The sequence below is a fragment of the Somniosus microcephalus genome, chromosome 1 (assembly GCF_052327205.1).
Source record: "Somniosus microcephalus isolate GS21.2 chromosome 1, FLI_Smic_1.0, whole genome shotgun sequence".
Taxonomy (NCBI): Eukaryota; Metazoa; Chordata; class Chondrichthyes; order Squaliformes; family Somniosidae; genus Somniosus; species Somniosus microcephalus.
This window is the reverse complement of record NC_140987.1, coordinates 181,042,172-181,114,260: the sequence shown is the minus strand read 5'-3', so window position 1 is coordinate 181,114,260 and position 72,089 is coordinate 181,042,172.

Sequence of the window (72,089 nt, the reverse complement as noted above, 5' to 3'; positions counted from 1 at the left end):
CCTCCCAGGCTCCCAAACCCAGAGGATGCCCGCCAAAGGCATCTAAGCAGGCGCAGCATCCTAGTCAGCAAGGTGCCTCTACATCTGCTGAAGCCACAGGGGAAGCACCATGTAGAAGCATGCGTAAGAGAAAGATTAAGCACCTATAGTCACAAGGGGACTCACTTGGGTGATCTTTTTTCTCACTGTTGCTGGTTTATTATCCTTTTGTGATGTTTAAAAGATAAATTATGTCAAACAGTTGATTGTGTGGCCTATGTCTTATGGGAAATGGCAAAAGTACATTAAGGGCTCAGGGCGACTTGCTTTTGTAATGCTGATGGTAAAAGTGATAGGAAATAACAGGGTATAGCAGAGATGAAATATGACGTTGGACAAGTGTCGCCTGCAATTACAGTGCCATATGGTAGCCACCTATGGTTGAAGAGTAAGCTTATGCTAATGTGACATAGCAGTGTGCATACCCTTCCTGACGGGCAGCAGTGAACTGGAGAGATGCTGCATTGGACACAACAGGGCACGCAAGGCGCCCCTCGCCCTCCTCCTTCTCCTCTTCCCAGGAGGATCTGCACTGAGCCATGCGGCTGCTACTCCCCCGAATATGAGGACCAGGATGAGAGGGCATAAATGTTTCCCATCCCCTTGCTATAGATTTCATTTGAGGCAAAAAGCTTGCAAGCACCTGAAATTATTCCATTCATGTCACACTGCAGATAGGTGTCAGCTTGAACAGTCAGAAGGTCAGTAGATGTGCAAAATCTCATCCCATACCTACAACCACAAAGTTGTTGCATTTGAATGTCAGCCATGTTTCAGGGGTGCTTTTAAAGTGCTCCACCAATGCATACAAATCATGTCCTCCAGCAACTCATCTCCTTGAATCTGGCCTGTTTCTGACAAGTCATAGAGTCATAGGGCTCGATTTTCATTGAGCCGTGGAGGCAGGCTTGGAGGCGTGCGGGGGGGTCAAAATTGCAAAAACTGGCGGGCGGGACCCCCCCCCCCAGGCCTGGTTCCCGACTCTGAGCAATTTTAACTCAGTTGTGTCTGATGGTCCCAACTCCGTCCCGCATCCAACAGGCGGGACTGGTCATTAAGGCCCCTAACAACCACTAAATGGCCTCTATAATCCTATTTTGAAAGGCCCTTGCAAATTTAAACCTTTACCCAAATGAAACACGCCTGGTGGGAAACACGAATGTGAAACCTGGCGGGAGCACTATTGGATTGCTGACTATCAACTGCAGGTCAACCATTAAAGAGGAGATTTGATCAGCCATGATTGGCAGGTGGCAGGACTTAGTGGCCTCAGGTCTGGGGCAACTTATAGAAGGCTTAATCACACATAAGAACATAAGAACATAAGAAATAGGAGCAGGAGTAGGCCAATCGGCCCCTCGAGCCTGCTCCACCATTCAATAAGATCATGGCTGATCTGATCCTAACCTCAAATCTTCTATCACTCTGCATCCACCTGAACCCATGTGATCTCCCGGGAGAGGCGAAAAACCAGATAAAGACCCAATGGCCAATTTGGGAGAAAAAAATCTGGGAAATTCCTCTCCGACCCATCTAGGCGATCGAAATTCTTCCAGGAGATCACTCTGTCCCTATATTTTCTACAGTACTTACCTTCTGTAAAGGCGATCTCCACCCCAGCCAGGAACAGGAATAAAACCATCTCCTGAAATCTAACACAGAATTAGAACACAGTAGGAGCAGAACAAGGCTACACGGCCCCTGGGTCCACTCCACTACCCACAGGGCCATGACCATTCCGAACCTAGACTCATGTCCAATTTCCTGCCCGCTCCCCGTAACCCTTAATTCCCTTTACTTCTAGGAAACTATCTATTTCTGTTTTAAATTTATTTAATGATGTAGCTTCCACAGCTTTCTGGGGCAGCAAATTCCACAAACCTACCACCCTCTGAGTGAAGAAGTTTCTCCTCATCTCAGTTTTGAATGAGCAGCCCCTTATTTTAAGATTATGCCCCCTAGTTCTAGTTTCACCCATCATTGGGAACATCCTCACCGCATCCACCCGATCAAGCCCCTTCACAATTTTATATGTTTCAATAAAATCGCCTCTCATTCTTCTGAACTCCAATGAGTAGAGTCCCAATCTACTCAACCCCTCCTCATATGACCACCCCCTCATCCCCGGGATTAACCGAGTGAGCCTTCTTTGTACTGACTCGAGAGCAAGTATGTCTTTTCTTAAGTATGGACACCAAAACTGTATGCAGTATTCCAGGTGCGGTCTCACAAATACCTTGTACAACTGCAGCAATACCTCCCTGTTTTTATATTCCATCCCCCTAGCAATAAAAGCCAACATTCCATTGGCCTTCTTAATCGCTTGCTGCACCTGCATACTAACTTTTTGAGTTTCGTGCACCAGGACCCCCAGATTCCTTTGTACTACAGTACTTTCCAGTTTCTTGCCATTAAGATAATAACTTGCTCTATGATTTTTCCTGCCAAAGTGCATAACCTCACACTTTCCAGTATTGTATTCCATCTGCCAAATCTCTGCCCACTTACTTAGCCTGTCTATGTCCCTTTGCAGGTTTTTTATGTCCTCCTCACTCACTACTTTCCGTCCCATCTTTGTATCATCTGCAAACTTTGATATGTTACACTCGGTCCCCTCCTCCAAATCGTTAATATAGATTGTAAAGAGTTGGGGACCCAGCACTGACCCCTGCGGAACACCACTAGTTACAGAATCACAGAATCACAGAAACCCCACAGTGCAGATAGAGGCCATTTCGGCCCATCGAGCCTGCACCGACACATATCCCACCCAATCCCCGTAACCCCTACACCAACACATATCCCACCCTATCCCTGTAACCCCACATATTTAATCCCCCTAACACTAAGGGTCAATTTATAATAGCCAATCAACCTAACCGCGCACATCTTTGGACTGTGGGAGGAAACCGGAGCACCCGGAGAAAACCCACGCAAACACGGGGAGAATGTGCAAACTCCACACAGACAGTCGCCCGAGGCCGGATTCGAACCCAGGTCTCTGGCGCTGTGAGGTAACAGTGCTAACCACTATGCCACCGTGCTGCCCAATGGTTGCCAATCTGAGAACGAACCATTTATCCCAACTCTCTGCTTTCTGTTAGAGAGCCAATCCTCCACCCATGCCAGAATATTACCCCCAATCCCGTGATTTTTTATCTTGAGCAATAATCTTTTGTGTGGCACCTTGTCAAATGCCTTTTGGAAGTCTAAATACACTACGTCCACTGGTTCCCCTTTATCCACCCTGTATGTTACTTCCTCAAAGAACTCAAGCAAATTTGTCAAACATGACTTCCCCTTCATGAAACCATGCTGAGTTTGTCCTATTAAATTATGTTTATCCAAATGTCCCGTTACTGTCTCCTTAATAATGGACTCTAACATTTTACCAACCACAGATGTTAGGCTAACAGGTCTATAGTTTCCAGCCTTCTGCCTACTACCCTTTTTAAATAAGGGTGTTGCATTAGCAGTTTTCCAATCTGCCGGGACCTTTGCTGAGTCCAGTGAGTTTTGGAAAATTATTACCAATGCATCCACAATCCCTACCGCTACTTCCCTCAAGACCCTAGGATGCAAGCCATCAGGTCCAGGGGATTTATCCGCCTTGAGTCCCATTATTTTACCGAGTACCACTTCCTTAGTGATTTTAATCGTATTTAGTTCCTCCCCCCCTTGAGCCCCCTGTTTGTCCAGTGTTGGGATATTCTTAGTGTCCTCTACTGTAAAGACTGATACAAAATAATTGTTCAGTGTTTTTGCCATCTCCATGTTTCCCACCATTAATTTCCCGGTCTCATCCTCTAAGGGACCAACATTTACTTTAGCCACCCTTTTTCTTTTTATATAACTATAGAAACTTTTACTGTCTGTTTTTATATTTTTTGCTAATTTACTTTCATAATCTATCTTCCCTTTCTTAATCAATCTTTTAGTTATTTTTTGCTGTCTTTTAAAGACTTCCCAATCTTCCATCCTCCCACTAGATTTGGCTACCTTATATGCCCTTGTTTTTAGTCGGATACTATCCTTAATTACTTTACTTAGCCACGGATGGCTATCTTTTCTTTTACACCCTTTTTTCCTCAGTGGAATATATATTTTTTGGAAGTTGTAAAATAACTCCTTAAATGTACACCACTGATCATGTACCATCTTACCCTTTAATCTATTTTCCCAGTCCACTCTAATTAATTCCGCTCTCATACCTTCATAGTCTCCTTTATTCAAGCTCAGCACGCTTGTTTGAGATCCAACCTTCTCACCCTCTAATTGAATATGGAACTCAACCATGTTATGGTCACTCATTCTAAGGGGATCCTTTACTAGGACATTTTTAATTAATCCTGTCTCATTACACAGGACCAAATCTAAGGTTGCTTGCCCCCTGGTCGGTTCAGTTACATACTGCTCAAGAAACCCATCCCTAATACACTCAATGAACTCATCCTCAAGGCTGCTCTGCCCAATTTGATTTGTCCAGTTAATATGATAATTAAAATCCCCCATAATTATAGCTGTTCCCTTATTACAAGCCTCAACTATTTCCTGATTAATACTCCGTCCAACAGAGTTGCAACTGTTCGGAGGCCTATAGACTACACCCACTAATGTTTTTTTCCCCCTTATTATTCCTTATCTCCACCCAAACTGTTTCACTATCCTGCTCCTTTGACCCAATATCATTTCTCTGTATTATAGTGATTCCTTCCTTTATTAACATAGCCACCCCACCTCCTCTCCCTCCCTGCCTGTCCTTCCTAATTGTTAAATAACCTGGTATGTTTAATTCCCAGTCATGGTCACCCTGCAGCCATGTTTCTGTAATGGCCACAAGATCATACCCATATGTCATTATTTGTGCCGTTAACTCATTCACTTTGTTACGAATGCTACGTGCATTCAGATAAAGAACTTTCAAATATGTTTTGTAACACATAGTTCCTGTTTTTTCCCTTTTTAGTACTTTACTTTCTACTCCACACCTTCTGTCCCTTCCTGACACATTCTGTTTTTTAATTCCCCCACTGCTACCTAAGTCTATGACCTTCTCTGTTGTCATTTCTATTATTTGCTCTCTAGAAACCTCCCCCCCCACTAATTAGTTTAAAGCCCTCTCTACAGCCCTAGTTATATGATTCACCAGGACTCTAGTCCCAGCACTGGCCAAGTGGAGTCCATCCCAACAGAACAGCTCCCTCCTGTCCCAGTACTGGTGCCAGTGTCCCAAGAAGCAAAACCCATTTCTCCCACACCAGTCTTTGAGCCACGCATTTAACTCTTTAATTTTATTTATCCTAGCCAAATTCGCTCGTGGCTCAGGTAATAACCCAGAGATTATTACCCTTGAGGTTCTGTTTTTTAATTTGACCCCTAGCTGCTCATACTCCTTTAACAGAACCATCTTCCTTGTCCTATCTACGTCGTTTGTACCAACATGGACCACGACAACTGGATCCTCCCCCTCCCACTCCAAGTTTCTTTCCAGCCCAGAAGAGATGTCCTTAACCCTCGCACCAGGCAGGCAACACAGCCTTCAGGATTCCCGCTCTTGACTGCAGAGAACCCTATCTATCCCCCTAATGATACTATCCCCTACCACTACATCATTTCTTTTTACTCCCTCCACTTGAATGGCCCCCTGTACCACGGTGCTGTGGCCAGGTTGCTCATCCTCCCTGCAGTCCCCGCTCCCGCCCTCACAGGGAATAAGAACCTCGATCCTGCTGGACAAGAACAAGGGCTGCATCTCCTTCAACACTACATCCTGGATCCCTGTACCTTCCTCACTCGTAGTCACACCGTCCTGTCCCTGACCACGGACTACATCTGCAGTAATTAACTTCATAGGTGTGACCATCTCCTGAAACATAGAGTCCAGGAACTTCTCCCCCTCCCTGATGTGTCGCAGAGTCTGAAGCTCGGTCTCAAGCTCCATAACATGGAACTTGAGTTCCTCTAGCAGCAAACACTTGTCGCAGATGTAATCACCGTGAGCCTCAATGGGGTTCACCGGCTCCCACATCTCGCAACAGTAACACATCACCTGCTCCATTCTAGAGAATTAATTAAATTTCTTATTAGTTATGAAGACCCTGCCTGGATATATATGATGATATCACACCACTATTCAATAGGACTTACCAACTTAAAGGTATAAAAGAGAAGAGAAGGAAGTAAACCAACCAACCAGCTGATCACCAACCTCCTCCTTCAATACTGTCTGTGGGGCCTGTTTGGTTGACTCGTCTCGCTGCTCCGCCTCCGCAGTGTTGTCTAAGCCTGGGAGTGGGGAACAAAACAGAGCAAAAAAAACACACCCTCACCTCCCACTTATCCGAACTCTCCCACTTAGCAAAACTCCAGCAGCACTCAATGCACAAGGCACTCCATGCACCGCACTAGCCCCTCCCCTTTTATACCCGGATTCTACTTCCGGTTTAAACTGCCCAAGAGTTTAAAAAACCCTTAAAAAATTAAACTTACTTCAAATAATTGACTTCTTAACACACTAAAATTCACAAAATACACTTAAATGATTTTTCTCCCAATTAGCAAAACTCCAACAGCACTCAATGCACAAAGCACACCTGTGGAAGGTTGGAGCCTCACACCCATCTCCAGTGTGACCTCCTGGGAAACCCCTCTTGCCACCTTCACTCAGCGCTTCCTCAACAGAGGCATATACCAGAAGCATGGGAACCATTTATTTCCTTCCCATCTGGGCATTAGAGGAGCTCGAGCACCAGCCGTGGCAGCAGCAGAACCAAGAAAACAGCAGCACCAGCAACAGCAGCAGCAGCAGGAGTGCCAGGCTGCTGCTCACCCACCTGAAGCTGCACAGGCCAGAAGGGGCCAGCGCCTGGAAGTGGCTGGAGAACACCTTGCTGCACATCAGGGGGGCCATGGGGACCCATATCTGCAATGGCAGTCCTACTCAGAAGGACTTCCATGAAGGTTTGGTTTCTCTGTTCAATAGATGCGCATCGCTCTTCAAGAGATGTCATTCTATTCTGAACAATGACCATGTTTTCCATACCCTGGTGACTAAGCTCCTCCATGGCCATAGGTATCCTCTCCTCTACAGTAGCCAACCTTACCACAGAGGTAGCAATCCTTTCCACGGATGTAGCCATCCTTTCCGTGGTGATGCGTTCATGCGCCAATGACTCTACAAAGGCTCTGCTCATGTTCGCTATGGACTCCTCCATTTACTCCACACTCACAGCAACCCTAGAGACAAAACCTGCCAGAGACTCCTGCATCTGTGCCTGGAGTTCCATCACCTCTGATCTTATGGATGGACCCAGAGGCAGAGGGCCGACATGCTGCTGAGCCGAGCTGGCAGAGTCCTGCGCCATCCGACTAGGACTCTCCACTGCTGTCCCTGTCTCCACAGTCTGCTGATGCTCACTTGTGAGCTGTGATACACCGGGTGACAACACTACTCTATGTCCCGAAAGTCCCACCAAGGTGTGAGTGTCTGTGCTAATGCTGGGTGCGCTGAATTCTGCTGACGCTGCGCCCTCAGAGGTTGCAGCTTCCTCTAAGGAGTCTGGCTGCTCAGCTTCTTCTTCCTGGCTAGCGGGGACGGATGCTTGTGATGGTCCTGTGGGGGAGTAAAGGAAAGAGTCAGAGATGTGATGCAAAGGCTACATGCACATAGCTTTTTTGCAGATGCTCATACGTCTATCTGTTACAGCTTCACAATCATTATCAGCGACTCATGCAATGTCAAAGAGAGAGATGGGAAACTTTTCTGTCACCAGCTTGTTGTGTTACATCCGTCTGTCTGTCCCCCACATGCGAATCATCGTCTATTCCCATAATTTCCAGGACGGCCTCCTCCCAGCTATTGAGGCTGTCCCTCCTCCTGTCCTGGCTCGCTCGCTTTTGTTGTGAGCCCTCTTTTCCTGCAATGAGGGAGACAAGTGGAGGTTGAGTGAGAATGAAGGAGTGAGTGTAGAGATTGCATAGCATAGATACTTAGAAGGAGACAAAGATGGAGTGAGGTTGCAAGACCAAGGGCCCTCCCTGTGTGTTGTCAGTTGTGTTCAAAGCAGCAGAGTGATAGGGAGTGTGAGGGCTGCATGTTCAAGTAGTGATGTGAATGTGAGCATAGAGAGAGAGGGAATGGGTAAGGGTGCATGGATGTCAGTGTCAAGTGGGATGTGGAGGAAGAGATTGCTAAAGCTGAGTGCTGGTGAGGAAAGGCAATGGGGATCAGATTGAGGGTGATGGGAAATTCATACTCACTTTTGCAGTGCGCTGAAGGTCATGAAATCTTTTCCTGCACTGTATCCAGGTTCTGCGGGTGACTCCCAAGGAGTTGACCTCCTCAGCCACCTGCATCCACACAGCTTTGGTCTGAGTGGGAGGCCTCTTCCTCCCTGATGAAGGGAAGAGCACCTCCCTGTTGGCCCTAGCCCCATCCACTAATGCCTGCAGTGCCACCTCGTCAAAGCGAGGAGCTGATCTGGCCCTCCCGCTTGTCATATTTGCTGCAGCCCCCGCACACTGCACAGTCAAGAAGCTTGGCAGTCTGCAGAAGAAGCAAGGCTTGCTGTGGACCTTAAATGCAGCAGCAATGATGACATCATCGGAGGGGACTTTCAGTCATGAAAAACCCCTTTGCAAAGGCTTCCCACACATTGGAAATCAATTGGCCAATTGAGTTAAAATTGCATCAATCTCCCACATCGATTTAGATTCGTGTGGGAAACACGAAATTCGGATAACACGACACCAGCCCGCACCTGAGTTAAAATCACCCCCATAGAGTCATAGGGCTGGATTTTCATTGGGCCATGGAGTGGGGATTGGAGGCGTGTGGGGGTTTAAAATCCCGAAATCGGGGGTCCCAACCCCATCCCACACCCAACCTGCCTCCATGCCAGTTTCAAAGGAGGCGGGTACCTGACGTGCCTCAATAACTCCAAGACTCGAAGTTAGCAGAATAAAACAAAGGCTTTTATTAGCAAGAAAAGATGCCGGTGGCTGCACCTAGCTTCACCTGGCGTGCTGCTGTTCTACTGCAGGACAAGCCTGGACTTGTCTTAAGTAGGGCCAGGTATGGGCGGAGCCGACACACAAAGGGGGCGGTGCCCTATACACAATACAAGGTACAAACACCGGAGCAGGCAATACAATATATACAGTTAACTACAGAGTCTGATGAATGACATATTTCATCACATTCACCCCTTCTACAGATTTAGTCTGTCCGGGGGTGTGATAGTCCTCTGTGACCGACGTAACGGTTGCGGTGCCGCGGGTGCCGGCTGGGTGTCCCGGGTGGTCTCCTGGGTCTCTGCCGGGGGCGCCACCGGGGTTGTTGATGGAGCAGGTGGTGGGGGAGTAGGTGGTGGGTGTACCGTTGGCAGGTGTTCTTCCGGGGGTGATGAAAAATTAGTGGGTGGAGTGGGTGGGTAATAGTTGTTGTTGTTGTTGTTGTTGTAGTCGTTGTCGTTGTTGCTGTTGTTACCGGCTGGGGCGATGTCTTTTATGGACACAGTGTCCTCCCGTCCGTCGGCGTGCCGGACATACGCATATTGTGGGTTGGCGTGGAGCAGGTGCACTGGCTCTATGAGAGGGTCCGTCTTGTGGCCCCTCACATGCTTCCGCAGAAGTACCGGACCTGGGGTGGAGAGCCATGACGGTATGGATATGCCTGAGGTGGATTTCCGGGGAAACACAAACATTAGCTCATGAGGCGTGGCATTAGTGGCGGTACACAATAGTGACCGTATTGAGTGGAGCACATCTGGGAGGACTTCCTGCCAGCGGGAGATAGGGAGGCCCTTGGTCCTTAGCGTTAGGGTGACTGCCCTCCATACTGTCCCGTTCTCTCGCTCCACCTGACCGTTACCCCGGGGGTTGTAGCTGGTGGTACGGCTCGTGGCAATCCCCTTGGACAGCATGTACTGGCGTAGCTCTTCACTCATGAAGGCCGCCCCCCTATCCGTGTGGATATAGCTTGGCATACCGAACAGGCAGAACAGGCTGTTGAGGCATTTAATGACCGTGGCGCTGGTCATGTCTGGGCAGGGGAAGGCGAATGGGAAACGGGAGTATTCGTCCACAATGTTCAGGAAGTAAACATTGCGGTCGACGGACGGGAGGGGGCCCTTGAAACCTAAGCTAAGCCGCTCAAAGGGCCGTGTAGCTTTGATTAGGTGGGCTCTATCAGGGCGGTAGAACCGAGGCTTGCACTCAGCGCAAGTGCGGCAGTTCCTGGTCAGAGACTGAACTTCCTCAATCGAGTAGGGTAAGTTGCGGGACTTTATGAAGTGGAACAGCCATGTGACCCCTGGGTGGCAGAGGTCGTTGTGGAGGGTCTGTAGCCGATCCCCGGTAGCGTTGGCACACATCCCTCGTGAGAGGGCGTCGGGGGATTCGTTAAGGGCCCCCGGCCGGTATATGATGTCGTACTCGAAGGTGGAGAGCTCGATCCGCCACCTAAGAATCTTATCATTTTTAATCTTCCCCCTCTGTTTATTATTGAACATAAACGCTACCGACCGCTGGTCGGTAAGTAGGGTGAAGCGTTTGCCGGCTAGGTAGTGCCGCCAGTGGCGCACTGCCTCCACGATGGCTTGGGCCTCCTTTTCCACGGAGGAGTGTCTGATCTCGGGCCCCTGGAGGGTCCTCGAGAAGAAAGCTACGGGCTGCCCTGCCTGGTTGAGGGTGGCCGCCAAGGCAAAGTCAGACGCATCACTTTCCACTTGAAAGGGGGTGTTCTCGTCCACTGCCTGTAGCGTGGCCCGCTCAATATCCTGCTTAATGCTTTTGAAGGCAGCATGGGCCTCAGCAGAGAGCGGGAAAGAGGATGCTTTCAAGAGGGGACGGGCTTTATCGGAGTAGTTAGGGACCCATTGGGCATAATACGAGAATAACCCCAGGCACCTTTTCAGGGCTTTGGGAGTGTTGGGCAGGGGCAGCTCCCGTAGGGGGCGCAATCAGTCGGGGTCTGGTCCGATTTCCCCATTCTCCACCACGCTGCCTAGTATGCAAAGGCGCGTGGTGTTGAAAACGCACTTGTCCTCGTTGTAGGTGAGGTTGAGTTTTTGTGCGGTTTTCAGAAACCTCGCGAGGTTTGAGTCGTGGTCCTGTTGGTTGTGGCCACAGATGGTGACGTTGTCGAGATAGGGGAAGGTTGCCTGCAAGTGGTGGTCATCGACCATGCGGTCCATCTCCCTCTGAAAGACCGAGACCCCATTCGTCACCCCAAAGGGGACTCTGAGGAACTGGTAGAGGCGTCCGTTTGCCTCGAAGGCGGTGTACGAACGGTCCTCTGGTCTGATAGGGAGCTGGTGGTACGCTGACTTGAGGTCGATGGTGGAGAACACCCGGTATTGGGCAATTTGGTTCACCATCTCGGATATGCGGGGTAGCGGGTAGGCGTCTAGTTGGGTATAGATGTTGACTGTTTGACTATAGTCAATCACCATCCGCTTCTTCTCGCTACCCCTCACCACCACCACTTGGGCGCGCCACGGGCTGTTGCTGCGTTCAATAATGCGCTCCTTCAGGAGCCTGTCTACCTCGGTCGCGATAAACCGCCTGTCCTCCCAGCTGTACCTCCTGCTTTTGGTCGCTATTGGCCGGCAGTTAGGGGTAAGGTTCGCGAATAGCGAAGGTGGCTTTACCTTCAGGGTAGCCAGACCGCACACTGTGAGGGGCGGCTGGGTCCCACCGAAATTGAGCGTGATGCTTTGGTGGTGGCACTGAAAATCCAGGCCCAAGATCACGCTCACACATAAGTCTTTCATAATTAACAGTTTAAAATTATTATATACAGTGTCTTTAACGGACAATCGTACCGCGCAGTAACCCGCAATAGTCGATATCTGGGTTTTGTCGGCCATAGAGATCCGGCCCTGAGTAGGGACTATAGTTAGAGAGAGTCGTTGTACCAGATCAGGGTGAATGAAGCTCTCTGTGCTCCCACTGTCAATTAAACATTTAACCTTGCACCCGTCTACCTCAATGTTCACCATCGATTTGGATAGTGGGTGCGGTCTGGACTGGTCCACTGTGATCGACGCCACTGTAGGGCCCTGATCGGGACAAGATGGTGGGCCACACGAGGCCGGGTAAGATGGCGTCCACGCTGTCTGCTCGCGAGATGGCGGACCCCACGAGGTCGGACAAGATGGCATCCAAGATGGCCGCTCCCACGGCGCGCACGCGGCGGTGGCGGTTTTGCCTGTGAGGTTCCCTCTGCACACCTTCCCAACGTACCCCTTCTTACCGCACTTAAAGCAGGTGGTGCCTTTCGCCGAGCACAGGTTCCAGGTGTGCTTCGGCTGCCCGCAGAAGTAGCATTTGGAGCCCCGATGCATCGCGGCGGTCGTAGGGCTTCTGGGGGGAGAGCAGGGCCCCGACGGTGTTGGGCTACCGGGCTGGGAAACAGAGGCAGCGTGGACCGCGCGGCCTGCCGAGTAGGAGTCAGAGTTCTTCTGAGCCACATCCAACAATCGCGCTGTGTCCACAGCCTGTGTCAGATCTAGGCCCGTTTTCTCTAGCAGTCTCTGCCGGATATAATTGGAGCTAAGGCCTGCGATAAAGGCATCCCGAATCAGCTCGTCTGTGTATACCGTGGCTTTCACGTCTTTGCATTTGCAGTCTTTGCCAAGCACTTTTAGGGTGACTAGAAAGTCCTCTAGCGACTCTCCGGGTCGCTGTGTGCAGGTAGCAAGCAGGTGCCTGGCGTACACTTCGTTGGTAGGCCGCTGATAGTGGGCCTTTAGGATGTTGCAGGCATCCAGGTAGCTGGCGGCGTCTTGTATGAGTGGAAAAACCCGGTGGCTTACCCGATTCTGTAGGATCCCGAGTTTCACATCTCCGGTGGCTGTAGAGGCTGTGACGGCTTCGGAGTTGGCCATAAAGAATTCCAAACACTGGAACCAGTGTCCAAACCATGCCGATACATCCGAAGCATGCGGGTCCAAATCCAAGCGTTCCGGTTTCAAAAGTTGATCCATCGTTAAAAGTTTGCTAATAAAATTGACGTGCCTCAATAACTCCAAGACTCGAAGTTAGCAGAATAAAACAAAGGCTTTTATTAGCAAAGAAAAGATGCTGGTGGCTGCACCTAGCTTCACCTGGCGTGCTGCTGTTCTACTGCAGGACAAGCCTGGACTTGTCTTAAGTAGGGCCAGGTATGGGCGGAGCCGACACGCAAAGGGGGCGGTGCCCTATACACAATGCAAGGTACAAACACCGGAGCAAGCAATACAATATATACAGTTAACTACAGAGTCTGATGAATGACATATTTCATCACAGTACCCTCCCCGCACTGGGACCTGCCTCCCCAAGGCGGGAAGGGGATTAGTGCCAATTATCTGCCTGTTAACACGTAGTTAACAGGCAGTTTTTAGTCTAATCCCTATTTTCATTGTTGAAATGTGGGATTCCCGACGGCTCCAAACCACTCCAAGTTAACGAGGTGGGCCGTCGGGATAGAGGGCTTGGAGGGTTCGAGATGTCCGGTGTTCAGGTGAGTGATGGGTGCATGAGTGCAGAGGTAAGTGTGTTTGGTCTGTGTAAAGTGTTTAAAGAAGTTCTACTAACCTTTACTTACCTTTACAGCCTTCCTTCCTTCAGGTCTCGGGAGTCCCTCATCTCAGCGGCACAGAAAGCAGAATGGCCGCGATCTGTCAATATCTGCAGCCTCTGCTTTCTGTTCCAGGGAGATCTCTAAATCATCCTGAGCGGAAGGAATTAACCTGCCGTACAGATTGTCAGTGTTTGACAGCTTCAAACAGCTGTGAAATGCTGATATTTCATCTGTCAAAAGGTCTTGACAGATGAAATTTCAATCTTTGACGTCACCTGTTGCCAGGTGGCCCTTAATTGGCCTGCTGAGCCCGCTGGGCGGGCTCAACAAGGTCAATCAAGTCTAAATCACGTGTGTTGGCTAGAACTCGATGGAGGCGGGACTACAACCCCAAAAGTTGTAGTCCCGCCTCCTACCCGCCTCCTCAATGAAAATCCAGCCCATAGAGTTATACAGCAGAGAAAGAGGCCCTTCGGCCCATCGTGTCCACACCGGCCATCAAGCCCTGTCTATTCTGATCCCATTTTCCAGCATTTGGTCCGTAGCCTTGTATGTTATGGCGTTTGAAGTGCTCATCTAAATGCTTCTTGAATGTTGTGAGGGCACCACCCTTTCAGGCAGTGAGTTCCAGATTCCAACCACCCTTTTGGTGAAAAAGTTTTCCCTCAGATCCCCTCTAAACCTCCTGCCCCTTACCTTGAAACTATGCCCCCTGGTTATTGACACCTCTACTGAGGGGAAAAGTTCCTTTCTATCGACCCTATCTATGCCCCTCATAATTTTGTACACCTCAATCAGGTCCCCCCTCAGCCTTCTCTGCTCTAAGGAAAACAACCCCAGCCTGTCCAGTCTCTCTTCATAGCGCTCCAGTCCAGGTAACATTCTGGTGAATCTCCTCTGCACCCTCTCCAATGCAATCACATCCTTCCTATAGTGTGGCGACCAGAACTGCACACAGTATTCCAGCTGTGACCTAACTAACGTTTTGTACAGCTCCATCATAACCTCCCTGTTCTTATATTCTATGCCTCGTCTAATGAAGGCAAGTATTCCATATAACAACAGAAAAAGCTGGAAAAACTCAGCAGGCCGGGGCAGCATCCATGGAGAGAGAAACAGAGTTATTGGGGTCAATTTTTCGGCCGCTGTTGGGTGGCTTTTCATGCGGCCGGAGGCCGAAAATCGGTGAAAAAGCGGGTCGGGACCCCCCCCCGACCTGATTCCTCGCCCCGTCCGACTTTCGGACCGCCGTTTCTCCGCGACCCGCTTCAGTCTCGGCCGCCGCTGGCGGGACTGGTCGTCGGAGCACTAATAAGCAATTATCAGCTTGTTGAGGTAGTTTTTCCGGGGCCGTTGCAACTTTGGGGCTTTCCCCACATCAAACCCGCCTGCGGGGAACCCCGCTGCTGAGACCTGGCGTGAAGCTTGCCGGCCTGCTTGCTGTCAGCTGCAGGTCAATCGGAGAAGCTGCGATTTAAAGGGACAGCACTTGTATGTTGAAGGACCTTGTTGTTGCAGGTTTGGGGCTACTTCTTCAAGGCTTGGGCACAGCTGTGGAAGGTTGCAGCCTCACACACTTCTCCAATGCGATCTCCTGGGAAGCCCCTCTCACTCAGCGCTTCCTCAGCGGAGGCATCTACCAGAAGCATGGGACGCCTTTTTTTTCTTCCCTTCTTGCCATTAGAGGATCTCCAGCAGCAGAGGTGGCAGCAGCCGAACCAGGAACAGCAGGATCAGCAACAGGAGCACCAGGCTGCTGCTCACTCACCTGAAGCTGCACAGGCCAGAAGTGGCCAGAGCTTGGAAGTGGCTTGAGAGCACCCTGCTGCGCTTTAGGGGGCCATGGGGACCCATTTCTGCACTGGCAGTCCTACTCAGAAGGACTTCCATGAAGATCTGGTTTCTCTGTTCAACAGATGGCCAACGCTCCTCAAGAGATGTCATTCTCTTATGAGCACTCACCATGTTTTCCGTACCCTGGCGAGTTATCTCCTGCATGGAGGTTGCCAACCTTTCCATGGTGATGCGTTCATGCGCCAATGACTCCACAAAGGCTCTGCTCATGGTCGCTATGGACTCCTCCATTCACTCCACACTTGCAGCGACCCTGGAGACAAAAGCTGCCAGAGACTCCTGCATCTGTGCATGGAGATCCATCACCTCTTCTCTTGCGGATGGACCCAGAGGCAGAGGGTCGACATGCAGTGCAGCTGAGCTGAGCTGGCAGAGTCCTGCTCCCTCCGACAAGGACTCTCCACTGCTGTCCCTGTCTCCAGAATCTGCTGAGGCTCACTTGTGAGCTGTGAAACACCAGGTGACAACACTACTCTATGTCCCGAAGGTCCCCCCGAGGCGTGAGTGTCTGCGCTGGTGCTGGGTGCGCTTACTTCTGCTGACGCTGCACCCTCAGAGGTTGGAGCTTCCTCTGAGGAGTCTGGCTGCACAGCCTCTTCCTCCTCCACAGTGAGGACGGGGGCTCTGGATGGTACTGTGGGGGAGTAAAGGAAGGAGTTAGAGATGTAATGCCAAGGTTCTTCTGGTGACTCCCAGCGAGTTGGCATCTGCTGACACCTGCATCCATGCAGCATTGGTCTCAGTGGGAGGCCTCTTCCTCCCTGACCTAGTGAAGAGGACCTCCCTGTGGGCCCTAACCCCATCCAATAATGCCTGCAGTGAAGCCTCCTCGAATTTGAAGGCAGCTCGGGGTCTGGCACTGGCCACATCTGCTGCAGGCTCCTCTGCCATCCTGTATGGTTCGTTTGGAAGCCAACAGAGGAAGCAATGCTTGCTATGGACCTTGAAAGCACCACGAATGATGACATCATACTGTGGGGATTTCTGACTGGAATAGGACAATTAGCAAAGTCTTCCCACATGCTGGGAATTAATTGGCCACTTGAGGGGAAATTGCGTGGAGCTGGCTGACACTTTTTTATGTGTGTCACAAACCCCACATTCGGGGAAACCCGACCATTTCCCACACAAGCCAAAAATCTACCCCAATGTTTCAGGTTGAGAACCTTTCATCAGAAGTATCCCATATGCCTTTTTAACCACCTTATCTACCTGTCCTGCTGCCTTCAAGAATCTATGTACATGCACACCAAGATCCCTCTGATCCTCTGTCCTTCCTAAGGTCCTACCATTCATTGTGTATTGCCTTGCCTGTTAGTCCTCCCAAAATGCATCACCTCACACTTTTCAGGGTTAAATTCCAATTACAAGTCGGGAAATAGGAGCCAGAAGCCTGAAAATGGGAAACCACTATGAAAATAGGATTAGCAAGGCAGTTAACAGGCTCTTAACTGCCTTAACTACCTGTCCCACCAGTTCCAGTCGCGTCTGTTTGGGAGCAGCTGAACAGACACTCACGAAAATCGGGTGGGGGGTGGGATGGAGGCGGGTTCAGTGTCTGAAGCCATATTTTCCGATTTTCACTACAGACCCGCCTCCAAACCCACCTCCCCAGGGCTATTAAAATCGAGCCCCCTGTCTCTAAAGATGGTTTCCTCCCAAAGTTTATTGGACTGAGCAGGGACAAGAAATACCATTAGCTTCTCAGGTACATCAGTGACCTGAATAATGAGATCTTTAATTGGCCTTTTACTCCCTACTTTTTGTTTCAAAACCTCTCATTTGTCTTCATCATGTTAGATGGTGGTTTTTGAAAATAAATAAATATAAAGATAAAATATTAGTATGTTCATTCATTCCTGAGACGTGGGCATCATTGGCAAGGCCGGCATTTATTACCCATACCTAGTTGCCCTGAGAAGATGGTGGACCTTCTTTTAAAAACATTGCAGTTTGTGTGGTCTTATATTCCTTGTAGTGGTTTGATACAACTGAGTGGCTTGTTAGGCCACTTCAGAGGCAGTTAAGAGTCAACCACTTTGGTGTGGTAATGTAGTCACATATAGGCCAGACCAGGTTTCCTTTCTTAAAAGACATCAGTGAACCATCAGTTGTGTTTTTACAATAGACCGACAGCTTCATGGTCACTTTTACTGTTACCAGCTTTTCATCTCAAGTTTTTTTAAACTGAATTCAAATTCTCTTTGTCGAACTTGTGATCTTTGGATTATTAGTCCAGTAACATAACCATGACATTACAGTACCTAAGTTGTGGGGCACGCACTTCATTGAAAATCTGCAGTATCCATTACTTCTATAGGAAGCAATGTATTTTCAAAGCTAAAGGTGCCACACTATGTGACACAATGGGAGGAATATTTCGGGGGGTCAGCGGTTGCGTTTTTTTTTGACAGTGGGTCAGGACCCCGCTGTCAACCCACCACCACACATCTTTCCCAGATGTTGGGTCTGTCAGAACTGAACAGACTTGACACGCACCAACGGGGGAAGCAATTATGACCTTGTTAACAGCCCATTAAGTAGTATTTTGAGCTCACCTTTACATTTTACGAGGTTGCCCATGCTGCTCGGGGATCACGTCAGGGAAGGAGGTCAGGAGTTGTATGACCATGGAATCACCTCATTACTCAACAGTTGCAAATGTACTATAAAAGCTCCCATCCCACAGCTGTTCACTTTCCAAGCTCAGAAACTGTTGCTTACTGCATTTGGAAGACAGATTGAGCTTTATGCAGGTTGCAAGTGTTTGGAGTAAACTCTCTATCCAATGTCACCTCATTGGAACAACTTCTCTCACCACTGACAGGTCGCTTCTGTCATCTCAAGTTCACCTGCCATCTATTACATAAGCATCGGTGCCCTTGAAACTCTCTCACCTTGGTCCTGAGAATCCCACCACGATCAACTCCAACACCAGCAGCACCAGGCACACCAGCAGCACCAACAACAACACCAACCTTCTCCACAATCAACTGATGCTGCACAGGACACAGGGCATCAGCGCCCAACCACATTGCTGCCCAGGACGCCAGGGATGGCCTCACCATGGCCAGATTTACTTCACTTGATGCTGTACACTCTAGCTGCCACATGATGGGCCAGGTTGGCACCACCCCACCCCAACACCATAAAGCATCCCTACAATGCCTAAGCCATTCCTTTCACACTCATCACCATTGCGGGGGGTACCGTTATGTCTCACCATTCACTGCAACTCACTAAGCCACTTCCAAAGGTGCACACAAATCTGTCCAAGAATGCAAAGTGTTGAAAATAAAGGTTGCAATGTTTGACACCACAATATCAGAAACTTTACATGAACTTTGCATAAAACACCCAAGTGCCTACCCCTGTGTGTTGTTAGTTGGTATGATTGGACTAGGATGAGGGTGAGTGTAAGGGGTGGCTAGTGAGATGGGGAAGTGATAACATAGATAGAGAGGGATGGGTGGAGGTGCAAGGTAAGTTGGTGTGATTAAGGATGTGCAGGAGTAGGGTAGGGAAGGCAGAGTGATGGGCATGTGATGAGTGGCACAACAGGATGAGGTTGAGTGTGGCTTTGCAGTAACGTTTTGTGATCTACTGAGATCATTGAAAGGTTAATGCCACTGCAGCCTGGTCCTCCTGACGACATCCCTGCTTGTGTCCTCCTGTGCAATGTGCAACCAGGCTGCGTTGTTCTCCTGGGGCGGTCTCTTCCCCCCATGGGAGGGGAAGAGAGCCTCCCTGTATGTGGTGACTCCCTCCATAAGCATATGGAGGGAGCCATGGGAGAGCCTGGGTGCAGCCGTACACCTCTGTGCAGTGCTTGTCAGTATTTGCAGCACCTCAATGCTGTAGAACGCTGACAGCACGACTGTCAAAATAAATTTACGCATGGTCCCTTTAAGGAAACTGGCTGATGACGTGTCATCAAGTGATGTCATCAGACCCGTTTCCTCTAATTGGCTGGGAAATGTGCTGGGCGGGCCCAATCAACGTAAAAAATCATTCTACACAGCGGGCTGGAGACAGCAGCGGGGTCGGGACACGCCACTGACATTACCACCACGGACCCGCCGAGGTAGGGGAAATCGCAGCCATAATAACTGCTGTTTCATAGTGACAGTACATCACCCTGTGATTTTACAATCTGGCCACCAAATCCCACAAATCACTCAAAATGCTTTATAAATATTTTTAACCACCATATTTTTTTCATTAACTGAAATTTCTAATGTCCAAAATAATAGTTTAAAGAAATGTAAAAAAAAATCAAAAAATACATATTGGGGCAGAAATTCCTCCCCAAACGCGTGAGTACGGAAGGGGTACTCACACGTCTGGCCGGAGGAAATGCCGGTTTTCAGCATGCACAGCGCATGCGCTGAAAACCGACATTTCCTCTCCTCCAGCCCAAGAGTTGAAGAGGCTAGCGCGTGCGCTGTAGGGGACAGCGCGTGCGTCTTGGATTTCCTCTGTTTTGGGGGATTTGCGCATGTGTCTTTACGCTTGTAAAAAGCACACGTAAGTATTTATTTTTACAGGTAAGTGGTGTTTTAGTGCAATTTAGAATTTGTTTTTTCACAGGTTTATTATTTTAAAGAATCTACAATAAGGTAAGTTTAGTTTTAGACCCTTTTTATTAAAAATTTATTTTTTTCAAAAAAAAATTATTGTTTAAATTATTTTTTTAAACTTATTTATACTTAATATAATGATTGGGATGTTTTTTAAAATTTTATTTAAAGTTTAAGTTGTGTTTTGGGGTGCAGTACTTCTCATGAGTTTGACAGTTCTTACTCTCAAACTTATGAATGAAGTTTCCCCTCCCCTGATTGGCTGAACAGTGCTCACCTGATCCCAGCCGGCACATCGCACTAACTACGCCGTTGGGTCAGGTTAGCACAGCGCGCCGACATCTATCCTTATCTGAGAACAACCTTCACACTAAGTTCTCACAGATGTCTTTTTGCTTTGTAATTAGCTCATTGTTTGGCCAGTTCTGCATTTTTGAGAAGACAGGGCGTGGTGACTGTCTCCAGCCCCCTATATTCTTTTGCAATGTTGTTCCCCACTATCTCCCTGTTTACTTAACAGACCATTCTACAGAATTACATCAATTTCTAACAGAGTCCAGTCAGGTTGGCATAATTTTCCCATCCTGTTTTGGTCTCAGCCATTTACCATTTTATACAGGCTTTTTAGGTTTTTAACATACAATTTCACATATTATAGTTATTTAATAATGGTTACAAAATCTTAATAATGTTTACTAAATCCTACAGGTACACTCTATCCTACAATTGTATGCTTTTGTTTTAAACTTGATACCATCCTTTACTTCCTTAGTTAGCCACGGATGACTCATCCTTCTCTTAGTGTCTTTCTTTATCTCTGGAATATATCTTTGCTGAGAGTTATGAAATATACTCTTAAATGTTTGCCACTGCTTTTCTACAGTCTTACCCTGTAATATATTTTCCCAGTCCACTTTAACCAAGTCTGCCTTCATACCTTTGTAATTACCTTTATTTAAGTTCAGGACACTAGTTTGAGACCTAGCTTTCTCACCCTCACCTATCTTGTTACAAATGCTGCGTGCATTTTAATTTTGTCCTTTTACCATTTTCCCTACTCTGACCCCTCTTTCTGATGCACTCTTATGTGTATACGCTCTGTCCCTTCCCGTCACACTCTGGTTATCATTACCCCTATCGTTACCCTGCACTTTTGCCTTCTCATTTTTCTTTGACTTTTTAAATTTCCATTCAGCGTATCCCTCCCCCCCACTATTTAGTTTAAAGTCCTACCTACAGCTTTAATTATTTGATTCGCCAGGGCACTGGTCTCAGCCTGGTTCAAATGAAGCCCAACCCAATGGAACAGCTCCCTCTTATCCCAGTACTGGTGCCAGTGCCCCAACAATCGAAACCCATTTCTCCCACACCAATCTTTGAGCTACTCATTCATCTCTCTGATCTTATTTACCCTATGCCAATTTGCATGTAGTTCAGGTAGTAATCCAGAGATTATTACCTTTGTGGTTCTGCTTTTTAATTTAGCCCCTAGCTGCTCATACTCCCTCAGCAGAACCTTTTTCTTTGTCCTACCTATGACCACGACAACGGGATCTTTCCTTTCCCACTCTAAGGGGGTGATTTTGCCAGCCCTGGGGAGGCGGGTTTGGAGGCGGGACTGCCGGGAAAATGGCAGAACCTGGGGCGGGTACCCATCCACCCCCAACCCACCTCCGTGCCATCTTCCCAGGAGGCGGGTAGCCGACCCGCGCCGGGTCCAATCTCCTGGAGGCAGGAAGGGGATTACAGCCACTTAATTGCCTGTTAACAGGTAGTTCACAGGCAGTTAAGGGGATTATCCCCATTTTTCCACCAGAGGTGCAGGTGTCCCAACGTCGGGAATCCCCACCAGGGTCACAGGGGCGAGCCGTGGGTCTGCGGGGGTCGGAGGGGTGCAAAGGTGCGCTCTGGAGGTGAGTGAAGAGTGCAAGTGTGGAGAGGTAAGTATGTGAGGTGAGTGAAAAGTGATAGAAAGGCCCCGATTTTCGGCTTGTGTGGGGAATGGGCTGATTTCCCCAAATGTGGGGTTTCTGACACACATAAAAAAGTGTCAGCCAGCCCCACGCAATTTTCCCTCAATTGGCCAATTAATTCCCAGCATGTGGGAAGCCTTGCTAATTGTCTAAATCAAGTCAGAAATCCCCACAGTATGATGTCATCATTCGTGGTGCTTGGCAAGCACTGCATCCTCTGAAGGCTTCCAAATGAACCATAGAGGATGGCAGAGGAGCCTGCAGCAGCTGTGGACAGTGCCAGACCCTGAGCTGCCTTCAAATTCGACGAGGCTTCACTGCAGTCATTATTGGATGGGGTTAGGGCCCACAGGGAGGTCCTCTTCCCTAGGTCAGGGAGGAAGAGGCCTCCCACTGAGACCAATGCTGCATGGATGCAGGTGTCAGCAGATGCCAACTCGCTGGGAGTCACCAGAGGAACCTTGGCAATACATCTGTAGCTCCTTCCTTTACTCCCCCACAGTACCATCCAGAGCCCCCGTCCTCACTGTGGAGGAGGAAGAGGCTGTGCAGCCAGACTCCTCAGAGGAAGCTCCAACCTCTGAGGGTGCAGCGTCAGCCACAGTAAGCGCACCCAGCACCAGCGCAGACACTCACACCTCGGGGGGACCTTCGGGACATAGAGTAGTGTTGTCACCTGGTGTTTCACAGCAGACAAGTGAGCCTCAGCAGATTCTGGAGACAGGGACAGCAGTGGAGAGTCCTCGTCGGAGGGCGCAGGGCTCTGCCAGCTCAGCTCAGCTGCGCTGCATGTCGACCCTTTGCCTCTGGGTCCATCCGCAAGAGAAGAGGTGATGGCTCTCCATGCACAGATGCAGGAGTCTCTGGCAGGTTTTGTCTCCAGGGTCGCTGCGAGTGTGGAGCGAATGGAGGAGTCCATAGCGACCATGAGCAGAGCCTTTGTGGAGTCATTGGTGCATGAACGCAGCACCATGGAAAGGTTGGCAACCCCCATGGAGGAGATAACTCACCAGCATACGGAAAACATGGTTAGTGCTCATAAGAGAATGACATCTCTTGAGGAGCGTTGGCCATCTGCTGAACAGAGAAACCAGATCATCATGGAAGTCCTTCTGAGTAGGACTGCCAGTGCAGAAACGGGTCCCACTGGCCCCCTAAAGCACAGCAAGGTGCTCTCAAGCCACTTCCAAGCGCTGGCCCCTTCTGGCCTGTGGAGCTTCAGGTGAGTGAGCAGCAGCCTGGTGCTCATCCTGCTGTTCCTGGTTCTGCTGCTGCCACCTCTGTATTGATTTCTTTGTGGGTTCAATGAGGAGACATTTATGAAAGAGAATGTCTTTTAATCTAAAGCTTTGTTCAACTCTTTTATACAGCTTTTACAGGAGACATGATGCTGTGATGCATCTAGAACAAAATTGAAACTAAACTCCACTGCCTTGCTTGTCTCGGTCACATGACCTCTGCTGGTCAGGCACAAGCAATCAATACCTGCAATCATGCTGCTAAGGCATCATAATCGAACAGGCAAATACCATCTCTATTTGCTGATATCATTACATCTCCTTTCCTTAAAACAAAAGTATTTTACTTTTAACTAACAACATGTTTTCTTTGTATTAATCTGCATTTTAACTGTAACACTTAATGAACTTACATTATCATTATCATGATCAAGGTTTTTTAACCTTGCTTTGTGTGTTCACCTGAAATATGTCAATACACTAGAACTTGAAGAAAGAATAAGATAACATTACTTCCTTCTATAACAATAGTCCTTAAATTTGCTCAATGAGTCTCTCAGGAGGCTTCACGTGTCTTGAGGATTTTCTGATTGATTGTCCTTGAATCTGAGTTGTTGCCTCAGATGATGTGTTCTCAGCTGTGTGATCAGGTTGTTCAACAGTATCAGTCTCTTGACCTGCTGTGGCTGGTCCCATGAGAAGATCCCTACGATTTCTTCTCAGAACAGCACCCTCATCTGTCTGAATGGTGTATGATCTTGGTTGAACTTCACTCAGGACAGTTCCCTTCTGAGTCCATGTGTTTGTTTTGTCTTTGAACCTTACTTGGTCACCAGTGTGGAGTTCAGGTAGGTTTTGTGTTCCTCTGTCATAGTAGTACTTTTGCTTTTCTTTCTGTTGCTCTTTGAACTTCCTCACTTTCTCCCCCTCTTTTGTTTTCAGGAGGTTCTCCGGGATGGGTAGGTTTGACCTTAGCCGACGTCCCATCAGGAGTTGGGCTGGCGATATACCACACTCGAGCGGCGTTGTGCGGTATACAAGCATGCTTTGGTAGAAGTCAGTTCCACTGTCTTTTGCCTTGTACATCAGTCTTTTCACTGTCTGGACCAATTTTTCCACTAGTCCATTGGACTGTGGAAAGTGAGGACTTGACGTTTTATGGACAAAGTCCCACTCTTTGGCAAAGTGTCGGAAACTTGCATTGTAAAATTGGGGTCCGTTGTCTGTGAAGACCTCGCTTGCCACGCCACGTCTGGAGAATATGGCTTTCATACATGTTATCACAGCATCTGCAGTGGTGGTGTGCAGTCTACAAACCTTTGGATACAGGGAGTAATAGTCTGTGACTACAAGATAGTCCTTCCCTTGACATACGAATAGGTCAGCGCCTACCTTCTGGTAAGGTCTGCCTGGCGCTGGGTGTGGCTTTAGTGGTTCTACCGGATTGCTTGCTCGATATTTCAGGCATATTGTGCAGTTTGACACCTCATTTGTCACATCTTGGTTGATTCGTGGCCAGTACATCACCTCTCGTGCTCTTTTCTTACACTTTTTGATTCCCAGATGTCCTCCATGGATCTTTTTTAACATCTCTTTTCTCAGACTCTTTGGGATAACTATTTTACTTCCTTTGTAGATGATGTCTTCGACCACTGATAGTTCCGCCCTGCAGTTCCAGTACTCTGCTATATCAGGTGAGCAGTCTTGCTTCATGTTGGGCCATCCATCCAAGATGCTTTTTCTCAGTCGTCTCATTGTTTCATCTTTGTTTGTCTCAGTCTTTATGAGCTCCATTTTTGCATCTGCTATGGGCAGTGCACTTGTGACCATGTCCACGTAGGCGTTCACTTTGTCATCCATTGTGGTGTTTGCGGGCTCACTTGGGTCAACAGCTCTGGACAATGTGTCTGCTGTATACATCAGTTTACCCGGTGTGTACGCAACATTCAGTGTATAGCGTTGCAGCCTGATCATCATTCTTTGTATTCTAAGCGGACAGCTATTTAGTGGCTTTTGGAACAATGCAATCAAGGGCTTATGGTCAGTCTCTACACTGATTGCTTGTCCTGCCACAAACTGGTGAAATCTTTCACAGGCGTATGTGATGCTGAGCAGCTCCTTTTCTATTTGAGCATATCACGTCTCCGCGTCTGTCATTGAGCGTGATGCATATGCAATAGGTTGCCAGTAGTCATATTGTTGCAGAAGAACGGCACCGAGCCCACTCTGTGATGCATCTGATGATATCTTGATGGGTCTCGCTGGGTCATAAAACCTCAGAACTGGTTCCTCTGTGAGCAGTTTCTTTAGATCGCTCCATGACTTCTCATGCTCATGATTCCATTCCCATTCTATGTTCTTTTCAGTTAGTCTTCTCAGTGGCGCCATCTTTTCTGAGAGGTTGGATATGAATTTCCCCATGTAGTTGATCATTCCATTAAACCTCTGCACGTCCTTTTTGCATTGTGGCTTTGGCATATTCTCAATGGCGGACACCTTTCTGGGATCTGGTTTGATGCCCTCACTGCTAAGGATATCTCCCACGAATGCCAGTTCTGTCACCCCGAGCTGGCATTTCTCTCTATTCAGCTTCAGGTTTGTTTTCCTTGTTGCTTCCAGCACTTTTTTCAGTCTCTCGTCATGCTCAGTTCTCGTGGTTCCCCATACTATGATGTCATCCATTGATGTATCAACTCCCTCCAGGTGCTCATAGATCATATGGATAGTTTTGTGATACACTTCAGGAGCTGAGGCAATGCAAAATGGTAACCTTAGGAATCTGTATCTGCCAAATGGACTGTTGAACATGCACAGTCTTGAACTTGCTTCGTCCAATTTCATCTGCCAAAATCCTGATGATGCATCTAACTTGTTGAAATACTTTGCATTTGCAAACTGTGCCATGATTTCCTCATGTGTATGAAGCTTGAAGTGCTCACTCTTTATTGCTCTGTTTAGATCTCTTGGATCCAGGCAAATTCTGAGCTTTCCATTCTTTTTGTCCACTACGACGAGGGAACTCACCCACTCAGTTGGCTCATCTATCTTCCGAATCATGTTCAGGCTTTCCATCCTGACCAACTCTGCCTTCAGTTGCTTTTGAAGAGCAAACGGGACTTTTCTGCATGGATGTATGACCAGTGTCATACTTTTATCTACTCTGATCGTGTGTTCTCCTGGAATGCAGCCTAGACCCTTAAATAGGCCATTGTACTCTTTCATGAGTTCATCATAGACTGTCTCTCCTTCGCTTTCCACAATGAGGACTCTCTTTACCAGGTTCAGTCTCTCACAGGCTTTTAAACCTAGTATGGCTTGCACATCCTTTGGCACCACGATTAATGCTAGCATGTGCTCTCTGTCCTTGTGTGTTACTTTGACAATGCATCTTCCTTTCACTGGTATATCAGTACCTGAGTATCCTGTCACTTTCACTTTTATTCCATGTATCTTTGGTCTGGGTCTAATTTTCTTAAAATCAGTCTCTGATATCACATTAACTTGTGCTCCAGTATCCAATTTAAATGGAATATGTATGTCATTCACTTTTAGTGTCAACATCCAGTCTCTTTCTTCTTTTTTGTTTTCAGACACAACATCTACATAGAACTCCTCTATCTTGCTTTCATCTACTGCATGGACCTTGCTTTGTTGCGCTTGGTTCTTGCAGCAACGGGCATAATGGTTGTTTTTGTTGCAACTATTGCATGTTTTACCGTATGCTGGACACTTTATTGGTGGATGCTGTGTACCGCATCGACTACATGACTTCCGATTGTCCCTTTCATTTTCGTTCACTGGCCACGCCTCTTTTTTCACATTGGCGCTCGTTTTGTTAAACGGTTTGTATCCGTTCTTTCTCACTGCATCCACGTTGCAGCTATTGTCACTGAACAGCTCCTTTGCCTGTGACTTCACAGTCTCTGTAGCCCTACACAGTGCTATGGCTTTTCCCAGGTCTAGATCTTGCTCTCTTAGCAGTCTTTCCCTTAGACCATTATCTGGAATACCACACACCAGTCTGTTTTTTTTATCAGCGAGTCTGTCAGTCCCCCAAATTCACATGTTTTACTTTGGTTTCTCAGTTCAGCCACATACTGATCAATAGTCTCACCCATTTTCTGTACACATGTGAAAAATCTGTGCCTCTCAAACGTCACATTACGTTTAGGTATGCAGTTGGCCTCAAACTGTTCCATTATTTTATCTAGCTTTAATTTGTCTCCATCATCAGCGAATGTGAAGTTATTATACACCTCCAGCGCCTCATCACCCACGACATGTAAGAACAACAACGCTTTTACTTTATCACTTTTCTCGTCAGCTCCGATTGCTGATAAATACAACTCTAAACGTTGTTTGAACCTTCTCCAATTTTCAGCCACATTACCTGTCAACTGAAGAATCGCCGCTGGGAGTAAACCTTCCATTTTTTCACTTCGTTAGCTATTCTCTAATGGTAAGTAACGATGTTCTCTTTTGGCTTGCTAATCTGTGGAGAGCTGATTTAACTTCAGAGTTTTTCTCTTCATCTCTTTCAGCCACTTCTGACAACATGTATTGATTTCTTTGTGGGTTCAATGAGGAGACATTTATGAAAGAGAATGGCCTAGAAATTCAGTATAGCCACTTTTGGGGCAGTAAAGTCAGGCGGCCGCTAAAGTTTGCGCCCGCCGGAAAGTGGAGGCCATTTCGCCGATATTCAGTAGCTTTGGCCAAGGAGTTTGCTCGAGCGCTAAAACTGGCGTTGCACGGCTATCTTTAGGCGCTAAGCCGGCAGTGCAGACTCATACCGCCGAGGCCGGGCGCAGCGCAGGTGCGGTCATGTTTTGATTGACAGCAGACACCCTGGCGCCGGCCAGCTCTTAAAGGGGGAAGGGTCGACTTGGTCTGCTGCCACGCCCTGGATACTGCAGCCCTCCAGCTAGGCCTAAACACTGCTGCTGGAGAGAAATAGCGCCAGGAAGGATGCAGAGGGCCCGTGAGCGAGCGCAACGCTTCTCTGCCCATGATTTAAAGGTGCTGGTTAGGGCTTTGGAGAAGAGAAGCCATATCTTGTTCCCGGACAGTGGCAAGAAGCCTCCCAAGAGGGTGTACAGGTGAGCCTGGAGGGATATCGCCCAGAGGGTCACAGCCACCTGCGATGTCCCCAGGACTGGTGTCCAATGCCGGAAAAAGTTGAACGACCTCACTCGGATTGTTAGGGTGAGTACCCTTTCCAGTGTCCTCCTCATCCTTGCATGTGCACCTCACATTATGGGCAAAGGGACCTCAAAGGCCTAATGGCCAGCCCTCATCCAGCAGCTATGGCACTGGCATGAACATCAATTGCACTTTCTGCACTTGACACACTGGCCAAGCTATTCGACCATGGGAGGCAGTGCACACAACAACAGGGCACCACACTGTACTTAGAGGCCATCCTTTCTCTTGCAGGCCAAGCTGGCCCAGAATCTGAAGAGCCGGACTGTCACTGGGGGAGGCCGTGCCCAGTTCCAGCAGCTCAGTGACCTGGAGGAGCGCGTGGGTCGACTCATGGGTGCCCGGGTGATTGGCCCCGTTGCAATTGGAGATGCTGACCCTGTGCTGGGCCCCAATGGTAAGGACATGACTGTTTGGACCTCTCTCGTTCCCCTTGCGCTTCAGATTACATCCTTTGCCACTGTCCGACCAATACGCAGAATGCCACCACTCATGCCTCCCTCGCTGACGCCCTGTCCTCACTCTAAAGCTACTCTTGTGCCTTCCTGCTTTCAGCTGGTGAGAAGGAGGTCCCTGAAGCTGCGAGTGTCAGTCCCTCGGAAGAGGAGCACGAGGAGGAGCAAGAGGAAGGCGGCACATCGGGGGAACCCTCATCCGCGCCAGGGGATGGCAATGGAGGGGACACGTTGATGCGCTATCAATTCTAATAAAAGGCTAGGCAGAGTTCAGAACAACAGGCTTTTATTAACTACTGAATTGCACTTCAGACAGATCAGGACTATGCCTCTAGTGGACGACCGAATGCCAGGAGCTGCCATGCGGCCGCTCTTATACTCGGTAGCCCAGGGGCGGAGTCAGCTGAGGTATAGTCAGGCACAACAGTGAAACAAGAGTGAATGACAACAACAACAACAACAACAGTGAACACAGTGAACTACAGTGGTTTACCACATTCACCCCTCGTTTAAAATTAAGTCCGGCGGGGTGAAGTGTATCAAAAGTTCGAGTAGGCGAGTCTGTCGGGCGGCCTCGTTTGCCGTCGAGATCTTCGTGGCGACGGTTGCGATGGTACAGCTTCCCACGACGCGTCTTGAGCGGGGTCCAGCACCGGCGTATCGTCCCCTTTGGTGTTGGGTGGGCGAGTGGGCTCCGGCTGGTCCTGGGGGCGCGGCATGCCGTCTACTGGGGTGGAATGGACAGGGGTGAGAATTGGGTCCACTGAATTTTGGGCCGTGTCGGAGGGGGTCGTGGTGGGGGGCAATGGTGGCGGGTCAGTGGACCCCGAGGATGCCAGATCTCTAATGGAGACTGTGTCCTCCCGCCCGTCCGGGTATGCCACGTAGGCGTACTGGGGGTTGGCATGGAGGAGGTGAACCTTCTCTACCAGGGGAGCCGTTTTGTGGGACCTTACATGCTTCCTCAGCAGGACGGGCCCTGGGGACGTCAGCCAGTGTGGTAGTGAGTTACCGGATGTGGACCTCCGGGGAAAAACAAACATTCGCTCATGGGGGGTTGCGTTGGTGGCTGTACACAGCAGTGACCGGATGGAGTGGAGCGCATCGGGTAGGACATCCTGCCAACGGGAGGTCGGAAGGCCCCTAGATTTTAAGGCTAGGAGGGCCGCCTTCCAGACCGTCGCGTTCTCTCTTTCAACCTGTCCGTTCCCCTGGGGGTTGTAGCTGGTGGTCCGGCTTGAGGCAATACCTCTCATGAGCAGGTACTGACGGAGTTCGTCGCTCATGAAGGACGAGCCCCGGTCGCTATGAATATAGCTGGGAAAACCGAACAGAGCAAAGAGGTTGTGCAGGCATTTAATGACCGTAGCGGTGGTCGTGTCCGGGCAGGGGATGGCAAAAGGGAAACGGGAGTACTCATCAACTATGTTGAGGAAGTACACATTGCGGTCAGAGGAGGGGAGGGGCCCTTTAAAGTCGATACTCAGGCGCTCAAAAGGGCGGGTGGCCTTGATCAGGTTTGCTCTGTCAGGCCTATAGAAGCGCGGCTTGCACTCTGCACAGACTGGGCAGCTCCTGGTCATGGTCCTGACCTCCTCGATGGAGTAAGGCAGGTTGCGGCCCTTAATGAAATGGAAGAACCTGGTGACCCCCGGGTGGCAGAGGTCGTTGTGGAGGCCCCGTAGTCTATCGATCTGCGCGGTGGCGCATGTGCCTCGCGATAGAGCGTCTGAGGGTTCGTTGAGTTTCCCTGGCCGGTACAAGATGTCGTAATTGTAGGTGGAAAGTTCGATTCTCCACCTCAAAATCTTATCATTTTTGATTTTACCCCTCTGCTTGTTGTTGAACATGAAAGCAACTGAACGCTGGTCAGTAAGCAGGGTAAATCGTTTTCCAGCCAGGTAGTGCCGCCAGTGGCGCACCGCCTCCACAATGGCCTGGGCCTCTTTTTCCACAGAGGAGTGTCTGAGTTCGGAGCCCTGGAGGGTTCGTGAAAAGAAGGCCACGGGTCTTCCCGCCTGGTTAAGGGTAGCGGCCAGGGCGAAGTCGGGTGCATCGCTCTCCACCTGGAAGGGGATGGACTCGTCTACCGAGTGCATGGTGGCCTTGGCAATGTCATCTTTTATACGGTGAAAGGCTAAGTGGGCCTCCGCCGTCAGGGGGAAGGAAGTGGACTTGATAAGTGGACGGGCTTTGTCCGCATAATGAGGGACCCACTGGGCGTAATAGGAAAAGAAGCCCAGGCACCTTTTGAGGGCCTTGAGACAGTGGGGCAGGGGAAGTTCCATCAACGGGCGCATCCGGTCAGGGTCAGGACTGATGACTCCGTGTTTCACCACGCAACCAAGGATAGCGAGGCGGGCTGTGCGGAATATGCACTTTTCCTTGTTGTACGTGAGGTTTAGGAGTTGGGCCGTGCGGAGGAACTTATCAAGATTGGCGTCATGGTCCTGCAGGTCATGGCCGCAGATGGTCACGTTGTCTAGGTAGGGAAACGTGGCCTGTAACGCATTCTCGTCGACCATCCGGTCCATCTCCCTCTGGAAGACGGAGACACCGTTGGTGACACCAAAAGGAACCCTGAGGAAGTGAAAAAGGCGGCCGTTTGCCTCGAAAGCTGTGTACTGGCGGTCCTCAGGGCGGATAGGGATTTGGTGGTATGCTGCCTTGAGGTCAATGGTCGAGAAAACGCGGTATTGCGCTATCTTATTAACCATGTCGGCTATGCGGGGGAGGGGGTATGCGTCCAACTGGGTGTACTTGTTGATAGTCTGGCTGTAGTCGATGACTAGGCGCTGCTTGTTGCCAGTCTTAACGACTACCACCTGGGCTCGCCAGGGGCTGGTACTATCCTCAATAATCCCCTCTTTCAGGAGCCGCGTCACCTCAGATCTTATGAAGGATCTGTCCCCGGTGCTGTATCGCCTGCTCTTTGTGGCGATAGGCTTGCAGTCGCGGGTGAGGTTGGCGAACAGCGGGGGGGGTGTGATTTTGAGGGTGGAGAGACTACAGGTGGGGCGTGGCGGGCAATTTAAAAACTGCTGGTTGCAGACAGTGAGTGGGGGAAAAGGTCCACCGTATGTCAAGGTGACACTCTTAAAGTGACAATGAAAGTCCAACCCCAGTAGAACGGCAGCGCAGAGATGTGGCAGGACGAAGAGCTTTACATTTTTATATACGGAGCCCTTCACCGAGAGGGTCACTACGCAGTAGCCGCCGACGTCTGCTGAGTGGGATTTCGAGGCCATGGAGATCCGATGGCGCGTTGGCCGGACCGAGAGAGAATAGCGCCGTACTGTATCAGGGTGTATGAAGCTCTCTGTGCTCCCGGAATCAAAAAGGCAAGTTGTGGCGCGGCCATTTACCTGGATGTCCATCGTGGACCTGGCTAGCTGATGGGGTCTGGATTGATCCAGCGTGATGGAGGCCACTGTGGAGTTGGTAGCGTCGCTGTAGAACCCCGGTGAGGCGGCGGTGGGTGAGTCGGGGGCCCGTTGGCAGAATGGCAGACAAGATGGCGGCGTCGGAGAGGAAGGACAAAATGGCGGCGCCCATGACGATCCCGATCCCCACGAGGCTGGAGGGAGGCAAGATGGCCGCTCCCACGAATCGCACGCGGCGCTGCTGGAGGTAGGGGTCTTCTGGCTTCTGCAGACGCCAGCGTAGTGTCCCTTCTTACCGCAGGCAGAGCAGACCGCGTTTTTCGCCGGGCAGCGCGCCCTGGGGTGTTTGGTTTGGCCACAGAAATAACATTTCTGGCTCGGGCGGGACATCGCTGCAGCAGTTGAGGCCAGGGCCCGGGGCGGCGCCGCGTCCCAAGGTGGCGGCGGCTGCGGCATCCATGAGGCGGCCGCGCGGTCCGGGGAGTAGGCCTCCATGTTCCGGTGGGCTACGTCCAACGAGAGGGTGAGTGAAATCGCCTTCTTCAGGTCGAGCTCGCTACTTTCCAGCAGTCGCTGCCGTGTGTGAGTGGACCTGAGGCCCGCCACGAGGGCGTCCCGGATGAGCTCCTCCGTATGTTCCGTGGCTGTTACTTGCTTGCATTCGCAGGCTCGGCCGAGTTCCTTCAGCGCCCGTATGTATGCTTCTGTGGGTTCCCCGGGCTGTTGTTTGCGAGACCCCAGGAGATGTCTTGCGTAAACATAGTTGACCGGGCGTGCGTATTGCTCCTTCAAGATGTCGATAGCCCCCTGGTAGCTTGTAGCGTCCCGGATAAGGGCAAAAGCTCGGTGGTTTACTTTAGAGTTCAGCACCCTGAGCTTGTCGGCATCGGCGGCGACGGTCTCGCCGGATGCAGTCAGAAAGGACTCAAAACAGTGCAGCCAGTGCGAGAACTTAGCAGTCGAGTCCGGTTCTTGCGGGTCGAGTTCCAGGCACTTGATCTTAAGAATCTGCAGCATCGTTTTTTTTTTCTTTTCAGTAGTTAATAAAATTGATGCGCTATCAATTCTAATAAAAGGCTAGGCAGAGTTCAGAACAACAGGCTTTTATTAACTACTGAATTGCACTTCAGACAGATCAGGACTATGCCTCTAGTGGACGACCGAATGCCAGGAGCTGCCATGCGGCCGCTCTTATACTCGGTAGCCCAGGGGCGGAGTCAGCTGAGGCATAGTCAGGCACAACAGTGAAACAAGAGTGAACGACAACAACAACAACAACAACAGTGAACACAGTGAACTACAGTGGTTTACCACACACGTCTTCCCTGGAGGAGAGCCAGGGCGAAGCGTTGCAGGGGGGTGTAGCTCCTGTGCCCTGTGGCGTCCAGCCATGCGGGAAGGGTCGGGCAGCACGGCTGCCTTCTCCCCAGAGGGGGGAAGTGTTGCAGGGGAGTGTAGCTCCTGGGCCCAGTGGCGTCCAGCCACGCGGGAAGGGTCGGGCAGCTCGGCTGCCTTCTCCCCAGAGGGGGGAAGTGTTGCAGAGGAGTGTAGTTGCTGGGCCCAGTGGCGTCCAGCCACGCGGGAAGGGTCGGCCAGCTCAGCGGCCTTCTCCCCAGAGGGAGAGTCTGGCCTCCAGTCCGGAGACGGTTCTCGCCCAGGAGGTGCGCCTCCTTGATCAAATGTCGGCGGACTCGGATCGTCGGCACACCGAGTTCATGGGGGTTGTGGCACGGTTGCCTGAGGCCATCGAGTCCCTGGCTCATAGTGTGTCCGATTTCAGGGCCTCACAGGCCAGGGGTTTCGAACAACTCGCGGCAGCACAGGCCAGGGGTCTCGAACAATTTGGGGCATTACAGGACGTGAGTCGGGCCGAATTCGGGGCATCACAGGTCGCGAGTCGGGACGAATTCAGGACAGCACAGGACGCGAGTCGGGACGAATTCAGGGCAGCACAGGCAGCGAGTGGACAGTTGATCAGTGGTGCCGTGCAGTCACTGGCTGGCCTGATGCTGGCACAGACCAGGGCAGTATGGGCACTCACTGCTGCCACACTCGCTGTGTCAGGCAGGCATCGCCAGGGCACCCGCCGCGCTGCAGCAGCACAGCGGTCTGGCCTTCACCAGATTGCTGCGCTTGCTGCAGTGCCAGCCCGTCTGAGTGCCAGTCTCTCAGGCGAGCAGTGAGCGCCTGGCATCAGCCAGCTTGCCCCCATTGCTGCAGCCGCCACTGCCACTCCCCCAGCGAAACTGCGACGAGCTGCTGGAGGGACTGATGCTGCCCAGCCACAGCTGCAGCAGTCAGCAGCCGGCCCCTCGAGGGCCAGAGCTCGTCTAGGCCGACCCCCAAGGGCATCTGCCGTCACGGAGCAGCAGGTCAGCCAGGGGCCGGAAAAGCCTGGACAAGGACTCGCCCTCTCGGCACACAAAGTAGAGTGTGTTGGCAAATGTTTTTTTATATGGGGGCGGTTGTCTTGTCTATGGGGGGGGTTCTTTTGGTAAGGCCGAGGATGAAGGCCATTTGGATGGACAAGTTTTGTTATTCCTCCCCAGGTTGTGGGAGTGAGATATGTATTTGAGTGTTTTTTGGGGGTGTTGTCTGTTTTTCGGTTTCATGTGGGAAGGGCCCTGAGTCTGTTCAATAAAGCTTTTTCTTTATTCAGCTTGTCCATGTGTGATGTTTCAAGTGGTTGTTGCGTTAACCGGCTGAGGGCTTGCGGAGCGGCTGCATTCATGTGCGTTCATTGCCACAAGCCATTCCCTGACAGGGGGCCTAGAAGTGTCGTTCAATAAGCCGCCGACGGATGGCCCTTGGACCTTGTGGCTCCCTCCTGGGCTGGTACTCCTCCTCCTCCTCCTCCTCCTCCTCATGGTCCTCCTGCTCGTCCTCCTGAGGTGGTGGTCCAACGTGAGGTGGCAGTGCCTGAGTCCTGCGGATAGCCACGTTGTGCAGCATGCAGCAAACGACGACGAACTGGGAGACTCTATCCGGCGAATACTGCAGAGATCCGCCGGAGCGATCCAGGCAGCGGAACCGTTGCTTGAGGACGCCAATCGTTTGCTCTATGATGTTCCTTGTGGCTTGATGGCTTTCGTTGTATGCCTCCTCAGCAGGGGTCCTGGGCGCGCGGAGCAGGGTCATGAGCCATGTACACAAAGGATAGCCTTTGTCCCCGATAAGCCATCCTCTTGGGGGAGGCTGTGCCTGGAACATGTCAGCCACAGTAGTCTGTCGCAGGATAAATGCATCGTGGCTGCTGCCTGGAAAGCAGGCATTGACAGCTAGGATGCGCTGCCTGTGGTCACACACCAGCTGTACATTGAGGGAATGGTAGCCCTTCCGGTTGCGGTAATCCTCGGCATTGTCGATAGGTGCCCGCAAAGCCACATGCGTGCAGTCAATGGCGCCCTGCACCATGGGGAAGTCGGTGATCCTCGCAAATCCGACTGCACGCTGCTCCTGCCTCTGTCGGGTCATGGGGAAGGAGATGAATTGGTGTCTCCTTGTGAAAAGGGCATCGGTGACCTGCCGGATGCAGCGATGCACGGCGAACTGGGAGATGTTAGCTATGTCCCCAGCAGCGGCTTGGAAGGAGCCGCTTGCATAAAAGTTCAGAGCCACCGTGCCCTTCACTTCCACCGACAGAGACGTCCTGCACATCAGCTGTGGACGCAGATCTCTGTGAAGCAGCTGGCAGATCTCTGCAACCACCTCCCTTCTGAAACGCAGCCTCTTAACACACTGCGTGGCAGTCATGGTGAGATAGGACACCTGCTGGCGGTATTCCCTGAGTGGGTAAGGCCTACGTTGCCGACGCCTGATGCCCCCTCTGCGTCTAGGCATGGCTGCCCCTCTCACACAGCGTCTGCGAGCCCTTCGCACATAATGCTGGAAATGAGGGTTGGAACCCCATGCAGCCCCCATAATATACTTGCAAACAGTGAAATCACAATGAGTCAAATTTCCAAGCTCTGGCCAGAAGCCAAAAATACCTCTCCTATGTTGGGCCAAATCAGTAAGGTGTCTTCCTTGGTCTCTGTCCAGAAATCCGTTGCGCTAAAGTCATTGCAGCAAAATGGCTGGCCTTTATAATTCAGTCTAAGTGCCCTTTAATTAGCGCTCCCCGAGGCCCGCAGGGCCTCTGCTGCGTTCCACTTCACAGTTCTTAACACCGCCACGCCCACATTGGGCGGGCGCGACTGAAGTTCCGGTTTGGGGCGCACAAAGGGCGTTGCACGACGAAATTACGTCATAAGTTGCGCGCGCAGCTGAGCGCGCGCAAACACTTTGCGCCGGCGCTAAATGTCTACTGAAGTTGGGCGTAGGCGCAAATCGTTCTGCGCCCGGCCGCCAAGTGCCTAGCGCTCGAGATCTACTCCTCCTAAGGCGCTAACGGCTGGCGAACGCAACTGAATTTCTAGGCCAATGTCTTTTAATCTAAAGCTTTGTTCAACTCTTTTATACAGCTTTTACAGGAGACATGATGCTGTGATGCATCTAGAACGAAACTGAAACTAAACTCCACTGCCTTGCTTGTCTCGGTCACATGACCTCTGCTGGTCAGGCACAAGCAACCAATACCTGCAATCATGCTGCTAAGGCATCATAATCAAACAGGCAAATACCATCTCTATTTGCTGATATCATTACAACCTCTGCTGTTGGAGATCCTCTAATGCCAGGAAGGGAAGGTGCCAAAGGCCTCCCATGCTTCTGGCAGATGCCTCGGTTGAGGAGGTCCTGAGTTAGGGTGGTGAGAGGGGCTTCCCAGGAGCTCACACTGAAGAAGTGTGTGAGGCTCCAACTTTCTGCAGCTGCTCCTAAGGCTTCAAATAGTTCCCCCAAGCCTTGATCAACAAGGTCCTGCAGCCTGCAAATGCTGCCTATTTAAATCTCTTCAGCCCTCAGCGACCTGCTGCTGCAAGCAAGCAAGCCAGCTGTTTTCACGCCAGCTCTCATCGGCGGGGTTCCCCACAGGCGGGTTTCAGGTGGGGAAAGCCCCAAAGTCGCAACGGCATGGGAAAATCGTCCTTAACAAGGTGATCATTGGTGATTAGTGCTCCGACGAGCAGTCCCGCCAGCGGCGGGCGGGACTGAAGCGGGGTGTGTGGAAACTGCGGTCCGAAAGTCGGACGGGGCGGGGAATCAGGCGGGGGGGGGTCCTGACCCGCTCTTTCCGCGATTTTCGGACCACAGCCACATGAAAAGCCGCCCGACAGCTGCCTGAAAATCGGGGCCAAAATGTTTACTTACCTTTGTTTCTTCCTGCAGATTTCAACAGTTGGGGAACCGGAGGCTCCGGCATCTCAACGGCAGAGATGACAGAATGGCTGCTGCATTCTCCGATGCAACAGCCATCTGCTTTCTGCTCAGCAGATAGGCTTGATGAGTCTTGAATACAAGGACTCATCAAACAACAGAGAATGTCAGTGTTTGACAGCGTCACAGGTGACAGATGAAACGTCATACGCTGACGTTTTCTGTAACCGGCTTCCCCTTAATTGGCCTGCTAAGCCCGCTGGGCGGACTTAACAAGGTCAATCAAGGGAAAATAGCGTGGGTTGGCCAGAAGTTGATGGAGGCGGGACTAAAACCCGACAAGTGGGAGTCCCACCTCCAATGTACTCCCATTGGCAAAATCACCCCCTAAATTCCTCTCCAGCCCAGAGGAGATGTCCTTTACCCTGGCACCGGACAGGCAACACAGCCTTTGGGACTCACGCTCTTGGTTGCAGAGAACAGTGTCTATCCCCCTAACTATATTGTCCCCTACCACTACCACATTTATTTTTGTTCCGCCCACTTGAATGGCTTCCTGTACCATGGTGCTGTGGTCAGTATGCTCATCCTCACTGCAGTCCCTGCTCTTGCCCACACAGAGAGTAAGAACCTCGTAACTGTTGGACAAGAGCAAGGGCTGAGTCTCCTCCCGCACTACCTCCTGGGTCCCCATACCTGCCTCGTTCATAGTCGCACCCACCAGTTCCTGACCATGAATCAAATTTGAATTAATTAATCTAAGGGGTATGACTGCCTCCTGGAACATAGCTCCCTGATGTGTTGCAATGTTTGAAGCTCGGACTCCAGCTCATCAACACGGAGCCAAATTTTCTCAAGCAACCAGCACTTACTGCAAATGTGGTCGCCGTTGTTAGATCCGTGATTCTGAGAGTATGATGTTTTTCAATAACTACACGGATGCTGTAACTTAACAATCAACAGGTGTTTACTGGAGTAGGGTAGTCTCAAGACTGGGGGTACAGAGGCATGCTCAAGGCTTATATACAGGTGTGGTCACTGCCGGTACTACAGTATATAGGAGCTGTAAAAGTAGTTCTCTCTTAAAGGTACATACACTACAATTCCTCCTGATGTGCCTTCAATAACCACAAAACTAGAAGTTATAGACTTTAACAAGTTGGCTTTTAATCACTAAGATCAGAGCTAACATCTCAACACACTGACTGGCTCGCAGGAATGAGTCATACAGATCCTGGGATCTTTATGTAAGAGAAGTCAGGGGTGGAGCCAAGAGCCAAGACCTGGAACCTTCCAGGTTAGTCAGGAAAGAGGAAGTGAAACTATACACCGTGTGGGGGAGGGTAATATACATGAGTGCAAAACGAATACAGGCAAGAACGAATACAGATTTCATTACACCTCCCCTTTTAGATTAGCAGTACCCATAATATTCAAATAACAATCAACACTTTAACATGCACATTAAACAACAAGAGTCCATTTAAAGATTCAGGCCTAGAAATTCAGTTGCGTTCGCCAGCCGTTAGCGCCTTAAGAGGAGTAGACTTCGAGCGCTAGGCACTTAGCGGCCGGGCGCAGCATGATCTGCGCCTATGCCCAACTTCAGTAGACATTTAGCGCCGGCGCAAAGTGTTTGCGCGCGCTCAGCTGCGCGCGCAGCTTATGACGTCATTTCGTCGTGCAACGCCCTTTGTGCGCCCCAAACCGGAACTTCAGTCGCACCCGCCCAATGTGGGCGTGGCGGTGCTAAGAACTGTGAAGTGGAACGCAGCAGAGGCCCTGCGGGCCTCGGGGAGCGCTAATTAACGGGCACTTACACTGAACTATAAAGGCCAGCCATTTTGCTGCAATGACTTTTGTGCAACGGATTTCTGGACAGAGACCAAGGAAGAGACCTTACTGATTTGGCCCAACTTGGGAGAGGTATTTTTGGCTTCTGGCCAGAGCTTGGAAATTTGCCTCATTGTGATTTCATTCTTTGCCAGCATATTATGGGGGCTGCATGGGGTGCCAACCCTCAGTTCCAGCATTATGTGCGAAGGGCTCGCAGACGCTGTGTGAGAGGGGCAGCCATGCCTAGACGCAGAGGGGGCATCAGGCGTCGGCAACGTAGGCCTTACCCACTCAGGGAATACCGCCAGCAGGTGTCCTATCTCACCATGACTGCCACGCAGTGTGTTAAGAGGCTGCGCTTCAGAAGGGAAGTGGTTGCAGAGATCTGCCAGCTGCTTCACAGAGATCTGCGTCCACAGCTGATGTGCAGGACGTCTCTGTCGGTGGAAGTGAAGGTCACGGTGGCTCTGAACTTTTATGCAAGCGGCTCCTTCCAAGCTGCTGCTGGGGACATAGCTAACATCTCCCAGTTCGCCGTGCATCGCTGCATCCGGCAGGTCACCGATGCCCTTTTCACAAGGAGACACCAATTCATCTCCTTCCCCATGACCCTAGAGAGGCAGGAGCAGCGTGCAGTCGGATTTGCGAGGATCGCGGACTTCCCCATGGTGCAGGGCGCCATTGACTGCACGCATGTGGCTTTGCGGGCACCTATCGACAATGCCGAGGATTACCGCAACCGGAAGGGCTACCATCCCCTCAATGTACAGCTGGTGTGTGACAACAGGCAGCGCATCCTAGCTGTCAATGCCCGCTTTCCAGGCAGCAGCCACGATGCATTTATCCTGCGCCAGACTTCTGTGGCTGACATGTTCCAGGCACAGCCTCCCCCAAGAGGATGGCTTATCGGGGACAAAGGCTATTCTTTGTGTACATGGCTCATGACCCCGCTCCGCGCGCCCAGGACCCCTGCTGAGGAGGCATACAACGAAAGCCATCAAGCCACAAGGAACATCATAGAGCAAACGATTGGCGTCCTCAAGCAACGGTTCCGCTGCCTGGATCGCTCCGGCGGATCTCTGCAGTATTCGCCGGATAGAGTCTCCCAGTTCGTCGTCGTTTGCTGCATTCTGCACAACCTGGCTATCCGCAGGACTCAGGCACTGCCACCTCACGTTGGACCACCACCTCAGGAGGAGGAGCAGGAGGAGCATGAGGAGGAGGAGGAGGAGGAGGAGGAGTACCAGCCCAGGAGGGAGCCACAAGGTCCAAGGGCCGTCCGTCAGCGGCTTATTGAACGACACTTCTAGGCCCCCTGTCAGGGAATGGCTTGTGGCAATGAAGGGACATGAATGCAGCCACTCCGCAAGCCCTCAGCCGGTTAACGCAACAACCACTTCAAACATCAAACATGGACAAGCTGAATAAAGAAAAAGCTTTATTGAACAAACTCAGGGCCCTTCCCACATGAAACCCAAAAACAGACAACACCCCCAAAAAACAGTCAAGCACATGACTCACTCCCACAGCCTGGGGAGGAATAACAAAACTTTTCCATCCAAATGTCCTTCATCCTCGGCCTTACCAAAACAATCACCCCCATAGACAACACAACCACCCCCATATAGAAAAACATTTGGCAACACCCTCTACTTTGTGTGCCGAGAGGGCGAGTCCTTGTCCAGCCTTTTCCGGCCCCTGGCCGACCTGCTGCTCCGCCTCAACCTGGGCCCTGTGGGTGCTGCAAGGCTGGGGGAAGGCTCCTGAGAGGCACATGGCGTGATGGCAGATGCCCTTGGGGGTCGGCCTAGACGAGCTCTGGCCCTCGAGGGGCCGGCTGCTGACTGCTGCAGCTGTGGCTGGGCAGCATCAGTCTCTCCAGCAGCTCGTGGCAGCTTCACTGGGGGAGTGGCAGTGGCGGCTGCAGCAATGGGGGCAAGCTGGCTGATGCCAGGCGCTCGCTGCTCGCCTGAGACACTGGCACTCGGCCGGGCTGGCACTGCAGCAAGCGCAGCAATCTGCTGAAGGCCAGACCGCTGTGCTGCTGCAGCGCGGCGGGTGCCCTGGTGATGCCTGGCTGAGACAGCGAGTGTGGCAACAGTGAGTGCCCGTACTGCCCTGGTCTGTGCCCGCATCAGACCAGCCAGTGACTGCACGGCACCACTGATCAACTGGCCACTCGCTGCCTGTGCTGCCCTGAAGTCGTCCCGACTCGCGTCCTGTGCTGCCCTGAATTCGGCCCGACTCGCGTCCTGTGCTGCCCCGAATTGCTCGAGACCCCTGGCCTGTGCTGCCCCGAGTTGCTCGAAACCCCTGGCCTGTGAGGCCCCGAAATCGGACACACTATGAGCCAGGGACTCGATGGCCTCAGGCAACCGTGCCACAACCCCCATGAACTCAGTGTGCCGGCGATCCAAGTCCGCGGACATTTGACCGAGGAGGCGCACCTCCTGGGCGAGGACCGTCTCCGGGCTGGAGGCCGGACTCTCCCTCTGGGGAGAAGGCCGCCGAGCTGCCCGACCCTTCCCGCGTGGCTGGACGCCACTGGGCCCAGCAACTACACTCCCCTGCAACACTTCCCCCCTCTGGGGAGAAGGCCGCCAAGCTGCCCAACCCTTCCCGCGTGGCTGGACGCCACTGGGCACAGGAGCTACACTCCCCTGCAACACTTCCCCCCTCTGGGGAGAAGGCCGCCGAGCTGCCTGACCCTTCCCGCGTGGCTGGACGCCACTGGGCACCGGAGCTACACCCCCCTGCAACACTTCCCCCTGGCTCTCCTCCAGGGAAGACGTGTCCCCTCCATTGCCATCCCCTGGTGCGGATGAGGGTTCCCCCAATGGGCCGCCTTCCTCTTGCTCCTCCTTGTCCTCCTCTTCCGAGGGACTGTCACTGGCAGCTTCAGGGACCTCCTCCTCACCAGCTGAAAGCAGGAAGGCACAAGAGTAGCTTTAGAGTGAGGACAGGGCGTCAGCGAGGGAGGCATGAGTGGTGGCATTCAGCGCATTGGTCGGACAGTGGCAAAGGATGTAGATCTGAAGCGCAAGGGGAACGAGAGAGGTCCAAAAGGTCATGTCCTTACCATTGGGGCCCAGCACAGGGTCGGCATCTCCACATGCAATGGGGCCAATCAGCCGGCCACCCATGAGTCGACCCATGCGCTCCTCCAGGTCACTGAGCTGCTGGAACTGGGGACGGCCTCCCCCGGTGTCAGTCCGGCTCCTCAGATTCTGGGCCAGCTTGGCCTGCAAGAGAAAGGACGGCCTCTAAGTACAGTGTGGTGCCCTGTTGTTGTGTGCACTGCCTCCCATGGTCGAATAGCTTGGCCAGTGTGGTGCCCTGTTGCTGTATGCACTGCCTCCCATGGTCGAATAGCTTGGCCAGTGTGGTGCCCTGTTGCTGTATGCACTGCCTCCCATGGTCGAATAGCTTGGCCAGTGTGGTGCCCTGTTGCTGTATGCACTGCCTCCCATGGTCGAATAGCTTGGCCAGTGTGTAAAGTGCAGAAAGTGCAATTGATGTTCATGCCAGTGCCATAGCTGCTGGATGAGGGCTGGCCATTAGGGCTTTGAGGTCCCTTTGCCCATAATGTGAGGTGCACATGCAAGGATGAGGAGGACACTGGAAAGGGTACTCACCCTGACAATCCGAGTGAGGTCGTTAAACTTTTTCCGACATTGGCCACCAGTCCTGGGGACATCGCAGGTGGCTGTGACCCTCTGGGCGACATCCCTCCAGGCTTTCCTGTACACCCTGGTGGCAGGCTTCTTGCCACTGTCCGGGAACAAAATATGGCGTCTCCTCTCCAAAGCCCTAACCAGCACCTTTAAATCATGGGCAGAGAAGCGCTGCGCTCGCTCATGGGCCCTCTGCATCCTTCCTGGCGCTATTTCTCTCCAGCGGCAGTGTTTAGGCCTAGCTGGAGGGCTGCAGTATCCAGGGCGTGGCAGCAGACCAAGTCGACCCTTCCCCCTTTAAGAGCTGGCCGGCGCCAGGGTGTCTGCTGTCAATCAAGAAATGACCGCATCTGCGCTGCGCCCGGCCTCGGCGGTATCACTCTGCACCGCCGGCTTAGCCCCTAAAGATAGCCATGCATCGCCAGTTTTAGCGCTCGAGCAAACTCCTTGGCCAAAGCTACTGAATATCGGCGAAGTGGCCTCCACTTTGCGCCGGGCGCAAACTTTAGCGGCCGCCCGACTTTACCGCCCCAAAAGTGGCTATACTGAATTTCTAGGCCTCAGTCTTTGGGGCGGCTTCCTGCTCCTTTCTGGATAGCGCCTTTCCTGAGGTTCTTGTTCTTGGTGCGGAGGCGATTCTGGCCCCTTTTCATCGGTTAATTCATCGGTTTCCACTGCTACTGGTTCTGAGGTATGTCGGGTTCATCCCAAGGTACGCGAGATATGGGGTTGATTCGTTCCTGTGATGCTAAGATCTGATCAACGTGGCGTCTCACAATGTTCTCCCCGACATTCACTGTGTACATTAATGGCCCTTGCCTTGTGCATATCGTTCCGGGTTGCCATTTCTCTGTTCGGTAGTCATGGGCAAGACTGGTTGTCCTACATTGAAGCTCCTTGTCGGCTTCTCATTGATGTGCTGGAATTGTTTATCCTCCACATTTCTTCACACATTTGGTCTGAGCAAATCCAGACGAGATCTCAACCTTCGGTTAAAGAACATCATGGCCGGGGTCTGGTTGGTAAGTCGCACATGGCCTTTATCGCCTTTTTAAAGGTTTGTACGAACCTCTCAGCCAATCCATTTGTGGCTGGATGATACGGGGTGGATGTGTAATGCCTTACCCTATTCCTTCTCATAAATTTCCGAAACTCTTTGGACACAAACTGTGGTCCATTATCAGAGCAAATCTGCTCTGGCAAGCCGTTCCTGGCAAATATGGTCCGTAGGACTGCAATCGTTTTCTCTGTAGTGGTTGAGGACATTTTTATCACCTCAGGCCATTTCGAGTGCGCATCCACTGCCATTAAGAACATTGAGTCCATGAATGGACCAGCAAAATCAATATGCACCCGTTGCCATGGAGAGGAGGGCCACTCCCATGGGTGTAGAGGGGCATGTGGTGGTGCATTTTGGACCTTCTGGCATCCTGAGCAGCTCTTGGTTAGGTCCTCGATTTGTTGATCGATTCCCAGCCACCACACATAAGCCCTAGCAAGGCTTTTCATTTTCACCCCTCCCAGATGACCTTCATGAAGCTCATTTAGCACTCTCTCCCTCAACTTGGGTGGAATCACCACTCTGGATCCACACATCACTGTCCCCTGGCATACTGACAGCTGTTCTCTTCTGGATGAGAATGCTGCAACAGTGAGTCGCCATGTGTTGGCCATCCCCTCACCGTCAAATCATATACCCGAGACAGCGTCGAATCATTGCGGGTCTCCTTCTCTATATCCGCGTTAGTTACTGGCAATCATTCAATTATTGACGAATAAAATATCTCGATAGGGTCCACTGCTGGTGCTTCCTCCACAGTAGGCAGTGGCAGGCGTGATAGCCCATCAGTGTTCCCATGCTGTTTCGTGCCTTTGTATTCTATTTCATATTGGTTTGCCCCTAGAAAAAGGGACCATCTTTGTAATCGCAGTGCGTCGGCGGGAATCTCGAGCGGCAGAGTGGGGCTATAAAAGGCCCCAGAGATCAGGTAAGGCCTCAGTGCGTCGGCGGGAATCTCGAGCGGCAGAGCGGGGCTATAAAAGGCCCCAGAGATCAGGTAAGGCCTCAGTGCGTCGGCGGGAATCTCGAACGGCAGAGCGGGGCTATAAAAGGCCCCAGAGATCAGGTAAGGCCTCAGTGCGTCGGCGGGAATCTCGAGCGGCAGAGCGGGGCTATAAAAGGCCCCAGAGACCAGGTAAGGCCTCAGTGCGTCGGCGGGAATCTCGAGCGGCAGAGCGGGGCTATAAAAGGCCCCAGAGACCTGGTAAGTCCTCAGTGCATCGGCGGAAATCTTGAGCGGCAGAGCGGGGCTATAAAAGGCCCCAGAGACCAGGTAAGGCCTCAGTGCATCAGCGGGAATCTCGAGCGGCAGAGCGGGGCTATAAAATTCCCCAGAGAGCAGGTAAGGCCTCAGTGCGTCGGCGGGAATCTCGAGCGGCAGAGCGGGGCTATAAAAGGCCCCAGAGACCAGGTAAGGCCTCAGTGCGTCGGCGGGAATCTCGAGCGGCAGAGCGGGGCTATAAAAGGCCCCAGAGACCAGGTAAGGCCTCAGTGCGTCGGCGGGAATCTCGAGCGGCAGAGCGGGGCTATAAAAGGCCCCAGAGACCAGGTAAGGCCTCAGTGCGTCGGCGGGAATCTCGAGCGGCAGAGCGGGGCTATAAAAGGCCCCAGAGACCAGGTAAGGCCTCACAGTGTCGGCGGGAATCTCGAGCGGCAGAGCGGGGCTATAGAAGGCCCCAGAGACCAGGTAAGGTTTACCAATCTCCAGTCTGGGAACTCGGAGGGAAGGAGAGAGGTAAAAATTAATCCAAGTGTGACGTCACCAGAAAGCGGGTAAGTGATTGGTTGGTAAGTATTTCTCCCTTTTTAAGCTTAAACTCTGTGGTTTATAGTTTCTAAGGTGTGATATTCACCATCTAGAATCGGGGCAGAGGGTATTTAAGAATAATATTAATAAATTTAATTAATTACATAGAATGTGAGATCAGGTGATGTGTTGCTGCTGCAATATGTGGAAGCTGGTGGACACCATTGATGCTCACGGTGATCACATTTGCAGTAAGTGTTGGCTGCTCGAGGAATTCCGGCTCCGTGTTGAAGAGCTGGAGTCCGAGCTTCAAACACCGAGACACATCAGGGAGGGGGAGAGTTACCTGGATTCTGTGTATCACGAGGTATTCACACCAATTAGATTAATTAATTCAGATGTAGTCCGTGGCCAGGGACAGGATGGTGTGACTAGAAGTGAGGCAGGTACGGGGATCCAGGAGGTAGTGTTGGAGGAGCCGCAGCCCTTGCTCTTGTCCAACAGGTTCGAGGCTCTTACTCCCTGTGAGGATGGGAACAGGGACTGCGGGGAGGATGAGCAATCTGGCCACAGCACCGTGGAGCAGGGGGCCATTCAAGTGGGGGGAGTTAAAAGAAATGTTGTAGTGGTAGGGGATAGTATCGTTAGGGGGATAGATAGAGTTCTTTGCAGCCGAGAGCGAGAGTCCCGAAGGCTGTGTTGCCTGCCCGGTGCCAGGGTTAAGGACATCTCCTCTGGACTGGAGAGAAACTTGGAGTGGGAGGGGGAGGATCCAGTTGTCGTGGTCCATGTTGGTACCAACGACATAGTTAGGACAAGGAAGGAGGTTCTGCTGAGGGAGTTTGAGCAGCTAGGGGCCAAATTAAAAAGCAGGAACACAAGGGTAATAACCTGAGCCACGAGCGAATTTGGCTAGGACAAATAAAATTAGAGAGTTAAATGCGTGGCTCAATGACTGGTGTGGGAGAAATGTGTTTTGCTTCCTGGGACACTGGCACCAGTACTGGGGCAGGAGGGAGCTGTTCCGTTGGGATGGACTCCACTTGGCCAGTGCTGGGACTAGAGTCCTGGCGAATCATATAACTAGGGCTGTAGAGAGGGCTTTAAACTAACTAGTGGGGGGGAGGTTCCAAGAGAGCAAATAATATAAATGACAACAGAGAAGGCCATAGACTTAGGTAGCAGTGGGGAAATTAAAAACCAGAGCGTGTCAGGAAGGGGCAGAAGGTATGGAGTAAAAGGTAAAGTAATAAAAAGGGCAAGTGCAGGAACTAAGTGTCACAAAACATCTTTGAAAGTTTTCTATCTGAATGCACGTAGCATTCGTAACAAAATAGACGAGTTAATGGCACAAATAACTACATATGGGTATGATCTTGTGGCCATTACAGAAACATGGCTGCAGGGTGACAATGCCTGGGAATTAAACATACCAGGTTATTTAACGATCAGGAAGGACAGGCAGGAAGGAAGGGGAGGTGGGGTGGCTATGTTAATAAAGGAAGGAATCACTGTAATACAGAGAAATGATATTGGGTCAAAAGATCAGGATAATGAAACAGTTTGGGTGGAGGTAAGGAATAATAAGGGGAAAAAAATATTAGTGGGCATAGTCTATAGGCCTCCGAACAGTGGCAACTCTGTTGGACGGAGTATCAATCAGGAAATAGTTGAGGCTTGTAATAAGGGAACATCTACAATTATGGGGGATTTTAACTATCATATTAATTGGACAAATCAAATTGGGCAGGGCTGCCTTGAGGATGAGTTCATTGAGTGTATTAGGGATGGGTTTCTTGAGCAGCATGTAACTGAACTGACCAGGGGGCAAGCAACCTTAGACCTGGTCCTGTGTAACGAGACAGGATTAATTAAAAATGTCCTAGTAAAGGATCCCCTTGGAATGAGTGACCATAACATGGTTGAATTCCATATTCAATTAGAGGGTGAGAAGGTTGGATCTCAAACAAGCGTGCTAAGTTTGAATAAAGGAGACTATGAAGGTATGAGAGCGGAATTGAGTAGAGTGGATTGGGAAAATAGATTAAAGGGTAGGACGATACATGATCAGTGGTGTACATTTAAGGAGTTATTTTACAACTTCCAAAAAAAATATATTCCACTGAGAAGAAAAGGGTGTAAAAGAAAAGACAGCCATCCGTGGCTAAGTAAAGAAATTAAGGATAGTATTCGACTAAAAACAAGGGTATATAAGGTAGCCAAATCTAGTGGGAGGATAGAGGATTGGGAAAACTTTAAAAGACAGCAAAAAATAACAAAAAGATTGATTAAGAAAGGGAAGATAAATTATGAAAGTAAATTAGCAAAAAATATAAGAACAGATAGTAAGAGTTTTTATAGTTATATAAAAAGAAAAAGGGTGGCTAAAGTAAATGTTGGTCCCTTAGAGGATGAGACCGGGAAATTAATGGTGGGAAATATGGAGATGGCAAAAACACTGAATGAATATTTTATATCAGTCTTTACAGTAGAAGACACTAAGAATATCCCAACACTGGACAAACAGGGGGCTAAAGGGGGGGAGGAGCTAAACACGATCAAAATCACTAAGGAAGTGGTACTCGGTAAAATAATGGGACTCAAGGCGGATAAATCACCTGGACCTGATGGCTTACATCCTAGGGTCTTGAGGGAAGTGGCGGTAGGGATTGTGGATGCATTGGTAATAATTTTCCAAAACTCCCTGGACTCGGCAATGGTCCCGGCAGACTGGAAAACTGCAAATGTAACGCCCTTATTTAAAAAGGGCAGTAGACAGAAGGCTGGAAACTATAGACCGGTTAGCCTAACATCTGTGGTAGGTAAAATTTTGGCGTCCATTATTAAGGAGACAGTAACAGGACATTTGGATAATCATAATTTAATAGGACAATGTCAGCATGGTTTTATGAAGGGGAATTTGTTTGACAAATTTGCTGGAGTTTTTTGAGGAAGTAACATATAGGGTGGATAAAGGGGAACCAGTGGACGTAGTGTATTTAGACTTCCAAAAGGCATTTGACAAGGTGCCACACAAAAGATTATTGCTTAAGATAAAAAATCACGGGATTGGGGGTAATATTCTGGCATGGATAGAGGATTGGCTATCTAACAGAAGGCAGAGAGTTGGGATAAATGGTTCATTCTCAGACTGGCAATCAGTAACTAGTGGTGTTCCGCAGGGGTCAGTGCTGGGTCCCCAATTCTTTACAATCTATATTAACGATTTGGAGGAGTGGACTGAGTGTAGCATATCAAAGTTTGCAGATGATACTAAGATGGGAGGGAAAATAGTGAGTGAGGAGGACATAAAAAACCTGCAAGGGGACATAGACAGGCTAAGTAAGTGGGCAGAGATTTGGCAGATGTAATACAATACTGGAAAGTGTGAGGTTATGCACTTTGGCAGGAAAAATCGTAGAGCAAGTTATTATCTTAATGGCAAGAAACTGGCAAATACTGAAGTACAAAGGGATCTGGGGGTCCTGGTGCACGAAACTCAAAAGGTTAGTATGCAAGTGCAGCAAGTGATTAAGAAGGCCAATGGAATGTTGGCTTTCATTGCTAGGGGGATAGAATATAAAAATAGGGAGGTATTGCTTCAGTTGTACAAGGTATTGGTGAGACCGCACCTGGAATACTGCGTACAGTTTTGGTGTCCATACTTAAGAAAGGACATACTTGCTCTCGAGTCAGTACAAAGAAGGTTCACTCGGTTAATCCCGGGGATGAGGGGATGGACATATGAGGAGAGGTTGAGTAGATTGGGGCTCTACTCATTGGAGTTCAGAAGAATGAGAGGCGATCTTATTGAAACATATAAGATTGTGAAGGGGTTGGATCGGGTGGATGCGGGGAGGATGTTCCCGATGATGGGTGAAACTAGAACTAGGGGGCATAGTCTTAGAATAAGGGGCTGCTCTTTCAAAACTGAGATGAGGAGGAACTACTTCACTCAGAGGGTGGTCGGTCCATGGAATATGCTGCCCCAAAAAGCTGTAGAAGCTACATCATTACATACATTTAAAACAGAAATAGACAGTTTCCTAGAAGCAAAGGGAATTAAGGGTTACGGGGAGCGGGCAGGAATTTGGACATGAGTTTAGGTTCGGATCGGTCATGGCCCTGTGGGTAGCGGAGCGGGCCCAGGGGCCGTTTGTAAAGTCTGTGGGTTGTTTAGTTAATTAATACACAGACTCCAAGAGTAACTTATAACAGGACTTTACTATTCGAAGGTCAGGGCGAATCTGCCCAATAATTCCTGACACAGCACTTATATACCGGTGTGGTCACCGTCGGTATTACAGTATACAGAAGCCAACAAAGTAGTGCAACACCTAAAGTAGTTCTCTTAAAGGTGGACGGTTACATACAATACATCTCTTAAAGGTAGACGGGTACATACACTACAATCCTCCCTTTTTAGCTTACAACATACTGATTCCCCATTAAACATACATTATAACATATATGCAACTTTATGCAAGACAGTTCACAGATTCAGTCTCTCTGGAGGTTTCCGGACTCTGTCCGGATAACGCCTCGGTGGTGTCGTAACTCCCGGCGGGGTAGCAGGTGCTTCTGGCAAGGTCGATTCGGCTTGAAGGACAGTGTCAGGTTCATCTGATTCCAGTATTACCAGATCGGAGGTAGGTGTTCTGGGTATCTCTGTCTCAACATTAACCGTGTAAGGTGGTGGAGTAGATTGGCCATTTGTGGCTGACCCTATGATCTGGTCAACATGGCGCCTTATTATACTGTCCCCAATGTCCACCGTATACATCAACGGCCCTAGCCTTTTTCCAATAGTTCCAGGCTGCCATTTCTCGGTACGGTAGTCCCGGGCCAAAACTTGTTGACCTACCTGAAAAGATCTCGTTGGTCTTTCATTCATGCCCTGGAATTGCCGGTTCTCTACGTCCCTTCTGACGTTTGGCTTAAGCAAATCCAGCCGGCATCTTAGTCGTCTATTAAAAAACATCATGGCGGGAGTTTGATTTGTGACCGCATGTGTTGCATTCCTGTATGCCAACAAGAAGCTATCCACCTTATGTTGTAAGTTAATGGCTTCATTACCCATGGCCTTTATGGCCTTCTTGAAGGTCTGGACAAACCTTTCAGCCAATCCATTGGAGGCGGGATGGTATGGGGCTGACGTGTAGTGCTTAACCCCATTGCTCTTTAAGAATTTCTTGAATTCTTCGGACACAAATTGCGGTCCATTATCAGAACAGATCTGTTCCGGCAGCCCATTCCTAGCAAACATGGTCCTTAACACTGTGATGGTTTTTTCCGTGGTGGTGGTGGACATCTTTATTACTTCCGGCCACTTGGAGTGTGCATCCACCGCTATTAGAAACATTGAGTCCATAAATGGACCAGCAAAGTCGATGTGTACCCTTTGCCAAGGAGATGAGGGCCACTCCCATGGATGCAGAGGAGCCTGTGGTGACGCGTTTTGGGCCTTCTGGCATCCTAGACAGCTCTTAGTGATTTCTTCAATGTCCCCATCAATGCCTGGCCACCACACGAACGCTCTTGCTAGGTTCTTCATTTTCACTCCACCCAGATGTCCCTCGTGCAGCTCCTTTAACACCTTCTGTTGAAGTTTGGGTGGAATCGCCACTCTAGATCCACACATCAGGGTTCCTCGACACACTGACAGCTGTTCTTTTCTCTGCGAAAATGCTGGCAGCGTTGGTTCGCCCTGTGCTGGCCATCCCTCCACCGTTAAATCATAGACTCGTGAGAGAGTCGGGTCATTTCTTGTTTCATTTTCGATCATCGAATTTGTTACTGGTAGACATTCCACTATGGATGAGTAGAACATCTCTACCGGGTCCACTGTAGTCGCTTCTTCTACTATCGGCAATGGCAAGTGCGATAACCCATCAGCATTTCCATGCTGTTTGGACCTTTTGTATTCGATGTCATATTGGTGTGCCCCAAGTAACACGGACCACCTCTGTGACCTTTGCGCTGTCATGGTGGAAACGGCCTTGTTAGGGTTGAATATGGACACCAACGGCTGGTGGTCTGTCAGTAATGTGGACTTCTTGCCCTGCAGGTAATGATTGAATTTCTTTACGCCCCACACAAGGCTGAGGGCCTCCCTATCTATTTGAGCATAATTTCGCTCCGCGGAGGTCAATGATCGGGACGCGAATGCCACTGGCCCTTCCGAGCCATTTGGTAACTTGTGTGAAAGTACTGCTCCAATTCCATAGGGGGAAGCATCACAAGCTAGACGAAGAGGTAACGTTGGGTTGAAATGAGCCAACACTTCTTCAGAGGTAATCAACGCCTTGCTTCTGCGAAAGGCCTTTTTACATTCCTCACTCCACTTCCATGGTACTTCTTTCCGCAACAGAGCATTCAGCGGATGCAGCACCGTGGATAGATTCGGCAGAAACTTTTGATAATAATTAATCAACCCCAAGAATGATCTTAACTGTGATACGTTTTCCGGAGTGGGGGCCTTCACGACTGCTTCTATCTTGTCAGGTGACTTGTGCAGCCCCTCTCGGTCAATGACATGACCGCAGTACGAGATCCGTTTTTGGAAGAACTCACATTTCTTGCGATTAACTCGAAGGCCATATTCCTTCAACCTAGTGAGCACCAGTTTCAAATTTGTGAGGTGTTCTTCCTCATCTTCTCCCGTAATCAGGATATCGCCTAAGTAACAGTGCGTGCTTGGAATTCCTTGTAATATCTGCTCCATGGCCCTCTGCCAAATTGCTGGAGCCGAAGCTACCCCAAAAACCAGTCTATTATAACGATACAAGCCTCTGTGTGTGTTGATGGTGAGGTACTGACGCGACTCTTCCTCGACTTCCATTTGTAAGTATGCCTGTGCCAGGCCTATCTTGGTGAAGTGTTTCCCTCCAGTCAACGAAGCAAAGATATCTTCAATCCGCGGAAGCGGGTATTGTACCGTGTGAAGCACCGGATTCACTGTGATCTTGAAGTCTCCGCAGATGCGGACCTTCCCCGGTCCCCCTGGCTTGTCACTTGGTGAAGACTTCATGACGGGAACAATGGGCGTGGCCCACTCACTCCAGTCCACTTTTGACAGTACCCCTGATCGTTCAAGTTCTTCCAGTTCTGCCTCCACAGCAGGTCATATCGCGTAAGGTACCGATCTGGCTTTGAAAAATTTTGGGCTTGCATGTTCTGCAATCTTAACCTTTGCTTTAATTCCTCGCAGTGTTCCCAGTCCTTGCTGGAATACCTCTTTAGCTTCGTCTAATATTCTGGACAACCGTTCAGGTTTGACATCTTCCTTTCCGGAATCTACCGTCATGATGTTTAGTGAATGCCAGTCTATCTTTATTTTCCTGATCCACTCCCGTCCCAGAAGTGGTGGACCTCCCTCAGGCAACACATACAGGTCCATCCTTTGGTGCTCTTTGTCCTTGTATCTCACCTTGACTTCTATCTTTCCGATGGGGTATACTTTGTGCCCCGTGTATGTCTTCAATACTAGTTCCGTATCCCGTAGGGGAATATGCTTGAATAACTTTTTATAATCATGCTTATTCATGACCGTCAATGCCAATCCGGTGTCCACTTCCATTTTCACTTGGACTTTTGCAATCTGTAGTGTGATCCAGATAGCTTGTCGGTCAGCTTCATTACTCACATTGTGAATTCTCAGACTATCCAGTTCCTTGCAGTTGGAGTGTGAGTCCGAATTCTGTTCTTCCGGACTCTTCCTAGTCACCTCATGTACCTTTCTGTACCTCTTTTGTGGTGACTCATTATTGTTGGTCTTCTTTCCTGACCGGCATACCTTAGCTATGTGACCTAGCTTGCCACATTTCCTACATTCCTGGTTTTTAAACCAGCATTGGTTCTGGTCGTGTGTTGTCTTCCCACAACGATAGCATTCCGTTGTACCCGAAGTAATTTGCTGCACCCTGAGTGCCGCTGCCTTTAGCTGCATTTCCGCCGTTCCTTTCGCTGCGGCTTCGTTCGATGCAGCAATAAGGACAGCCTTCTCAAGTGTAAGATCGTTCTCTTCGAGCAGTCGTTTTTGTGTTTCTTCCTTCGACATTCCGCACACGAATTTGTCTCGCAATGCCTCTGTCAGATTCCCTCCAAACTGGCAGTGTTTCGCTAGTCTACGCAGTTTGACCAAGTATTTTGCGTTGCTTTCGTCTTTCCTTTGCGTTCTCACATAGAATTTGAATCGTTCCGCCAACATCAACGGTGTGGGGTTCAAGTGATCCTTCAGAACAGCCACAATATCATCGAAAATCTGATCCGCCGGTTTAGCTGGTGATAGTAGATGCTTCAAGAGCCCGTATGTCTTCGCACCCATCGAGTTTAGCAAGGTTATCGCTTTGTCATCTTCTTCTATTTTATTGGCCTCACCATAGATCTCAATGCGTTCCACATACATGGCCCAATCTTCTACCTCGGAATTAAAATCGTTGATGTTACCACGCTTAGGCATCTTCCTCTCTTCCTGATAACACCACGAATTATTTCTTTAAATTTTCTTTTTTTTTCCAAGATGGCGGTTCCCGCGAAAATGGCGGTTTCCCGCGCTTATCTTCTCTCCCCGCCCACTTCAATGGCGGTTTCCCGCTTCTATCGTCTTCTCCGCCTAATGGCGGCTTCCCGCGTTTCTTCCCCTGGCGGGAGGGGTACACTTTCCCCACGGGCGACGGCCGCTGGCTTTCAGGTTCACAGCCTGCGCGTCGGCTTCAGTGCTTTCCCTTTTCTCAGCAGGGCAACCGGCGCTGGGTACACCCCGTTGACGGTGAACAGTTTCAGCCGCTGGGCTGGCTCTCGCTCAGTTCTCCTTGCTCGGGCTCTGTCTCTCTCCCGCTCGCTCGGCTCTACCGGCGCTGGGTACACCCCGTTGACGGCGAACAGTTTCAGCCGCTGGACTGGCTCTCGCTCAGTCTCCCTTGGTCGGCTCTGCCTCTCCCGCTCGCTCGGCTCCCAATCGCGCCTCCCAGCCCTCTCGCAGTCCGGTGCTTCCCTCCCCGGCTGCGGCTGAGTTTATCTCTTCCCGCGCCTCCGTTCCCGGTCGCAGAGCTTCGTGGCTTCGGTCGCTGCCCGGCCTTTTTCGCCGGTCGCGGTCTAGCTGTCTCACGACGCCGTTGCGTCCCCAGCCTGTCTGTACCGCGGCTTCCTTGCTCCACGCTGCCCCAGTCTCAGTGCCTCTGGGCCCGACTTCTGCCCGGCTCCTTTCCCCCTCGACCGTGGTCGAGTGCACCGCCCTTATCCTCCGGTTATTCTTTTTACTTTTCCCTTACTCACAGTCACCGTGGCCGGCTTGCTTCTCGTGCTGATCGGCTCACTCCTCACCATGGCAGAAGGGACAGTCAGTGCCTGTTGCTGATGGAAGTCTTTGTCTCTGAATTCTTCCTCCTTTCCAGCTCTGCAGACTCGAGTTTTCTCCCAGCAGAATGACGAGGGCGGTTGCCTCTTCTCGACGCTCGTTAACTGCTTCGGAAGTATTGTTGCCGCAGGGTACGATCGTCCTCGTCGCCACTGTAAAGTCTGTGGGTTGTTTAGTTAATTAATACACAGACTCCAAGAGTAACTTAAAACAGGACTTTACTATTCGAAGGTCAGGGCGAATCTGCCCAATAATTCCTGACACAGCACTTATATACCGGTGTGGTCACCGTCGGTATTACAGTATACAGAAGCCAACAAAGTAGTGCAACACCTAAAGTAGTTCTCTTAAAGGTGGACGGTTACATACAATAGTTCTCTTAAAGGTAGACGGGTACATACACTACACCGTTTAGCCTGATCCTGCTCCTATTTCGTGTGTCTAATTCTGTTAGATTCAGGAGATGGTTCTGTGATAATGGATTGGCGGTTAGGATCAGATCAGCCATGATCTTATTGAATGGCGGAGCAGGCTCGAGGGGCCGATTGGCCTACTCCTGCTCCTATTTCTTATGTTCTTATGTTCTTATGTGCAGTCATCACCGGAACGCCCTTCTTTGGATTAAAGATGGAGACAAGTGTTTGGTGGTCAGTCAGCAAGGTGAACTTCTGCCCATGCAGATAGTGGTTGAATTTTTTTACTCCCCATACTAGGCTGAGGGCCTCCCTGTCAATCTGGGCGTAGTTGTGCTCGGCTGAGGTTAGTGACCGAGATGCAAAGTCTACTGGCCTCTCCAACCCGTCTGGGAATTTGTGCGACAGCACCGCTGCAATACCATAGGATGATGCATCACATGCCAAATGAATTGGTAGTGCTGGGTTGAAAAGGGCCAACACTGTTGTGTATGCACCTTTAAGAGAATAACTGGTCTCAGACTGCAATACCGGCAGTGACCACCCCTGTATAAAAGGCGCTAGTGAGCCTCTGTGTTTTTAGTTTCACTATTGACTTCCACCAGTAAAGACTTATTTTGTTCCACTCCTGCAGTCCGTGTCTCAATTAGTCACGGACGTAATACTGGCGACGAGTAAGAAACAAACTTACCTGCAACTCGGCAGCACCTCAGATGACGTTTTTGAAGGTCGAAGCCAGAAGAAAGAAAAAAATAGAATCCACAGAAACTTGAGAAACGGGCGTCGACCGTGGGCAACCGCCCTCCAAATCGTCGGATTGAAAACTTGCAGGAGAGACTGTCAAGAGCCATGCTTGGTTCCCCAGTCTGTGGTTTCCCAGCTAATCGGGCTGGTGGCAGTATTGCACTGATCCTTCCTGGGCTGCGGCGGGCTAGAGCTCGATCGGGTGGCTCTGCAACAGGGCCGGGCAGCGAGTCGGGAAGCAAAGAGAGAGAGAGGGTGGAGCACACAGGGCGCGGCCGGTGCTTCGAAGCCGGGCAGCGTTCGGACCTAAGAAGAGGGAGGGAAGTGTCCCAGAGGGTCCGCTCCACGACGGCAAAATAATAAAAAAAAATATTAAACGCGCAAGAAACCGTGGAAAGCAGCGCTAACAACAGCGGGGAAGAAGGCAAAGCGCGGGAGGCGCCATTTTGTTAAATCGGGGAAGAAGGCAAAGTGCGGGAGGCGCCATTTTAGATTTGCAAGATGCCGAAGACTGGCTGTATCACTGCTTTTGATAATACAATAGAGGACTGGACCACGTATGTGGAATGAGTCGAGGTATATTTCGAGGCAAACGAAATAGCGGAGGAGAAAAAGGCATCGGTATTGCTAAACTTAATGGGCGCTAGAACGTACGGCCTATTGCGGGACCTGATTACTCCAGCCAAACCGAAGGCGAAGAGTTTTAACGAAATTGTTGCTGTCCCACAGGAACACCTAAACCCTGCACCGCTGTTGTTGCAGAAAGATTTAAATTCCACAGGAGAACTCAGCACAAAGATGAGAGCAATGCTGAGTATCTTACGGAACTACGCAAGCTATCAAAGCACTGCCAGTTCGGAGCAGGACTGGCAGATACCCTGCAGGACAAATTTGTCTGTGGACTCCTGAGTGAAGGAACACAGAAGAAGTTACTCGCAGAGAAAGAGCTGACGCTAGATAAGGCTTTCAGCGTGGCAGTATCATATGAAGCAGCAGCCAGGGGAGCTGCAGAAATTCAACAAAAACCACAGGAATACGGCACCCACGAAATGACACGGGGATTTGCAAAATGTTATCGCTGCGGCAGAACTAACCATGACCAGAAGGACTGCTGGTCCAAAGACAAAATATGCAGGCAATGCGGGAAGATGGGACACATTGCACGAGTTTGCAGGTCTGGGAAGAAGACCAGCGACAACAAAAAGGCTACTAAGGAACCGTGCAAGAAAGTACAAAAGATGACGGACAGTAGTTCCGAAGACCAGATGAGCGATAGTGAATCCGGGAACAGGAGACTAAGCTGTCTCAAACTTCACAATGTAATCGCAAAAGAGGATCACCGAACCATTTGGGTCACCCTCATGATAGCAGGGTCCCAAGTTAAAATGGAATTGGATACAGGATCAGCGCTAACCGTCATGAATCGACGAGACTACGAGCGGCTATTTTCACAAATACCCTTGAGAGAGACATCCATCGTCTTGACGACGTATACGGGGCAAAAAGTATACCCCAGAGGAAAAATAAGGGTGCCTGTCGAATACAACGGCAAGAAAATACGGAAATTGTATCTCTACAAACTGCCAAATGGTGGACCACCGTTATTGGGACGGGAATGGATCAGGAAGATAAACTTAGATTGGCACTCCATTCATGCAATGACGGTGGACGGTAAAAAAGATGAAGACGTCACTCCTGGACGATTGTCAACAATCTTAGCTAACGCCAAAGAGGTATTTCAACAAGAATGGGCACGCTTAAAGGCATAACCGCCTCGATAAAAATAGAAGAGAATGCAGTTCCCAAGTTTTTCAAAGCAAGACCGGTACCATATGCAATTTGCCCAGCCGTCGAGGCAGAGCTGGAGAATCTGGAGAAGGCGGGCTTGTTGTCTAAGGTCGACTGGAGCGAGTGGGCAACACCCATCGTTCCTGTCATGAAGAAAACGTTAAGCAATAAGTCCGGGGAGCCAAGGAAGATTCGCATCTGTGGGGATTTCAAGGTGACGGTGAACCCAGTCCTTCACACAGTACAATATCCTCTTCCAAGGATAGAAGACATCTTCGCCTCACTGTCTGGAGGGAAGCGTTTTACAAAAATTGACCTAGCACAAGCATATTTGCAGATATGGTTGAAGAGTCCTCTCGGAAGTATCTCACGATAAACACTCACAAAGGTCTTTACCAGTATCATCGATTGGTATTCGGAGTAGCATCGGCTCCGGCGATATGGCAAAGAGCGATGGAACAAGTACTGCAAGGGATTCCGGGGACTCAGTGTTACTTGGACGACATCCTTGTGACAGGTGAAGATGACAGTGAGCACCTTAACAACCTAGAACAGGTGCTCACTAGACTACGGGAACATGGGCTGCGAGCCAACCGCCCCAAGTGCGAATTTTTTAAGCAACAGATGTCGTATTGTGGCCACGTGATTGATGAAGAGGGGTTACATAAGTCCCCTGACAAAATTGAAGCGGTTGTTAAGGGACCAGCGCCTGAAAATGTGTCGCAACTGAGGTCATTCCTCGGATTGCTGAATTACTATCATAAGTTTTTGCCGAATTTGTCGACAATTTTGCACCCACTGAATGCCCTGCTACGAATGGGGGTAGCATGGAAATGGAGCGATGATTGTAAGCGTGCTTTTCAGAAGAGTAAGGAGTTAATCACTTCAAGGGAAGTATTGGCTCACTACAACCCAGCACTGCCGATCAGACTGGCGTGTGATGCATCTCCCTACGGCATTGGGGCGGTACTGTCACATAAATTCCTTGATGGTTTAGAGAGGCCGATAGCTTTTGCGTCACGCTCGTTAACTTCTGCCGAGCGTAACTACGCTCAGATAGACAGAGAGGCCCTCAGCCTAGTGTGGGGGTGAAGAAGTTCAATCACTACCTGCACGGTCAAAAATTTACTCTACTAACCGATCATCAACCTCTTGTCTCCATTTTCAACCCTCAGAAGGGCGTACCGATAATGACAGCGCAACGGCTGCAGAGATGGTCCCTTTTCCTAGGGGCACACCAATATGACATCGAGTACAAAGGAACTAAACAGCATGGAAATGCTGATGGATTGTCACGCCTACCGTTGCCGACGGTGGAAGAAGAAGACCTTGCAGTGGATCCAATGGAGTTATTCCACTCGACCATAGTCGAATGTCTCCCTGTGACGAATGCAAACATAGAAAAGGAAACACGGAATGACCCGACACTATCACGGGTCTATGATTTAACGGTGAAGGGATGGCCAGCACATGGCGAACCACTGCTGCCAGCACTCTCGCCGAGAAGAGAACAGCTGTCATTGTGCAGAGGAACCTTGATGTGTGGATCCAGAGTAGTAATTCCACCTAAGTTGACGGATAGAGTGCTCAATGAGCTTCATGAGGGTCATCTGGGTGGGGTAAAAATGAAGAACTTAGCCAGAGCGTTTGTGTGGTGGCCAGGAATCGATAGAGAAATCGAAGAGATGACCAAGAGCTGTGCAGGATGCCAGAAGGCCCAAAACGCCCCACCACAAGCTCCTCTGCATCCATGGGAGTGGCCCTCATCTCCATGGCAAAGGGTGCACATTGATTTTGCTGGTCCCTTCATGGACTCGATGTTTTTAATTGGGGTGGATGCACATTCAAAGTGGCCAGAGGTAATTAAAATGTCCTCAACCACCACGGAAAAAACTATCACAGTTTTACGAACCATATTCGCCAGGAATGGGCTGCCTGAACAGATTTGCTCTGACAATGGACCACAGTTTGTGTCTGAAGAGTTCCGGAGGTTCTTAAAGAACAATGGTGTTAAGCATTACACATCTGCCCCATATCATCCAGCCACTAATGGATTGGCCAAGAGTTTTGTCCAAACATTCAAGAAGGCTATCAAGGCAATGTGTAATGAAGATATACCCCTACAAATCAAGGTGGACAACTTCTTGTTTGCCTACCGGAATGCGACACATGCGGTTACCAACCAAACCCCAGCCATGATGTTCTTCAATCGAAGACTACGATGCCGCTTGGATTTGGTTAAGCCAAACGTCCGAAGAGATGTGGAGAACAGGCAGTTTCAGAATATGAATGAAAGGCCGACCAGGAGTTTTAAGATAGGTCAACCAGTTTTGGCCCGGGACTACCACACTGAGAAATGGCAGCCAGGAACGATTTGTACACGGCAAGGACCTCTCATGTATACCGTAGACGTTGGAGAGAGCATTGTAAGACGCCATGCTGACCAGATTCTAGAGTCACTGGAAAACGTCAACTCCACACCATGATCTGATACACCTGGCAATGAAATCGATGTACCAATTGCAGCTACCGCAGAATCGGTGATATTGGAAGCAGATGAACCAAACAACGACATTGATCTCGACTCAACATTGCCAGAAGAACCTGATACCCCAAAGAGGCGTTATCCAGACAGAATCAGGAAGCCTCCTCAAAGACTGAACTTATAATTGCTTAAACTTAACCAATGTATCTAGCAACCGTAATTGTGATTGTAATTAGTTATCATTTAGTTGTTAAATGAATGTTATGTACTGTTTTTCTAAAAGGGGAGGAATTGTTGTGTATGCACCTTTAAGAGAATAACTGGTCTCAGGCTGCAATACCAGCAGTGACCACCCCTGTATAAAAGGCGCTAGTGAGCCTCTGTGTTTTTAGTTTCACTATTGACATCCACCAGTAAAGACTTATTTTGTTCCACTCCTGCAGGCCGTGTCTCAATTATTCACGGACGTAATAAACACCTCTTTTGACGTGATCAATTCTTTGCACTTCTGGAAAGCTCATTTACGTTCGTCATTCCACTTCCATGGTACCCCTGTTTGCAGTAAGTTGTTCAGTGGGTGTAATACTGCAGACAAATTTGGTAAGAACTTATGGTAGTAGTTCACCAGCCCGAGGGACGACCTCAGTTGTGACACATTTTCCGGTGCTGGAGCCTTGACTACTGCCTCAATCTTTTCAGGAGACTTATGTAACCCCTCTTCATCGATAACGTGGCCACAATATGAGATCTGCCTCTGGAAAAACTCGCACTTGTGGCGATTAGCTCGTAGCCCATATTCCTTTCACCTAGTGAGCACCTTCTCCAAGTTGGCGAGGTGATCACTGTAATTTTCGCCCGTGACCAGGATGTCGTCCAAATAACACTGGGTCCCTGGAATCCCTTGCAGGACTTGATCCATCGCCCTTTGCCAAATAGCCGGAGCTGATGCGACCCCGAACACCAGCCGGTTGTATTGGTAGAGACCTTTATGAGTGTTGATCGTGAGGTATTGTTTCGAGGCTTCTTCTACCTCCATTTGCAAGTACGCCTGGGCTAGATCAATTTTGGTGAAGCGTTTACCTCCAGATAGCGAGGCGAAAATATCCTCAATTCGTGGAAGCGGATATTGTACCGTGTGAAGGATTGGGTTCACTGTCACCTTAAAATCCCCACAGATGCGGACCTTCTTTGGTTCCCCAGGCGTATTACTCAACGACCTCTTCATTACAGGAACGATGGGTGTAGCCCACTCGCTCCAGTCTACTTTGGACAGTACTCCTGCACGTTCCAACCCTTCCAGCTCTGCTTTGACGGCTGGTCGGATCGCATAAGGCACCGGTCTGGCCTTAAGAAATTTTGGGCTTGCATTTTCTTCTATTTTAATCGTTGCTATTATGACTTTTAGTGTTCTGAGTCCCTCCTGGAACACTTCTTTTGCGTCAGTTAGCATTTTTGACAGTCGTCCAGGTGTGACGTCGTCATCCTTTTTGGCCTCAACCTTCAGTGCCTGTATGGAATGTCAATCTAATTGTATTTTCAAGATCCATTCACGTCCTAGTAGTGGTGGTCCTCCATCTGGCAATACATATATGTCCATTTTAGGTATTTCCTGGCCTTTGTATATCACTTTCACCCTTATTTTTCCTTTGGGGTAGACTTTTTGCCCCGTGTACGTCTTCAAGACAATCTCTGTAGCTTTCAAGGGTATATGTGAAAATAGCCGCTTGTAGTCCCTTTGGTTTATGACTGTTAGGGCTGATCCTGTGTCCAATTCCATTTTCACTTGGACTCCGTCTATCTTGAGTGTTACCCAGATAGTCTGGTGATCCTCCATTTTGGTTACCTTATGTAGTTTCAGACAACCCAGCTCCTTGCTTCCGGAGTCTGTATCACTTTTCTGTTCGTCTGAACTACTGTCCATCACCTTATGTACCTTTTTGTACTTCTCCTGTGGAGATTTCTTGCTGCTGGTTTTCTTCCCTGACCTGCAGACTCTTGCTATGTGTCCTGCTTTTCCACACTGTCTGCACACTTGGTCCTTGAACCAACAATCCTTCTGGTCGTGTGTTGTTCTGCCGCAGCGATAACACTTCCCTGTTCCATATGACATTTCATTGGTGCCATATTCTTGCGGTCTCCGTTGTATCTCTGCAGCGCCCCGTGCGGCTGCTTCGTGTGATACTGCCATGCTGAAAGCCTTGTCCAGCGTAAGATCCTTTTCTGATAGAAGCCGTTTCTGGGTTCCTTCACTTTGAAGCCCACACACAAACTTGTCCCTTAACGTATCTGCTAGTCCCACTCCAAACTGGCAGTGTTTTGATAGCTTGCGCAGTTCTGTTAAGTACTCAGCATTGCTTTCGTCTTTATGTTGGTTCCTTTTATGGAACTTAAATCTTTCTGCTATCAGCAGCGGTGTGGGGTTTAAGTGGTCCTGTAGGATGTCTACTATGCTTTCGAAATTCTTATCCACTGGCTTCTCTGGGGTTATTAGGTTTCGCAGTAAGCCATAAGTTTTTGCACCCATGGAATTTAACAAAACCAGTGCTTTCCTAGCATCTGGCACTTCATTCGCCCTGCAGTACACCTCAATACATTCCACATATGTCGCTCAATCTTCGACTTCATTGTCGAACGTAGAGATGCTGCCACTCTTCGGCATCCCTGGGTTTTGATTTAACTGTCAAAAATGGCGTTTCCCGTGCTCTCCCTTCTTCTCCGCTGACACAAAATGGCGTCTCCCGCACTTTCCTTTCTTCCCGCGCTCGCCCTTCTTCTCCGCTGCGGCTTCTAAAAATGGCGTCTCCCGCGCTCTTCCTTCTTCTCCGCGGCTCAATGGCGTCTCCTGTGCTCTCCCTTCTTCTCCCTGCGGACACTGTTCAACCCTTGAGCCCTGGCTGTGCTCTGTGTGTTTTTTTTCTGTGTGCCTTTCCCGTTTCCGCCGCTCGGTCCTGAACCCGGCTGCTGCTTTTCCCTCTCTCTCTCCATTTTGTTTTTCCTCGACGCCGCTCGGTTTTCAACCCCCGGCTGCGCCCTGTGCGCTTCACCCTCTCTCTTACCCCGTCGATGCAACTCGGCTTTTTCTCTGCCGTCGGTCGGCTCCAGCCGCCACTGTCCGGGAAGGGTCTGCGCTGTACCTGTTGTCAGTCTGTTGCTGATCGTCGTGGCTGGGGAACCAAGCTCGGCTCTCCACAGCCTCCCCTGCGATGTTCACTCTCTGCCGGACGACTGGGTGGTTGCTCGCGGTCGACGCCCGTGCTTCTGGCCTCGACTTTCTTCCACCGCCCTCCCAGAGCGAATCCTCGAAGGGAAATGCAGAGTTGCAGGTAGATTCGAATCGACACTCGTTGCCACTGTTAGATCCGTGATTCTGAGAGTATGATGTTTTTCAATAACTACACGGATGCTGTAACTTAACAATCAACAGGTGTTTACTGGAGTAGGGTAGTCTCAAGACTGGGGGTACAGAGGCATGCTCAAGGCTTATATACAGGTGCGGTCACTGCCGGTACTACAGTATACAGGAGCTGTAAAAGTAGTTCTCTCTTAAAGGTACATACACTACAGCCGTGGACCTCAATGGTGTCCACCAACTTCCAAATGTTGCAGAAGTAACACATCGCCTGCCCTGCCATCATTAATGTATTTATTTAATTAAGGGGGAGGAATTCGGTATTGTCCCATTTGGGTCTCAATTATCGGCCGGGCGCATAGTTAAGTGCCTGGCGCTAATTATCGCTTCTGGCTGTAAATTTGGCTTCTATCGCCCCTGGAGGTGATTGGAGCGCTAAATCAGGTGCTACACACCTCTCTTAAGGCACTAACGCCGAGGAGCGAAGCGCTACCTCAGAGCGCTGGCAAAGCTCATGTGCTGTCAGTCAGCTGGCCAGCTCTTAAAGGGGAGGGTCAATCTTGCTCTCCATCCACACCCTGCTCATTGCAGCCTTGGATCTCGGCCTGGAGAGACCTGTACATCAAATCTGCTGGAAAGAACAATTGCGAGGCCCAGGGAAAGAGCTCAGAGGGCAGCCCCCATAGTCTCTTCTAAATCGATGCAAGGAAGGTCAAATCAAAAAGAACCTGCAAAGTGCTGCTCAGTACCCAAAACTCCTTCACCCAGTGTGGAAATTCTCCAGGAGTCTCTCTCTCTCTCAGAATGCGTGGAGCAAAAATGTTGCTGACAAAAAAAGGCAGGAAGCGTTCCCCTTTAAATAGCACTCCCCGACCCCCTTCCCAACTGCAAAACGCTCCCCTCAACCTGTCGTTGCTAGCGGCAGGCGGTAAGGCAGGGGGTGCCACTCAATATCTGGTCCGGGGCGCTACCGGGGCTTTGCATGCTCGACTGACGTCACGATCTGCGGGCGCAGGAGATCGTGGCGGTACTGTTTAGCGCCGCCACAAAATGTCTGGTCAATTTCGCGAGCAGTGCAAACATCGCCGGGCCCGGGCGCCAGTTGCTTTGCGACCCATTAGCGCCCTCTTAGGGAACTAACGGGAGGTGCAAAGCAACCAAATTTTTCCCCCCCAAGTGTTTAAGTTTTGAACGTTTAGGGGGAAAAATTCACTATCGCCCCGTTTGGGCCGCAAAGTTTAGCGCCTGGCGCTAATTATCACCTGCGATGGCAAACTTGGCTTTTATTGCCCCTGGAGGTGATTGGAGCGCTAAATCAGGCACTTCACACCTGTCTTAAGGCGCAAAGGCCGAGGAGCGAGGCGCTACCTCAGAGCGCTGGCGAAGCTCATGTGATGTCAGTGAGCAATGGAACACAGACACACTGGCGCCGGCCAGTTCTTAAAGGGGAGTTCTGACGAAAGGTCATTGACCTGAAACGTTAACTCTGTTTCTCTCTTCACAGATGCTGCTTGACCTGCTGAGTTTCTCCAGCATTTTGTTTTTATCTTAAAGGGGAGGGTCAATCTTGCTCTCCATCCACATCCTGCTCATTGCAGCCTTGAATCTCGGCCTGGAGAGACCTGTACATCAAATCTGCTGGAAAGAACAATGGAGAGGCCCAGGGAAAGAGCTCAGAGTGCAGCCCCCATAGTCTCTTCTAAATCGATACAAGGAAGGGCAAATCAAAATGAAGCTGCAAAGTGCTGCTCAGTACCCAAAACTCCTTCACACTGCGTTGAATCTCTCCAGAAGTCTCTCTCCTTCTCTCTCAGAATGCGTGGTGCAAAAATGTCACCAACAAAAAAAGGCAGGAAGTGGTTGCCTTTAAATAGCGCTCCCCCAGTCCCTTTCTGACTGCAAAACGCTCCCCTCAACCTGTTGTTGCTAGCGGCAGGCGGTAAGGCAGGGGGCGTCACTCAATATCCGGTCCGGGGCGCTACCAGGGCGTTGTACACTCGACTGACATCACGATCTGCCGGCGCAGGAGATCGTGGCGGTAGTGTTTAGCGCCGCTGCAAAATGTCTAGTTAATTTCGCGAGCGGCGCAAACATCGCCACGCCCAGGCGCTAGTTGCTTTGCGCCCCATTAGCGCCCTCTTAAAGAGCTAACGGGAGGCGCAAACCAACTGAATTTTCCCCCTTAGTTTTTAATCCGGCTCCTAATTTAAACCAATGCCCAAGAAAAAGAGAGAAATACTGACCAACCAATCGCATCCCTGCTTTCCTGTGACGTCAGTCCTTGTTTCTTGTTGTTCTTTAAATTGCCTGCTCCCTCACAGGTCGGTCCGCTCCCGCTGCTGCTCCCAATAGCTCGGTCTGGGCCTCGAGTCTCGGGCTTTATTTACTCGCTCCACTTTTGCCTGTTCCCTCACAGGTTGGTCCGCTCCCACTGCTGCTCCCATGATGTCATAAGGCATGAAAGTATTGACTGTATTACTTCGACAATTCACTTCAACATAACTTTTATTTTACACCACTGTATACAGTAGTTGTTATATTATAGGGTAAATGTGAGACTCCACTCTCAGCAGGAGCATACTTGGACAATTGGGCATGTGAGACTCCTGATTTACCAGTCAATAAAATTAGTGGAAGAAAATTGGAAGAACTATTGTTAGAAAAGCTATATTGTGAGATTTTGTTCAGGTTCCATCTTGTACTCTGAACTCCATTTTATGATTATAAAGGCAGTGGCCAAAAAATTCGATTGCGCTGAGCCTACAAGAGCCATACCACCACCAGAAACATCATCGCCGGCATGCTCAAGCAACACTTCTGTTGCCTGGACCATTCGGGAGAAGCTTTGCAGTACAGCTCTAATCATATGAGCCCTGATTTTAACTCCAAGTGGATTTCCCGCTCAGGCCATAGTTAAAATTACAGTCGGGTCTCAATTATGTCACTAGACCACAAGTTGCATATGTAAAGAAGGATTCTGTTGGCTCTGGGCACGTGTCCTTGCTGTCTGCTCAGGAGAGCAGGTTAAAATTGCAGATGTTGTGATCATGGCGGCTTTTGGACAGGTAAGAGCCAGGGCAATTTTAAATGCCCACCCACCAGGTTTCTGTTGAGCGAGTAGGGAGTAGGGATAAAAGTCGCGCCTGTGTCCAGACTTGAATCTGCCACAATGAAGGACTAGCCCTTACCACCACTTGGGCAGCAAAAGTTTTAGGAGATGGAAGAGACAGAGTAGGAGCATCATCAGTGACCAGTGCCTCCAGCTGTCAGAGCTCTTAGAGAGCAGCTCATTGAAGAGTGAGCCATCCCCAATCACCAACAGACCCACTATCCTTATCACCACCATCCATACTACCACCCTCTGATTGGCTTCCATCAGTCTAGCCTTATGGATCATGCCTGCACTTCACTATAAATATTAACACCACCAACAAATCAAAATCAAAAAATAAATTTATTCAACAATTCAATTCCATCTGTGCCCAATAGTTAACAGGAATCAGTAAGAATCACCCTTGTGCAATCCCTTAGTGCCTGTCTTTGTGCTCATTTACCTATCGTAATGCTCCGACAAAGTGTTTCCCAAGTGATGTAAGAGTTGCTAAATTTGTGCATCTCCCCGAAGGTTATTATCGATAAAAGGGACCCTGCGTGGACATTTTTTAATTAAAAAGGGTACCCAAGATGGTGTCCGTGCCTCGTGGCAGAAAGCCTACGGGTCTCCAAAATGGATTCTGCAGCACAGACAGCTTGGGGGAAATCGAAACTAAGGCTGCAGGCTTTCTTTGAAAAGAACTTTGTGTTTTGGGACCCAGACAGAACTGTGAATTATGTATTAGACCGAATTGGAGACAGATCTAAATTCAATGAGGTCTTCCCAGTTCAATCTTCCCAGTTAAAGCCATCAAACAGTCTGCATACATAATTGGAAATAGATTAAGCACATCCATCGAGGCTGGACAAGCCCATCAAGGGCTTTCAGGACAATACGAGTCAATTATCGGGCCGGTAGATGCAATTACCGGCCATCTAAAAACCGTCAGTATAGATTGCTACCATTATTTTAACTAGCCCGCCAAAATTAAAACAAAGAACTAACCTGATATGGCGCGCAGCTAAGGGTTTTTCGACGAAGGTATAATTGAAGGCCCCCAGGTAGCAATCGGTGAACTCCTGCTCTGCTCTCCTGCTGCTCTGCTGCTGTGCTGGTGCTGGTGCTGCCACTCCCCGGCCCCTCACCCTCGTGGCTGCCGCTGTTCCCCCGTCCCGCGCTTACCCCCTGGCCTTTGCCCGTGCCCTCTCCCACTCTATCTGGACTCGACCCGGCACCGGGTCGGGCGAATACGGGCAATTCAGGCCAGGCGAAGCGGGATGCGACGAGGGGAGGAGGAGGGAAGACCACCGGAGGGAAGGCCAACTGAGGGTAGGCTTCAAATCATCGGGCCTTCAGCCTCAGCTGACCTGCGACTATCTTCATGCAAACTCAAGCTGCCACCGAAGGATCATCCCTACAAGGTAAAGTACCCAAGCAGAGACTTTAACTTTGGGGTACTCGATCCTGGACAATGCCCTTGCAGCACCCGGAGCCCACGTGATGATGGCAGGCTCCGGAGAGCACCAAGAGCGAACCCCGAACCCAACCGCTGTTTTGAGTCTAACAAACCCTTTTGATTGGTGAGCATGAATTCTGACCCCTCATAGCTTAACCTAGTTAGGTATAGGGGGTGGGATAAGGATAAGGGGATTGTTAAGATAGTTGTTTTCCCTCGATGTGCCGTGTGTTCCCCATTTCCCTGTATAAGTATAGTATTATTATGCCTCTCTTGTAATTTTTGCCTGTAGAAGTGTACACTAGTAATTTTCCATAAGATTGTATCCAGTTTTCCTCTTCAATAAAAATCTTGATTTTGTTTGCATCCAACCACCTGTCTACTCGAGTCTTCTCTGTACCGCTGCCTGTATCTAAGTCCGGTGTCCAGAACCCAGGGGGCGAGCGATTCGAACCGCTCAAAGAAGGTAGTCAGAGGCAAAGCTGACTGACCCGAACACGCCTGTGCAAAACCCCCTACAGAGATGGCGACCGCGGCAGGACACCGGCAACAAGGTTGCGATGCGGTAGACAGTGGTTCGGATGAGCGAACCGTGATGGAGGAAAGGATTTCTGATTATGTTTTTAGCAAGGTGAATATCACTAAGAAGTGGATCACCACTCTGTTAAAGGCTGGGCGTCCGGTAGATGCAGCAGCCAAGTGGACAGAGGGAAAGGAACACAAGAAGTCCTTAGAGAAAGCAGTTTGGCTGATGTGCTTAAAAAAGCAGATCCAGCTTCTCGACGGGCTTGTTGCCGCATAGGCAATCGAGTTAAGGGAGTCAGCCCTGGAGATCCAGGATGAGGCTCGTGCGGGGAAAAAGTTGTTAGTAGCTCTGCAGGCTTTGAACCAAGAAAGAGTACATCTAGCAAGAGAACACAAGGCCCAGTTGGAATACCTACTGTGTCAAGTCACCGAGGACAAGGGAAATGAGTCAAGGTTGCGGGAGAAAAACGCCGGCATGCCAAGGCAGGTTAGTGAACAGGAAGAGAAAGTGCAGGAGTTAAAATCCGCTTACAAGCTAGCTAATGAACAGGGGTTTGAGGAGGCAGACCACGGCCCCTGCAAAGAGAGGATAGAAAAATCTGAGCCGGGCCCTCCAGAAGGCAAAAGGCATGGTATGCCTCATAAGCCCAAAGGCAGGTCAGGCAGATTTTATGGGGAACGAGGGGAGAACAGTTCCAGTGTCACCAGTAGTGCCTAGGGATGACCCCGTTGAGAGAGAGGAGACCGCACGACCACCACCCATAGCGCCAAGTTTCAGTGAGGTTTGGCAGCAAGAGGGGGGGGGGTGGAGCCCAGAGTGGAGCCAGAGGTGGAGGCGGAGGTAGAGCAACCCCGCCCGAAAAGTCGGAATTGGAGCCGATGTGCCCAGCACAGCATCGGAGGTTCGGCCCATCTGCCAATGGCGAAGTTGAGGGACCCCTCCAAAACCAGGTCTTATTACCCTTTAACACCCAACAGCTTAGGGTTATGGTCAACCATGTCCCGAAGCTTTCTGCCAAGGGAGACCCCTTGATCCACTTCAGGGAAATAGAGCAGGCCGCCAGCGTCAACGACTGCGATGACGCTGAAAAGACCAAGATGCTGCTATTCTCCCTGGAGGGTAATCTCCTCCAATCTGACTAATTTGATTGAATTTTTTGAGGGGGTGACTAGGTGTGTGGATGAGGGTAACGCAGTGGATGTGGTATACATGGATTTCAGTAAGGCCTTCGATAAAGTCCCGCACAGGAGACTGGTCAAGAAGGTAAGAGCCCATGGAATCCAGGGTGCCTTGGCACATTGGATACAAAACTGGCTTAGTGGCAGAAGGCAGAGGGTGATGGTCGAAGGTTGTTTTTGTGACTGGAAGCCTGTGGCCAGTGGGGTACCACAGGGATCGGTGCTGGGTCCCTTGCTGTTTGTGGTCTACATTAATGACTTGGATATGAATGTAAAGGGTATGATCAGTAAGTTCGCGGATGATACAAAAATTGGCAGGGTGGTAAATAGCGAGGAGGGTAGCCTCAGTCTGCAGGACGATATAGATGGGTTGGTCAGATGGGCGGAACAGTGGCAAATGGAATTTAACCCGGAAAAGTGCGAGGTGATGCACTTTGGGGGGACTAACAAGGCAAAGGAATACACAATGAATGGAAAGACCCTAGGCAAGACGGAGGGTCAGAGGGATCTGGGTGTGCAAGTACACAGATCCCTGAAGGCGGCGGAACAGGTGGATAAGGTGGTAAAAAAGGCATATGGGATACTTGCCTTCATTAGCCGAGGCATTGAATATAAGAGCAAGGAGGTTATGATGGAGCTGTATAAAACACTGGTTAGGCCACAGCTGGAATACTGTGTGCAGTTCTGGTCGCCACACTACAGGAAGGATGTGATCGCGTTAGAGAGGGTGCAGAGGAGGTTCACCAGGATGTTACCAGGGCTGGAGCGCTTCAGCTATGAAGAGAGACTGGGCAGATTGGGTTTGTTTTCCTTGGAGCTGAGGAGGCTGAGGGGGGACATGATTGAGGTGTACAAAATTATGAGGGGCATAGATAGGATGGATGCTGAGGAGCTTTTTCCCTTAGTAGAGGGGTCAATAACTAGGGGGCATAGATTCAAGGTAAAGGGCGGGAGGTTTAGAGGGGATTTGAGAAAGAACTTTTTCACCCAGAGGGTGGTTGGAGTCTGGAACTCACTGCCTGAAAGGGTTGTGGAGGCAGAAACCCTCACAACATTTAAGAAGCATTTGGATGTGCACTTGAAATGCCATAGCATACAAGGCTACGGGCCAAATGCTGGAATATGGGATTAGATTAGACAGGGCTTGATGGCCGGCGCGGACACGATGGGCCGAAGGGCCTCTATCCGTGCTGTATTACTCTATGACTCTATGACTCTATGACTCTAATCCCTCTCTGAAGAGTGTAAGAGGGGACAGAGCGGGTACGAAGAGCTTAGAGACGCTGTTCTGGAGGCCATGGGGATGGATGAGGAAAGTCCTTTCTCCCACGTGGAGAAGATGGTACAGCTCTCAGGGGAGACCCCGCAGGCTTTTGCGGACCGGTTGTGGCCAGTGTACCGGAAAGCCTGCCCGGAGATACGGGACTGGGGATTCCTGAAGGGGGATTCTCTGACGCATTGGCTCCGTTGTCTAATGGCGAACAGTTTGCCACAAATCCGGGCCAAGGCAGAAGCCTGGTTCGACCGCAAAGATCCCCAGACCACAGAGATCATGGTAATCAGACAGCTCACTCTGGCCTATAAAAATGGTAGGGGAGCCGATGCACACCCACCCAAGGGTAAGCTGCATGAGGTAAAACCTGGACCGGGTAGGAAAGAGTGGCACCAGGAATGGAGTAACCCCCCCAGCACAAAGACCAATTGTTATGGGTGTGGGAAGGATGGTCACTGGCGGAAGGAGTGTAAGAACCCTTGGAAGGATAACAAGGGAAAGCATCTCTCTAGCGGGGTCCCATACAGTCTATCGGGGTTCACGGGTAAGGAACAGGCTGGC